The sequence below is a fragment of the Eschscholzia californica genome, unplaced genomic scaffold (assembly GCF_041429995.1).
Source record: "Eschscholzia californica isolate CP2 unplaced genomic scaffold, dmEscCali1.0.p SCAF_1, whole genome shotgun sequence".
In the NCBI taxonomy this organism is placed as follows: Eukaryota; Viridiplantae; Streptophyta; class Magnoliopsida; order Ranunculales; family Papaveraceae; genus Eschscholzia; species Eschscholzia californica.
In genome coordinates this window covers 58,579,432-58,650,001 of record NW_028238198.1, presented here as the reverse complement: position 1 = coordinate 58,650,001, position 70,570 = coordinate 58,579,432, and the positions used below count along the sequence as shown (strand labels likewise).

The 70,570-nt window shown below is 35.9% G+C and overlaps 7 protein-coding genes, 1 long non-coding RNA gene and 1 pseudogene across 13 annotated transcripts in view; 5 read left to right on the top strand and 4 right to left on the bottom strand.

Annotated features, from left to right (window-relative positions):
• Nucleotides 1-456: 456 nt before the first annotated feature.
• On the top strand, nt 457-4,414 carry AGD7 (ARF-GAP domain 7). The gene is made up of 3 exons (XM_086654379.1): nt 457-1,543; nt 3,163-3,240; nt 3,616-4,414. Exons 1-3 carry the CDS (start codon nt 746-748, stop codon nt 4,135-4,137), a joined length of 1,398 nt encoding a protein of 465 aa, XP_086510505.1. The 5' UTR covers nt 457-745; the 3' UTR covers nt 4,138-4,414.
• Nucleotides 4,415-6,048: 1,634 nt separating this feature from the next.
• On the bottom strand, nt 6,049-9,599 carry LOC147567849 (ACT domain-containing protein ACR9-like). Its single transcript, XM_086654378.1, has 6 exons — nt 9,051-9,599; nt 8,275-8,493; nt 8,089-8,194; nt 6,927-7,278; nt 6,524-6,808; nt 6,049-6,438 (listed from the first exon to the last, which is right to left on the bottom strand). Exons 1-6 carry the CDS (start codon nt 9,202-9,204, stop codon nt 6,292-6,294), a joined length of 1,263 nt encoding a protein of 420 aa, XP_086510504.1. The 5' UTR covers nt 9,205-9,599; the 3' UTR covers nt 6,049-6,291.
• Nucleotides 9,600-16,613: 7,014 nt separating this feature from the next.
• Nucleotides 16,614-18,448, top strand: LOC147567848 (uncharacterized). The gene is made up of 3 exons (XR_015237921.1): nt 16,614-16,739; nt 16,923-17,082; nt 17,756-18,448. It is a non-coding gene; the product is annotated as an uncharacterized LOC147567848 (long non-coding RNA).
• An 11,172-nt stretch (nt 18,449-29,620) lies between these two features.
• On the top strand, nt 29,621-33,761 carry LOC147567847 (uncharacterized). The gene is made up of 5 exons (XM_086658597.1): nt 29,621-30,463; nt 30,917-31,849; nt 32,505-32,687; nt 33,260-33,325; nt 33,630-33,761. The coding sequence occupies exons 1-5, from the start codon at nt 29,621-29,623 to the stop codon at nt 33,759-33,761; spliced, it is 2,157 nt and encodes a 718-aa protein (XP_086514723.1).
• Nucleotides 33,762-43,388: 9,627 nt separating this feature from the next.
• LOC147567846 (syntaxin-61-like) lies at nt 43,389-47,111 on the top strand. 6 transcript variants are annotated; one of them, XM_086654371.1, is made up of 9 exons: nt 43,389-43,541; nt 44,286-44,348; nt 44,490-44,561; nt 45,241-45,354; nt 45,601-45,714; nt 45,832-46,025; nt 46,195-46,285; nt 46,502-46,567; nt 46,834-47,111. In XM_086654371.1, exons 3-9 carry the CDS (start codon nt 44,508-44,510, stop codon nt 46,942-46,944), a joined length of 744 nt encoding a protein of 247 aa, XP_086510497.1. In that variant the 5' UTR covers nt 43,389-43,541; nt 44,286-44,348; nt 44,490-44,507; the 3' UTR covers nt 46,945-47,111. The 6 variants fall into 6 exon arrangements, with proteins under 6 accessions (XP_086510497.1, XP_086510501.1, XP_086510500.1 ...); XM_086654374.1 differs by having other exon boundaries at nt 43,425-43,541; nt 44,495-44,561; XM_086654373.1 differs by having other exon boundaries at nt 43,435-43,541; nt 44,313-44,348.
• Nucleotides 47,112-47,749: 638 nt separating this feature from the next.
• On the bottom strand, nt 47,750-49,308 carry LOC147567845 (CASP-like protein 4C1). The gene is made up of 3 exons (XM_086654377.1): nt 48,581-49,308; nt 48,344-48,479; nt 47,750-48,256 (listed from the first exon to the last, which is right to left on the bottom strand). The coding sequence occupies exons 1-3, from the start codon at nt 48,805-48,807 to the stop codon at nt 48,035-48,037; spliced, it is 585 nt and encodes a 194-aa protein (XP_086510503.1). The 5' UTR covers nt 48,808-49,308; the 3' UTR covers nt 47,750-48,034.
• Nucleotides 49,309-51,134: 1,826 nt separating this feature from the next.
• Nucleotides 51,135-54,333, bottom strand: LOC147567844 (ubiquitin-conjugating enzyme E2 7-like). Its single transcript, XM_086654370.1, has 6 exons — nt 54,012-54,333; nt 53,813-53,915; nt 52,821-52,918; nt 52,578-52,678; nt 51,764-51,841; nt 51,135-51,479 (listed from the first exon to the last, which is right to left on the bottom strand). The coding sequence occupies exons 1-6, from the start codon at nt 54,058-54,060 to the stop codon at nt 51,402-51,404; spliced, it is 507 nt and encodes a 168-aa protein (XP_086510496.1). The 5' UTR covers nt 54,061-54,333; the 3' UTR covers nt 51,135-51,401.
• An 11,153-nt stretch (nt 54,334-65,486) lies between these two features.
• LOC147567843 (patellin-3-like) lies at nt 65,487-66,589 on the bottom strand (annotated as a pseudogene).
• A 3,501-nt stretch (nt 66,590-70,090) lies between these two features.
• LOC147567842 (heat shock cognate 70 kDa protein 2-like) overlaps nt 70,091-70,570 on the top strand; it is a 2,995-nt gene continuing 2,515 nt past the window's right edge. Inside the window, exon 1 of the mRNA XM_086654368.1 lies at nt 70,091-70,570. This exon is cut by the window's right edge and continues 96 nt beyond it. Within this exon, the coding sequence (XP_086510494.1) occupies nt 70,453-70,570 (118 nt within the window). The 5' untranslated portion in view covers nt 70,091-70,452.

Here is a 70,570-nt window from a genome sequence, read left to right as displayed (position 1 = left end):
CTTTTTAAAATAAAACAAATTAAAAGTGTTTAAAAAAAAATTCAAATAACTAAATTGGGCCGTTGCTAGCGTGTCGTTGTTGCCGTTTCCGTTCCGTGTCGTTCCGTACCCACGGGTCGTGCCGTGTACGATCCGTTCCGTGTCGTTCCCGCGGGTCTAATGGGTCGTGTTTAACGGGTCTGGGGCTCTAAAATCCCAGCCCCGACACGGCACGCCAGACCCGTGACGGGTCGGCACGGCACGGACCGTTCCGTGTCCTCAAATAAACGGGCCGTGCCGGTCCGTTTCCGTGTCGGCACGGCGCGTTGGCCACCACTAAACCAGTTGAAATTCTTTTAATGAACAAAGCATAAGAAAATATGGAAAATATTTATAGAGAAAGTGTTCCTTTGTGAAAAGAATTCTCAGAGAAAATTTTACTCTATCTTTACCTTTCCCCAACTTGCTATCAAACACAACCCAAGTGGTGGTGGGAGTAAACTACTTTTCGGATGAATCAAACTCAAGATATAGATCGTTGAATTTTAGGCCCATGTGGACATTTGGCCCATTTAGGTAGCGAAGCCTCTCTTTAGTCTTTCCGCGAGAAAAAAGAAAAAAAGTCTTCTTCGATAAGATTTTATTTGATTTGATATCACTTCCCAATAAATACTAAATTTTAGGTTTCTCTTCATTTTGATCTATCTTTTTGGATTCCTATAGCTTTTCAACAAACCAGATCCGGCTTCATTCAGGATCGGAATCAATGGCGGCTTCTCGACGTCTCCGAGACTTACAATCACAACCAGGAAACAAAACATGCGTCGATTGTTCACAGAAAAACCCTCAATGGGCTTCAGTCTCTTACGGTATCTTCATGTGTCTTGAGTGTTCTGGTAAGCATCGCGGTCTTGGTGTTCATATAAGTTTCGTTAGATCAGTCACCATGGATTCATGGTCCGAGATCCAACTCAAAAAGATGGAAGCTGGTGGTAATGAAAAGCTAAATTCGTTTTTATCTAAGTATGGAATCCCTAAAGAGATCGATATTGTTGCTAAGTATAATACAAATGCCGCTGGAATTTATAGAGATAGAATTCAAGCTCTTGCCGAAGGACGATCATGGCAAGATCCACCTGTTGTTAAAGAGACGGTTGGGAGTAGTAATAAGAAACCGCCGCTAGGGCATACTTCTGGTGGTGGTGGTGGAAGGGACCGTAATGGAGGTTGGGATAATTGGGATAACGATGATGGATTTAGATCTTCCGATATTAGGCGTAACCAATCGGCTGGGAGTTTCAGTGGTGGTGGTGGTGATAGGGGAATACCGGCAAGATCAAAATCGACACAGGATATTTACACTAGGGCAGAACTGGAATCGTCTGCTTCAAAAAAGGAGGATTTTTTTGCTAGGAAAATGATGGAGAATGAGTCCAAGCCAGAAGGATTGCCTCCTTCTAAAGGAGGGAAATATGTAGGGTTTGGATCAACTCCTCCTCCATCATCTCAGCAGAATTACTCTCAAGGGAATTCTCTTAGAGACACTGTTTCTGTTTTTTCTCAGGTGAGAGTTATTGATATTCTCAATTTGTTATCATCTTTATAGATCCATCATATATCATATTCAGCTTTCACACACAGTTTTATCTCTTGAATACTCAAAAACACTAAGACAGATAATCAGTTTATACTTTAAAATGCATCGGTTAAGTGTTTTTTGTAACATAAACATCTTTAACGAACAATTACAGAAACCCTCTATAGTTAGTGATGAGTGGCCAAACGACAAATAGCATTAGCCTGGTTATGTGCCGCCTCTGCTCCATTGCTAAAATACTATAAAATTTGGTTTGACGGTGGAGATGAAGCTTTTGACATATGTTACAGGATTGGGGTAGCTCCTTACTAGCTCGTGATATTACTCATCTTAATGCCAGAGAAGTTGAGGACCTGTTCACGTGAAAGCGCTTTAGTATTAATAAGTAATCTCATTGGCGTATCTTGTGATGGTAGTTGGTACCATTCATGATCACCTATGTTATACTTGGGTCATATATGTATGGCCAATAGGTACCAAAGCAACTGTTATATCACCACTTGAAGGTTGCACAGTGCCACAGTTTGATGTCCAGTCAACACTTTACCTTCTAAAAAGAAGTTCAAAGTTTTCAACCCTCCACAACTTGCTTGTTGCCGAGTCGCTTAAAATTATTGTGGATTTTATTTACATCTTAGGGTTCCATACCAATTTTACATGGATTTAAGTATAGTACAGGGAGACTAGAAGAATTCTTATCCCAGTTCTGAGTTTTCGTTTCGTTTGTTGTATAATATACCTCGTTTCTCTTTTCTGTGAGAATAGTCCCGATAAACTGTTTTTAGGTAAGACAAACTTGATATTACATACCATTGGTTGGTTGTATGGGTAAGTTGTACTCCTTTAAAATTTTATTGTTCGAATAAGAATGAGATATTTTTACTTGTTGCTTGTTATGTGAAAGTAAGAAAAACTGTGTTCATTTAGAGCAGCTTGGTGTTACATACCATAGGCTGGTCGTATGGGTAAGTGGCACCCCTTTAATTGTTATAAAGAAGAGAGGCTTTGTTAGTGGATATAGAAAAGTCTTACAAAGGGGCTCCAATCCACCTGTTAAAATTCGTAGCAAGACTCATTTCTTTGTTAAGATTATCCTTATGCTAACTCTGTTGTGAGGGCATTAAACTTGGAGAGTGGTTGTTACGAGAGGGTTCTCATGCTTAATTACTACGTCAGTTTCTTTTGCATCTGCAAAAGGACAAGGTACTTAGAAATAGGTGATAGTGTCCATATTAATAAAAAAAAGCAAAAGATGGCTATTACATATAAAGATCATCATCTCTCTATGATGGCAAACAGTGAACAAAATGAGTTGTGGTTTTGTAGCGCACTTGTGTTTTTCTGTTAGCATTTTGTTTATATAGTTGTTGTTTTCTTTAGACTTGTAGGCTGGGTTCACTTAGCCACTGTCACCAAAGCTTCAACCTCAATCTTTTTGTCCTGTCCGTCTTGCCCCTATCAATTATGAAGCACATAATATTCAAATGTAATGCGTACAACGATTTAAGAATAAGTGATGTGAATTATATTTGATTGTTTCCTTTAGAGCTTTTCCTCTTTGTAATGTAGTTCGTTTTTTCTTTCAGGGATTTGGTAAGCTATCTCTAGTTGCATCATCTGCCGCTAGTGTAGTCCAAGCTGGTACAAAAGAACTTACTTCCAAGGTATTTGTCTTTTCTCTCCATTTAATTCTCAAGTTACTAATGAAATGCCCATTGTCATTGACTATTTCCTTATAACTTTTAATGTTCCTTCTATCTTGTTGTATCTCATTATGGTGGCAAGATTGACAACTTAATGGTAGAAGGTAGCTAAGCTAGTAAACTGTTTTGATTTACTTAGTTTCTTCATTTATAGTTTATTTTCAGTTTCCATTTACAAGGATATCTAATGTGAAAGTTCTACTGGATCTCTAACTCCCGTTGTACATTATTTGTGAATTCGTTCACCTGTAAACAATGTTAACATTGAACTTGATATCTTCAAATGAGAACTAGACAGATCTCTTACCCCCATGGCCCCATTTTACCTTTTTATAGGTGAAAGAGGGCGGCTACGATTATAAGGTGAATGAGACGGTTAACGTTGTCACTGCTAAAACGACTGAGATTGGTCAGAGGACATGGGGAATCATGAAAGGAGTCATGGCAATGGCTTCACAAAAAGTTGATGAGTTCACAAAAGAAGGAAGCACTACCTCATGGAAGGGAGATAACTGGCAAAGCAACGAGAGTGATAGAAGTGGGAACCATCAAGAGTTCGGTAAAGAGAGCAAAGGATGGAACAACTCATCTGGATTTGTTGGTGGAAACACTTCATCAGGTAAGCAGCCCAACTCTGTTAGCTCTTCAAACTCTTGGGACGATTGGGACAATAAAGAAGACAGTAGCAGTCGCCACAAGGAGGAATCTCCCCGCAATGGAGACGATGACAATTGGGCAGGATGGGATGATCCGAAAGATGATGGTTTTGGAAGTTTCCAGAGCTCTTCCAATAAAAATTCGAAAGAGGGCCAGAAAGGAAAATCAGATGATTTATGGACTGATGGCGGATTTCGGTGAAGAGGAACTCTGCATCTAATCTTATAACTGCCCATGGTAGGTAAGAAAGAGCAGGTCTTTCCCTAAGTAAGTTGAAAATGGTTTGTTTGTAGGGATCGGGGCTTAACTTCCCTTTATTTAGAATTGAACAACAGACTAATATTTGGTTACCCTGAAATATAGATTTGATGTTTGCCAGGAAGGAAATTGAATTTTCTGGATTTGTAAGAACAGTTTATAGTTTATTTATGTGGGAAATCTCATACTGCAATTCAAGTTTACATTTAAGAGAAGAAAATATGTTGAAACATGATGGCAGGCACAACTTGTCTGTCCCAAGTTATCCTGCCCTTGTTATTGTTTGCCGCAGAGCAAGTTAGCTGTCCGCCTTCGAACTTTACTTGTGCACTGTGCGGGTGTGCACCTTGTGTAATTAGAGCATCTCCAGTAGTCCTCCAAACTCCAAATTTGTCGTATCAATCAAAAACTTTTTGAAGTGGAATGGATTCTATTGATTGGTATTTTTGGGTACCCACTCCAACACTCTATGAAGGTAAATATTTGGTGTTTGAACTTGACAGTCTTCTCTCAAGGGAACTATATTGGTGGGGTCAATGCAAAACTAGAAAAGAATTCCAAAAATCATATACTGACTGTTTCAAAAATGAATATGTAAATTTTCTTTTTCTTATTTAGCAAAATTGAGATCACCTATTGAAAGACTTCTCCAATGCAAACATTCCAATACTTAAAAAAATAACTTTTGTTATAATAATTTTACGGGAAGTGAAGTGTCCAAGGGATTTTTGACAAAATCCTTGACTCGATGAGTCACACGTAAAAGAACGGTACAGGTCAAAGTAACTTTGAAAAAAACAAGTGAAAATGAGTCATTAAGTCAAGGATTTTGTTATAGGAGTACTCTCGTAATTTTATTTCAATTAAAGTTACAAAAATCAGAAATTAGCACCTCGCCTTCCCGTTGAGAGTTCAAAGGTTTTAGTCCCGTCGAAATACTGCTCTATTTTGGGGAGAAAGAAAAGTTTTATTTCTGCACTTTCTAAAGATGGTTTCATAGGGTATGGTCGGATTTCTTATTTGATTAGTTTGAGAATGAAGAAACCAAAAAGAAAATGGAGAAAAGATAGCTAAAATCTTCTTGGCCAAGATAGTCTTTTATTTCAGATTTCTTGCTAGAGAAAATACAAACAATCACTCGTTACAATTTGTACTGTAGCTGATATGAAAAGCCACAACTCACGTTGTCCTTTCAGTTGGAAGGTGGTTTTTCTGATTGAATGTTAGTTTATTCAAAGTATGATCCCAAGGCATGTCTGTTTTTTTCCCTTCAAGTGAAACAATGCTAGTTTGAAAGATACATTTGTGGTTGGTCATATTATCCACAATTGGAATCCCTTGATCAAGGTGGAACCAGATTGGTGGTGAGGATGTTCCGAATTTTGAAGGAATTAATGGAATACATTTTAGGTTTGGTGGTTAAGAAAATTATATGTTGAACAGGGGATAGTGATTTTAAGTGAAGGAGAAAATATATGGTCATTTAAGTGTTAATTAGTGGCTTACTTCATGCACATTTTGATTTTAAAAAGGCCTCCCTTACGGAAATAATCATGCATCATATTCATTCGCATACCTGTGACAGCTCTGATAGATCATATATCAATTCTCTCTCTCTCTCTGGAAACATATAATAAAGGAGTCTACGCACCGATATCCGTCATAAAAAGGACAAGCCATAACAAATGAGAAGCTATACAACTCAGTTCCAGCATAATGACTCGGATATATCGGGCTCTTTTAGGGACTTGAATATTTCCCAACTGTTCTGGTCCATTTATTGTTATTGCCCTTCCGAGATGTTTTATATATATATATATATACACATCTACTCTCTGAATCAAACACCGAGTAGGACTCTGAAGGAAAGTAATATTTCTCCAAAACCTTTGCACATTTAGGCCCGAAAAAGCTATGCTTCTACGAATAGCTCCGGGCTTGCCTTCACTGCACTGTTACACTGTCTCAAGTAAAATTTATCGAAAGCAGACAGCAATTTAGACAATGGAGGACTAAATATGAGTTTTAGATCAACACAGGATGGATTCTAAAGAGAAGAAAACATTCATTTGGGAACTTAGGGTTTCATGCTGCAGTTCACCATCCCATCAGTGTTCTTCTCACCCTATCTACAACCTGAGTTCTAGCTCCACTGTTTGCAAATGGAAATTTACAATTTTCATCCAACAGGAATCTGTATACTTCCCATTGCCTATTTGGTGTTGTATGCCTCCAGATCTCAGCCTGCAGAAAGTGTTTAAGATTTTATTAGTCGAGAGAAATAGTAAAACCAGGGACAAAGGATCAGGAAACTCTTATATGTTCTTACCGAAAAGATACAAATGCCGAGTAATTTCAGAGCAATGGTAACATCATAGAAAACACGAGGTCTTCCCTTTCCAGAGTATTCCACCGGGTTGGCGACCAAGAGTTCTGTATCAGGTCCACGATTGGTAATGATCACTCGCAATGGATGAAGCATCTCCACCTTCAAACGGGAGCATAAAGCTTCCTGTTTCTCGGGATCCTTGATCTTTTCCCCATTCTTTTGCAGGATAAATAGGTCGATATCACGATATCCCTTGACACTTGAGGGAAATCGACCATAAGCAAGCTATATGAAAAACAATAATGAAGTTCATACAGCAGCTCAGGAGGGATCAGATGGCAACAGAATTTTATATGTAACTGAAAAAGATAACTAGCAACCGACTTAGAGGAAGACTAGTTACCTGAATGTCGAAGTCTTTCAACGTTCTCATAATGTCATAGAAAAGTCCTTTTTGATCAACACACCGTATTTGAAATAGTGTATGTGCTGGGCTCAAGGAATTGTCAATTTTAACGCTGACCGTCTTTAGTTTCGTCAAGTCTGGACTAAGAGCCTGAACATGGGTTTCTTTGTCTGGCTCGGAAGAAAACAATTCCTCAGCCTCTGCCTCAGAAAGAGCAGAAGCCCCATTCTGAAGGGCTTCATACTCTGGGCCTGCCAATTGAAGCTCACAACTAATACAAGATTCTCCTAAAACTGCATCCAACCGTTCACATGTTTCATCCTGTCTCTTCTTTGTGTGTAAGAGATCCCTGAAATGAAACAATAAGAAAACATGAGATGTGTTAGTGTGGAATTCCGAGAGCAATTAAGGGATAACCGACTACATTTTCAATAGAAACCAAAAGTACGTTTATTACACGGAGAGAAGAAAACGTTAAACTAAATACAACAAGAGAGCTAGACCAAATAAAAATCATGCTCTGTTGTATGATGCTAGTCCGACCTCGGTCCTTATGCAACAAGCACAGCTCTAAGAGAACTGTAGAAACAGTGCTCAGCGGTAAAAGGAACATTTCGTAATCTTCTCAAAACTAAACCAATTGGGGAATGCATGGCTCGGGACAGGTCAGGGGCATATACTCATCTCCGTCTACAGGAGTGGAGTAACTTGGCCGACTCTTGTATACCTACATAGACGACAAACTCTACTCTACAGTAATAGTTCAAACTTCGAAGTCTCAAATGTAACTTGATATCAACTAGGGTCACCCCTAAACCCGACCGAACCCCCTAGTCATCTGGTTGGATCGTCATATCCAGCTACTAAGCTAAAAATAATAACCATAATCATTGACAATTGTGTCACAGAAAATTAAGAAAACAGATAATAAATGGTGACTTAGTACAGAATAACGTATATTTTAATACATAAATCAAGGGGACCACCTCTCAAATGAAGCAAGTAACAGTTGAACAAGGCCACAAACTTTTTTCACGGTCGAAAAGTGTTATCTTGTGTTGGGGGGGACCATATACTTGATGAAGCCAGTTATATACAAAAAGAGTTATACTATAGAAGAGACATTCAAAAAAGAACAAAAGCTGTGATAATGGCTTACATGCTATCTGTGATAAAGAACAGGTCCATAACTCTGTCATCGGGAGTAGTCATCACTTTCACTCTCTGAATCGTAAGCTCAAGTTCGAAGAGAACTTGTGTAACATCTACAGGAAACGTAAAGCTATATCAGCACCAATGAACAAATAAAAAGCAATGAAAAAATAACAGATTGACTATTGATTACCATGTAGCAATCCCTTTCGATCGAGACAACAAAATTTCAAAAGATAAACGGATGGTGGTTTTGAAGAATTTGCTTGCTGGATATAGTAGAATGATGCCAAATATGATGGACATACTGAAAGAAGCCGTTCCTCCAAACTTGCCCATTTCACATTAGTCATAGTGGAATCAGGGATTACCCACAAGACGATATAGCACCATCTCCCATCAGTTGAAACATCTGTAACAAAACAAAATTCACAAAAGAAAAACCCAAAATTAACAATCATTAATGACATCTATGAAATCAGTAACTTCAATTGTTTAATTGCCAACAAAAAAGAACAAAAACCAGCTGATTTTTTCTGTCAAATCAGGAAAACAGACTCATCCCAAGAGAGGAAAAATTAACAAGTTTTCATTGACATGCAAGCTTATAAATTAAATGAAACAGAAAAATTCAACAACTTCAATATAAACAAAAGATCAGCAAAAAATTATTACTCCAGAGAATAAACCCTTAACAAATTCAAAGAAATGAAGAAATACGAGTCAGATCCATTATGTGAAACCCTAGACATTAAAGCAAGAAACTAAACCAATCAAGAATCTAAATGATGCAAATAAACCAGTAAATCAATTAATACCACATGAATCTAAAATCTTATAGAATCACCAAAATCCCAAATCAATAAGTAAAAAGGCATTAGGAAATAAACAAAGGAAAAAAATTCAGCAATTCCTCTGGATATACAAACGTGAAACACAAATATGAGACAAACATTGAAGAAAACTGACCTCCTTTGGTAATATAAAGACCGAATTCAAGTATAATAGTGCAGATATCACATCCTAATCCAGTTTTGTCCGGACAATTAATCGTAATCACACAAGTTTCACCTGGTTTCTTCCCTTTCTCTATTAAAACCACATCATCATTAGGTAATCCCATACTGAAAATAAAACCTAGAAGGAAAATCACCCTTCGGAAATGTGAGATTTCGATTAGCCGTCGATCTCGTCGTCGAAGTCACGCATCTCCGGCAGGAAAGAAAAACAAAAGAACAGAGAAGAGAATGAGAAATTCGCGCTATAATTTAGGTGGGTAGACTGCTCTCCTCCACTACTAAATAATCTCGACGTTTTTAGAGTTAGAGAGAGAGAGAGAGAATGAAAGAGAGAGTAGAGAGAGAAAGAGAGAGTAGAGAGAGAAAGCTCGCATATAAAGTGAGGGTAAGACTATGTCGGCTGCTGCTGCTGTATATTCTGGGACCTACGATGATGGTGAATGGAGGGAGCTACTAAGAACACTCGAGAAAATGCCCGTTAACACCAGGCGAAGACCCCGTACATCTATTGGCAGCCGGATATAAATTGACCCGTTCGAAAACTAAAGGAAAAATTCAGACTTGGATCAGTACTAGATTGTTTCGAGCTGGCCTAGCTTGAGCCTTTGCTTTGACTTTCGAACTGGTCATGCTAAGTCTTAAAGTCTCGAACTAGTCAGTTTGAAATCTTTCGATTGGTCAGTCCGAAATTAGTCAAAGAGTATTGTTAAAGGAGAACTGTGAGTTCCTATCTTGTCCTAATTTTGATTCGAAACATACTTTAACTTAATTTATATGTTCAATATTAGATTTAAATACGATCGGTGTTTTATGATTTGATGAATTAGAATTATCTATTTTGGACTTTTTGTTTCAAATCTTCGTCAATGTTCCATGGTGATTCTTTGAAGTGATTATGATGATACAAAGAAGACACCGAGAAAAAGGAAACAAAGAAGTATTAAAACAATAGTCAAAGGAGAGCCTGAGTGCCTTTAGCCGCTAAGGGAGAAGTAGGTATAAAATGTGTCAAGTTTCATCAAGATTTTGATGATGAGGAATACTGAGTAACTCCACGTCCGTTAATATTTTTGTTGGTGACTTTTGGATCTCATGAGAGTTTCATGTATTCCTCCTAATACATACATCCAATTTGACCATCACGAGAAAATCCCTAACTACTGACAAGATTTGGTATGGTATACAAGGACACGTAAATCATGAGTTTTAATTTAACAAGTTCTTTACTTCTAAATTGAAATTACTTGATTAATTGATAAGAATTAATCAAGTACGATACATCGTTGTTAGACTTTTCATACAAATTGATTCCACCAAGAAAACTACTTTGAAATTTTTGTTCTACGATAAGTTTCCGCCAACATCGGGATCGACTAAGAAGTTCTTTATGAGACGACTAACAAAAGATCGAAAACACAAAAAAGAGAGAAAAAGATCAAAAACATAAAATCGATATTTCAGTTCTTGAGTCTTGTGGTACTCTATAACATTGATTATTCTTTATCAAAAGTCATTGATTTTCTTTGAAAATTTTAGATTGGAATATGATTAATACCAAAATTATATATTATAAGAATGTGACTATAAATGTGCAAATTGCGGTGTTATGCCAATCGGGGTTTAATGTGATCAATAAGAGTAATCAAGCAGAAGCAATAGGAATAGTAAAGAACAATCAAGAACAGAACACAGAGATTTACGTAGTTCGGTTGGTGAGACCTACTCCACGACGGCAACGGCGCGATGATTTCCACTATGATAAGCAAACAAGTTTACACAAGAGATTCGTGAGATTGTGCTACTGATATCTCCTTAGGGTTTAGTTTATATAGCCACTAAATCCTAATCCCACCGCCTAACCGACTCTCTACAACCGACTCTCTCTACAACCGACATTATACACGGATAACACTAATCACCGACATAAGCCTAGCTCCCGCATCCCAGCTCTGTCTCGGAGTCCAGCTCTGCCTCACAGCCCTGCTTCGCGTACCGGCTCTCTCTCAATAATCAGCTCCGCCAATGGGTCCAAAATTCGGCGCCGAGACCTTGTAAACGGGTTGGCGGGTTGTAAATCGGGTTCGATATCAATCCATATTCGAGTCACTTCTAACAATAGGAAATATCACCTATTTTGCCTAGCCCAAGCCTTCCAAAAGCCATCGGTGTTTTTGAAATTTTAGAGACAAATACATCTATAAAAGAAATACACTAGGAAGATAATAATTTGTCCATCTGTCATGTTCCGGATCCTATTAACATTGTTACAACAAAACAACAGATGAATTTGATGACAAACAAATAGACCAAGACAAGAGTGCTTAGAAACTGAACAAAATCTTAGTTGATTTTACGAATTATGTTGGTTCGAATTATACACTTTTTTTTTGTTGAAGCGATTCAAATTATACACTTAGAATAAATATTAGGGTCACGGGTTGGAAAAAGTTTGGAAAAATCCGGTCTAAGGTCCACCCGTAAAAATCTATAGGTCTTTAGTCCTTTGTCCAAAATGCCCAAAATACACTTAGTCGAAAGATTTTATACATCTCGTAGTTTGTATAATACATTTTCAAATGTGTAATCTCTAATTCAGTGTTTGTCTATTGTATATGGTGTCTTGTACAATACATTTTTAAGTGTGTAATTCATACTATTCAATGACTTTAAGCAGTACCGGCCCTGACTTTTAGGGGGTCCTAGGCGAATGTATTGACGGGGACCCCTACACTTTAAGTCGAAAAAACTAAAATATAATGCAAGTCATGAGAGTCGAACCCCTAACCCTAGGTTTACTAATAAATTAGTCTGCCAACTGCACTACCCAAACAGATATGATGTACATGTGCATAAAATAGCACATATAATAATTTTATCTATATATATATATATATACGATGTTACTTAAAGTGGGGGCCCTCTAATTTTGGGGGGCCTAGGCGGCCGCCTGGGTCACCTAGGCCCAGGGCCGGCCCTGACTTTAAGTTCTACGCAACTGCAAAATTAGGTTAAAAACTATTAGAAATGCTGCGTACATAAATGAATTTGTATTAATTTTACATGTAATGCATTTCTAATTCAATGTTAGTATATTGAATCTGGTAGTTTGTATAATTCATAGTTTAGTGTGTAATCCGTACTAGTTACTCACTTTATGTTTTAAGCATTTGAACAATTAGGTTATGAACTATGATGTTAAACACATAAGTGACTTTGTATATAGAGAGGGGTAAAATTGGAAGAAGGGAAAAATTTGTTTGCGTAGAGATGATATTTGGTGTACTGGGATCTTCATTTGAACTAGATGTGGGTTTATAATTTATTTTTGGACTTTTGATACATCTCAGAGGATGTGTGGACTATTAGGGGCCTTGTTTTTGGACCTCTAGTCAATTTTTTCAAATATTATTACACATTAGCCAAAAAAACACCTCAGGAGTGCGATCCATGTCCCACATATATCACAATTATGTCGCTCGAAGGTGAGTCCCTCGGGCGTAGACCGACCATGTCATTCCCTTGTGCTTCCTTGGTCGCCTTGTATCCTTGACTGACGCTGTGCACAAGTGGTGAACAAAGGCCCCATCGAGTCCAACCTGATTCCCATCGGGTGCTACGTCCAGGCCCATTCCCATCCGGGGCTCTGGACCCACCAAGGTTGGGCTCGGCATCGCCTCAACAACTTCATATGAAATGGATGGGGGCTACCTAGTACTACCAAAGGGCAAAGAGCAAGAACTTCGGAATAAGATGGGATAGCCGATAACGACATGGACGGCCGTTGGATGAAACATAATGGTTGGTGCAAAATAGGAGATCCACATGTTAGATTCGCTATCCGACAAAACAACATGTTGTTGAGATTAAACACCATAAAGTTCCAAAAAAGACAAGAGGGCTGAGGTAGACACTTTGTCTTTACGTAGTCATTACTGACTAGACCACCAACATTTGCCCTAGAAAGAACAATTCTCCTGCACCACCCTCGACCATAAATTTTCCCAAAGAGATCCTATTAATTCAGCATATTGCTAATAAAGGACATTAATTTTGAGTAAATCTATTCTCTTCATATTCATATTTGGACTCCTCACGTAAACTATTTTACCATCTTATGCAAAAACGTCTTAAATCTTCTACTAACAATGGAAATGGACCATTAATCCAAATTAGAGATAGAGATTAACAACTTTACACCATTATCTTCCATGAAGACTTGAAGAGTCCTAGGTTCTTTTCTAATTACATTTCTAATGAAAATCAAATTATGGTGCGTTTGGATGGCGGAATCATGAATCCGCGGATTCATGAGTCCTTGGGATTCATGATTCCACGGATTCATGAATCCAAGTAATATTTTTTGGCTTGTTTGCCAACTAAGAATCCTATGATTTATTATTATTTGATTATTTTTAAACGTCTTTAGAAAAAATATGATTTTTGAAAAAAATAATGATTTTGAAAAAAAATAATTTTTTTGTAGAAGGAAATATTTTTTTGTTGATTTTAAGTTTCAAATTTAAGTTCATTAATCCTAACAAATCCTAGGGAGTAGGGTGGGATTTTGGTCCAATACAAATTTTGGAATTAGGAATCCTTAGGATTCAAGAGTCTTAGGATTCTTGGTAGCCAAACAGACCAAGGATTCATGATTCCTACCAAATTCCACTTTTGATAGAAATCCTACTAGGAATCCTGCAACCAAACACACCATTAGATTAATATGCCTAGTAATTTAGGTTTAGTTAAGTGTTTATTCAGTTACTCAAATTTCGGCATTAATTTTGTGAAATGTAGTGTGGACACCTGTGATTAACCATAAATTTATATGTGCTAAATAGAAACAAACCAAAGGAGATTAAAAAAACTACTATATAATAAAGGGTAAAATACATGTCACAATTTACAAAAGGAAAAATCTCAAGATATTAAGCAAGTAGTAACACCAAAATGCTTTGTACTTTTATGTAATAAACCAAGACGTCTAGTACTCTAGTACTCTAGTATCTTATGGGAAATTAAATAATAGTCTGTCTATCAAATTGGGCAAGTTGATTTAAATTTTCCTTATAATGACAATCCATTGAATTTCTATGGTTTGGTTTATTGTTATGGAATTATTGAGACCTAATAGAGACATTTAAACCTACATTTGTACTTTTAAAATGTCAAGTTGCAATAGTTATATATATATGAAGCTTTCATTTTTACTATGGGCGGACCACTATAGGCCAATGGTTTTGGTAAAAATAGTTTATTTGATATATCACTGGGACGATCCTCACATTTGGGAGGCCGCAAGAAGAATTTAAAATTAAGACTTTATGAAAAAAATTCTATTAGTGTTGCGGAGAAATCTCAAACTCTTGACCTCGTGCATATTATCTAAACTTTTAACCACCAAGCTACAACTTGTATCATTTTACGAATCTATTTAAGATATATTTATTGTTTCGAGAATTGATATAGGAATTCCAAACACATAAGACCCTTGATTAAATTGGGTCTCAAGCGGTTACTTTGGCTCCTTTGGTCTGAGACCACCCCTACATATCACTTCACTACATATATCAACCTAAATAGAAATTGTTTTTTTTTAAAGAAAATAGAAATTGTTCAAGGGTTGGACTTTTCATATTGTTATCATTTTGATAATTTTTAGTATAAGCTAATCTAAAAGCTCCTAAATTAGTTACACACTGATCTATTTGACGAAATACTTTGAATTATTTCTACTTTCAACTCCACAAACAAGCATTAACATTGGTCATCTTGTTCCTTTTGTTTTGTTAGGTTAGTGCTTTCCTCACTTAATAACAAGTTCAAAGCTTGTATCATGTTTTATTCTATAAGAATAGAAGTACAAATGTACAATAAAACTAAGGTATCTTTTTGCCCAAATGATTAATCCTAGACCTAAGTTTCCCATTTGCCAAGTTAGGAGTCTAGTTTGATAGATTCAATGGTTTATAAAGGATCACTTTGAAAAGTATAGCTTGAAGTGGAATGCTTTATCTGCTCTTACCAAACTTACAACCTTGCACTTGAAGTGGGTCTCCCACATCATAGTGCATAACTACTAGGCTACTAGCTTCTTTTTTTGTTGAAAAGGCTACTAGCTACTCAGCAACAAACTCATCTTATCCGTTTATGGCTAATACTCTATTATCTTCTGTTTTGATGGGGTAATATTAATAATAATTGGGTTCTCTCATTCACTATAAGTGACAAAAATGGGCATTATTAGCTAATAATAATGATATTTTTTCATTTTGTTCCCTATGTATTTGTATAAGATATATATGATACTTTTTCATTTTGTTCCCTATGTATTTGTATAAGATATATATGCTAATTCAAACTGACATGCCAAAGAAAAAATGACTTGTTGGGTTCAATAAAATATCATAATAATAAAAAAAGCCTCCATTTTTTCCTATTAAGTAGAAATTACTAAAATTTTATGTGTAATCATAGGTAAGGTTTGAAATAATATTGATAATTATCAATCAGGTCATTTTTTTAATTTTTCATTCCCAAAATAACCTTGCTCACTAAAACTCATTCTCTCTCTAAACAAAATACTGAAAATTTTAGGGTTTTCTTCTTCATTTTCTTCTCCGATTCTTCTTCTCTGGTTCTTCGATGCTTCTTCTCTGGTTCTTCGTTGCTTCTTCTCTGGTTCTTCGATGCTTCTTCTTCTTCTTGGTTCGACAACAAAACTTAAGTCTGAGTTTGTGTTCTTCATCTGATGTTGATGATACAAACCCTAGAAAAACGAAATACTAAATTTGGTGATGATGGATCTGATGTTGTTAGCTTCGATTTTAGATAGATAAGTTGACCAATTATATGGTTCTACGTTTTAAGATCAACTCAGATTGCTCTCTCTCTAGGGAAATTTACTGATAAGATCGATTAATCTTAGGATTCCAAAATAGAGATTTTGTTAATTTTTTGGTTTAAGATTTAGAGAGTTTTTAGTCAGAAATGTGTTATATAATATGCCACATTCGTCTTATAACACATTGAAGAATCCTCAAAATACAAAATTTTATAGTTCCTTTGTTTTTAGATTAGGAATCAATAATTAGAGTAAAAGTATCTTGAGTTTTTATGATTTTGAAATATTTAGATCTTTTGCTTAGAATACTACTTTTTCTAAATTTCAATCATTCCTAGTTTAACTAGAGAAGATTAGGTAGCCACTGACATCCATAGTTTAATTTGATTTGAAAGACTTAAGTTTTATGTTTTATTATGAGTAAGTAATTTATTGATCCAATTTAAGTTCATTCCATATGCTATAGTAATTCATTGATTAGATGATGTGATTCTAATTCCCGATTTATAGTTGTCAAAGCACCTACTGGTTTTCTTGTTGCAACTTCAACATCTTTACCAGCTAAAGGATGGATTGGACTATAGCAAGCTTCTAAAGGGTCATGGCATACTTCTTGGATATCATTCTATATGGTAATGAAAAACTAACTTTGCATTTTCTTCAATGTAGGCAGGAGCTAAGGCAAACATTAGTGTAGGAGGGATAGCTCCTCTACACATCGCCGGTAAATTTGGAAGCCTCGATATGGTCAATGGCTTGCTAAAAGCTGGAGCTGATCCAAACATAACGGATGAGGTGAGGCAATTAACGGTTTATATACATTAGAAGAGACAGTATTCAGTTGACCCAGTTCTTCCATTTGACAAGATTTCTGGTTCCTTTGATGACCAAATCCTCAGTATAGTACTTCATGTTTTCTCCCTACTATAATAGATTTGTAAACCTATGAAAAATCTGGTTCTTCTGTTTTTTTTTCAGCCTAAACTTGGGATTTCATAGCCTTCTTACAAAGACGATTCATGTTAGCCCTAGACGAAAATCACTCAGACATGGAGTTCTTGATGCTATTCTTGAGGATGAAGAAACTGAGAAACTCCCACAAGCCATGAATGGTGTCGTTCGAAACAGGAACTTGCAGGTAATTTGAAGCAAATTCCTTTCTTATGATTTGATTGTTTGTGAATTGATTAACTATTGCATATTTGATTCATAGGCAATTGTATTTAGGATGATTTTAGATGAAAATTGTTCACTTTTTTCCGTAATGTGGGAAACCAATTCCTTTTAGAACCTATTTGTCTTGTTTCGTTATATCGATTACCAAGGACACCATAAGCCATTACCATATCTGCAGAATTTTAATAAGATCGATATGTGGATGTTTTGAAGATCCAAGGATATGGATGTGTGTCTTTGTATAGAAAATGAATCTTAATATGAAATTCTGTATAATTGCTTCCATTTTAAAACCTCAATTCAAATTAAACTAGTATATAGAAATATACATGGTGTGATATTAGCGGTACTTTGCTTTCACGACTTCTTTTGGAATGTATATAAGAGATTAGGAGCAAAGGATGATTGGGGATTTTTATCGAAGTTTTGTATTGAACAGTACTTAGTGTTGTATAGTGTCGCCTGTTTCACCGAATTATTTCAAAGAGGTTTATATCGATTTTCTTTTTACGACTAGTAATTTTCTGTATTTAGTTTCTTTACACTATTGATATATTAACCAGCTTACGATACTTTACATGTTCTTTCTATTTTTCTTCTTGAAACTAATTCTAATCCCATTTGAGCTTCAACAGGAAATAGACACAGAATTTGATGATTATGAATTATAGGGGAAACTTTCAAATGATTTCTATAACTCACAAGATAGTTACTACGATGAAGATGGACAACTCTCGTTGTTCAATTTTGGTGTTAGAGTTGGCGTTGGAATTGGTTTGGGTATATGTGTTGGGACCGGAATTGGCGTTGGTCTTCTAATGCGTTCTTACTAAGCAACAACTAGAGTATTTCGAAGAAGATTCATTTGAAAACTGATCTTCTTGCCCGACTCCCCTGAGTTGTTTCAAGCGAAAGATTGTTCCGTTAATCTAGGACTACGGAATCGTTCGTATAAACATTGTGAAGTGAGCAGAGGTAGTATATCATTTAGATGGTTAAATTTAGTTTTTTTTTTTTTTTCAGTTTTCTCCTTTTACTTCTTCTTGATGAGGGTTTTCTACGTAAGGGGAAATCCTTACTAGATGACTCCTCCACTGCGGAGATGTTATTTTCTTTCATTTTTGTGGGGGAATTAGAGTAAGCTTATGAGTGCATACAAATATGTTCATTCATGTTTTTTCCTTTAATTTACTTTTTTTTTTTTGCTATTGTTTTTAGAGTTGAGCATTCTTTCATGTGAAAAAGATCTTGTAACAAAATCACTTTGTCCCCATTCTCTCTCTCTCTCTCTCTCTCTTTCTCTCTCTGCCTCTCTCTCCTGTATAAATGTATGTAGCTTAAAACATTCATCAAGAAGGGATGAGCTCAGATGGTAGAGCACTCGCTTAACATGGGAGAGGTACGGGGATTCATACAGATGGACGTTGAAAATTGCGGTAGAAATGCAATGCATACAGATGAATGCAGACACACGTTTGCAGTTTACATTATGCAAACACCATTTGCAGTTTACATTATGCAAACACATGTTTGCATAACAGATTGTTGCAAACACGTTTGCATAACAGATTGTTGCAAACACGTTTGCATAACAGATTGTTGCAAACACGTTTGCATAACAGATTGTTGCAAACACATTTGCACGTTTGCATAACAGATTGCTGCAAACACGTTTGCATAACAGATTGCTGCAAACACGTTTGCATAACATATTGTTGCAAACAAGTTTGCAGAAAAACGTAAAGGCCAAAAAAATGCCGTTTTTTTCTGGGTTTTTTTTTTTAGAAAAAAAGTATTGAAAGTGGATCTTGTTAGAAAGCTAATGAAAAATCATTTCTAAATATATAATTTTTATACAAATCCGACATCTCAAACAAAAGTTATATCGATTTAAAGTTTAAAGAAAAATAAAAGAATTTAGTTACACAAAATGATAAAAAAGGGTATTTTAGTATTTGCACACTTTTTGACCTGAATAATAATTTTCAAATGTTTTGTGCTTTTCTACTCATTTTCAATATTATTTTGACCTTTCTAGAAATTACCTCTAATAAAAATATAAAGCAGAGACGAGTACAACACCACGTAGTAGATTAAACCAATCCAAAACGATTCTGATTCTTCAACGAGAGTAGAGGGAGCTGTTGAATTTTCCATGAACATAGATAGTTATATCCATTTTGGCAATTGAAATGAGTTCCTATTTGTTATGAAGAAACTTTTAAGATATTCTCACTAAGATACCTGGTGGCCTCATGGGCCATGTTGCCACCACTATCTATATAATAAAATAGGTTGAAAAGTGCTGACTGGGACAAACATTGGAGATAAATCTAACCGTCTGTCCCAGATCAACACTAATATCAACCTTTAGATCCATCTACTAGCCTCTTGATCAAACTTGGAGTTACTAAGCAATAATCAACCTTTAAATGGTGATTATTGCGCATGAAAATGTTATTGATGTGAATAAGTGGTGGTTTATTGGTAATGAATTACTAATTATGTAATTCATTACCAATAAACCACCGTCCCAGATCAACATTGGAGATAAATCTAACCATCAGTCCCAGATCAACACTAATATCAACCTTTAAATCCATCTACTAGCCTCTTGATCAAACTTGGAGTTACTAAGCAATAATCAACCTTTAAATGTTGATTATTGCGCATGAAAATGTTATTGATGTGAAGAAGTGGTGGTTTATTGGTAATGAATTACTAATTATGTTGGACTAGATTATAACCGCATCGCATCTCTCTGCATCTCCCCCTAAATCCATACCTACATTTCACCTTTCTCTATTTTTAGTGCTAATCACAATGGTGATTCATTACCAATAAATGGTGGGTTATAACTCCCCAAAATTATGTTGTTAGATTATAAGTTTATAACTCCTTCATTTCTCTCCATCTCCCAAAATCCACCTTTCCCTTTCTCTATCTTCAGTTTTTGAGTTACCCTCATTAATCCTCTCATTAGTCTCTCTTTTTATCTTCAGCAAACACGTCTCTATCCATTTGAATTTTTGTGCTAGCGTATGATTTAATCCATTTGAATTTTTTTTATTTTTTTTGTAACACAGGTTTCTTCACAACAAGAAAAAGATGAGCCATTGACTCCACCCATCTTTTCAGGTATGACTTTTTTCCATTTAAATTAGGTTTTCATCAACTTTTCAATTTGGAATCCCCGTCGTAAGTAGGGAATAGGTCTTTCAGGATTTGTAGTAGATGCTCTTCAGGTCAGAAGACTCCTCTTAGTTGTTATATTAGATTACCTGACAAAATGAACGAATCGTTTTTCTGTTTTGGATATAGAGATTTGGTAGACATTTATTAGATAATCAATTTCTTCAAAGGATGAACATGAAGCTCCTATATAATTTTTCATTCATATGGTAATTCTTGCTACGTTTTCAATTATTAAAACACAAAGCTTATCTTTTCAGATATTGTGTATGATTTAGTTCACTGTGCTCGATGCACGGTTCACAAAGATGCATATACTGGGGGGATCTCTCCATCTCTACTTCTACTTCACATGAGGTTCCATTGTCGCTTTATGTTAACCAAATAGTGAAGTTCTTGATCTATAATGGTTTTGCGGTTCAAAATTGAAGGCGAAAATTCTCAAGAGGGCGTGGTGTGGTGGAACGCATAAAATGCTCAAAGAGAGTGTCCGTTTTGCAAAAAATGTAGGGGTATTTTATTGTCAAGGTGGTAATGCTAATGCTAATTAACCAGAAAGAGTTTTGAAAAAAGGTTTTCGGTGGGTGGAACTTAAGTTGCGATGAAATCAACCGTTACATCTCTTCTCCGTTCTCCAACATTTCGCCTTCAAAAATTTTCATCCATTAGTAATGAAATTGTTCTTATTCTATACGCTTGGTTTCAAAGAATTGTTATTTATCGTCATGAAATGTCTGTTTTCGTTTCATTTTGAATTTCTCTTTTTTGTAGGTATGTGGCAATGAAATTGTTCATATTCTGTTATGTGATTTTAATTTTGGTTTTGAGATCGTATAAGTTTTATTAAAGAAAAATAAATGTTTTGATCTTCTCGGAAGTGTATGAAAACAGGAATGCAATGTTCTGGTTTCGATTATGCTTTTCATTTTCATGGTCTTTTATTCATCAAGTGTGGATTGAAATTATTGTGGTTGATGTTCGATTAGAAATATCAAAAATTTATAATTTATATCTCTAGAAATCAACCTAATCGATTATAAAATTGTTCTTTTATTTGCCTAATAGCCTCTTAATGTTGTTGTGCCAGGAGAAACAATTGCTCATATAAATAGTCAAGTATGATGCTTTCGAACTCCAAGTTTTAACAACTGGGCCGAAGTAAACAATTGTTCAATCTGGATGGTTGGATGGTTTTGTGAACTTCAGGGGACAAGCCTCTACCTCGATTCAATGTAATGGGTCTGAAATTGTAAGTTTATTTTAATAATTTTGAGATTAATAATATGGTTAGTTTCAGTGATCTTTTGATAAAGTGATTCATTTTATCATTGTCATATTTGTTTCTCTGTGAATTTGTAATGAATTTTGTTTAGTATGGTCTAGGTTCGTTGCAGTTATAGAATTGTAGTTTACAAATATTTTTCCTAGATTTGCATTCAAAAATATTTAGTTTGTGTTAAAGAAAAGATCTAACATGTATGATAACGACAGAACTATTGAGCTTAGTAATTAATCTGTTTCTCCAAAGTTATTTCAGTACTTTGTAATTTTTTTTTAGAGATTTATTTTCTCAAACATTTGGTTTGATTCATATCTATTGAAAGGGGATTAAATAGTTGTGATAAGAAAAGATATATTTTTGTAGAAAAAAGGTCATGCATTTTGATATTAGGTGGTCAACAACCTTATAACATATATACTGTTTAGAGGAAGCGTCCGTGCCGGAGGCACGGGTTATACCTAGTACACTAATAAATGTTATTCTGGACCATGCTTTTCTTATGTCATAGTCTAGTAGCTTTCTCTACTTTGATGGTGGTATTCACCCTATTTCCTATTGCGTGACAAGTTGACGCCATCCCCCCTTGTTTTCAGTCATCAAAATTTGTGTCACTGTCTGTATATTTTTTTTTTTACAGAGGTAAGTGGAGGTCTCCTAATTGAATGGCCAATGCAAAGACTCAGAATTGAAAAGTTCGAAGGGTCACACTTAAGATTGTTTGAGTTTTTTTTAAATCCTCTCAAATTCAAAATGCAATCAACCGTGCTAAATGACCCGACCTTCGAGGCTGACCACGACCACAAAAATGATGTAGCTAGCCTCGATTGGTCCGGTTGTTTCTCACTCCTCATGCACGGACCAGTTGGGGTCGGCCATGTCACCTTTTGGGTTGTGGTCGACCTCGAAAGTCAGGCCATGTAGCATTCTTCAAACTTAATTTGACTTTTAAGATGATGTGACAACATTTCATTCTAAGATATCTTAAGAGAAAACTCAATATTTTGTAGATTTCATTTGAAGATCTCAATTTTCCACTTAAGATTAATAGCAAAGGGGTGTCACTAAAAGCACCCGACCAAAATACTATTAGCAGCCAAATCTATTAGCAGGCAGCCCAACAGCTAGAAATTCTATAGCGGTCGAGGATTTTGTAAGCACCCAACGCTTTAAGGCTTTAACGGCCATGACCCTAATATTGGTAAATTACTTAAAACATGGGGGTCACCAGGTTTTCGTAAGGAGTTTTTCCAGCTCCAAATTATTCGAAATTTTTCTGATTGTAACGGAACTGTAATTGTAACTGCCTTAGATTGGAGTCCTGATTCTAGTTATGTACTTGCTGGATCAAAGGATTTAGCTGCTAGAGTTTTCTGTTTACAAAAATTGAAATGCCCTTTATGTTTTTAGGGCATGGAGATAATAGTCTAGCTGTCTAGAAGTGTTTTTCAATAGGGTCCGTGGGTATATAGCCCAAAATAATGTTCAAAAAGGATTTAGGGTCCAATCTTCCCAAAAAATGGATTTTTAGTCCTTTTGCTCTTGGGACTAAAAACCCTTAATATATATTACATAATTCCTTCCATGTCCCAGTCATTTTTCGCGGGATTTTAATATGTGGGGCCGGACAAAAATTTCAAACGGTTTAATTTACCTTGATTTTAGGATAAATTTAGGAAAAGACGGATAGATTCTCACGAAATTTTCTCTCTCTTCTATAATCTGTTTAGAAACAAAATCCAAACTTTTGCAAATCAATTTTCTCTCTCTTCTTTACAGATTTAATATGGAGATTTATTAGCCAAAAATATGGAGATTTATTATAAACAAATGGATAGAAACAAATCATAATTTCTCTCTCCTCTAAACAGATTTGGAAATCAAATTTTCTCTTTCCTATTATCAGAATCAATCAGAAACCAAAATCCTAACCAAAACCAAAACGTCATCACCACGGATATTTCCAAATCAACTTTCTCTCTCTTCTTTACAGATTTGAAAACCAAATCAATTTTCTTTATCTTACTATGTAAATTTTTTTTCGATTCAAAACAATTTTCTCTCACTTAACTTTCAGATTTGGAAATAGTATATAATCTAGGATCAATTTAGCGTGATTTGGGGGTTAATATACAAAACATATATGTCACTTTCTCTCACTTAACTTTTAGTTTTGGAAATAGTATATTTTTCTGGGAACATTAAAGCAGCATTTGTTTTCGTTTTTACTCATACATAAATACTCTTCGAATACAAATTATGAAATAAATACGTAAATTATGTATTATTTATGACGAATAAACCATCATTTGTCAAGTATACAACGTAATTTAACAAATGTATTTGGGTCTTGTTCAGTAAATTACACATAATTTATTTTACATTACACATAATTTCTTTTACATAACACATCGTTTACATTCTGTTACAAAAAAAACGTACAAAATCTTCTCTGGTTCAATAATGGTGCCCATCCATGTTGCCCTATTGCTTGGAATGCTAATGGAGGGGGCCGAATATGAGGCTTTTCCAAGGAATCATGATCAAGATTCATTCAAGTGTGCATTTCTTATGAAATATTTCGAGGAGCCAATCAAAAAGTCAAGTAACAAGAACAAGGGTATTTCAAGTTTGATTTGCTTATTTTGATTTGATGATTCTGCCTGGAACTCCATCTGTGATAACAAATGGAGAGAGATTAATACATATAAATTATATAAAAAAGTATATTATTTACAATAAATTACATGAACATTTACGTAAATTATATGTAATTTATTTTAAAGTACACGGGATTTACATATATAAGCGAAGTTGTTCTAATAATGAAACGAGTACAGTTTTTTAGATTAAAGCATAATTAATGTTCCATATAATATTCATGATATTCGTGATAAAGTATATATAATTTGTCAGAAAATACATATATCATGTTCTCATTTTGAAAAACATCGTACGGGAGATGTTTGCATAATTTACTATAAATTATGGTAATTTATGATAAAGTACATGTACTGTTAATTCTGTTATTAGGTACCGTACGAAAAAATCACGTTTCATAAATCCGTACGGATTGAAAACCAGATCTGAAGAAAAAGTACGAATATCATTAGGTTTAAACTACATATCTAAAGATATCTGATATGATGATTGATTGCAACAATAAGTATACTCGATTTATAGGAATTAGTAATGAAGGATTATCTCATCAATATCGAAATCATTAAAGAAACTTTTAGAGAGAGAAATACAATAATAACATACTCGATTTGAAACAGAATCATTAAAGAAGAATTTTGTTTACCTGATTAACAATTAAGAAACTGATTTTGAAAAACTCTAATGAATATGAAACAATTTCTTTGTTTTAATGGAAGATTTTCAGTAGATTAAGATGTAGAGAGAGAGAATCAACTACTATAAACAGAAATAGAATCACAAAAACTTATAAATTGATTTATGTTTTACCTGATTAACTTGATATGAAGTGACATAAATAGAAATGGAGTTCTGAGCTTGTGTATTGGATTAGAAGACGAATGTTTGAAAAGCAATCTAATGAAGATGAAACAAGATTTCTGAGTTTAATGGAGGTTTTGTTATGTGAATCGGATTTAGAGAGAGAGAATAAAGAGGTTTCGGTTACTGAAAATAATGAATCACGTTTCTTTGTTTAGAAACGTGATTGGAGAGGGAATGTGGGAGATAAAAATGGAAGAAGATCTTTATGAATTTTGAAGATAAATCAGTTATAATATATATTTCTTTGTTTAAAAATGTGATTGGAGAGAGAATGTGGGAGATAAAAATGGAAGAAGATCTTTATGAATTTTGAAGATAAATCAGTTATAATATATGAGGAAGGTTAGATTAGGAATTATGATTTATTTGGTATTATAAGGATTTGTGTTTTTTCTCTAGATGACACCAAATGGACTAGATATCCATTTATATTATTTTTTTGGTTTTGAAACCCTTTATAGGATTAGAGAGGACTAATTGTCTTATTAGGGCCCGTTTTTTGGGCTATAAACCCAAAAATTCTTTTCAATACTGATAACAGAACGAGAGATTTCTAGGGCGTATACAATCTCTAATGATTGTTTGATTGTAGATTGGTATATAGTGGTAATGAAGGTGCATCTGGCATTCTGGCTATCTAGAAAAAGGGCAAATCTCCCATCCTCATTCGCCTGGTACATGGGATCGAGCAGATGACTTTGGGTGATGCGAATGAAAATTGAGATAGCGTTCTTAACCAAAGTAATAAGAAAAGGAAGAAAACTTGAAGGTTATGAAGAAATCTAGTTCAATCTTCACAAAGAATTCACTTATCGTGTGTTTGGATGACGTGACGGAATCATGAATCCGCGGATTCATGAGTCCTTGGAAATCATGATTTTACAAATTCATGAATCCAAGTAATATTTTTTGGTTTGTTTTGCAACTAATAAGAATCCTATAATTTATTATTATTTGAGTATTTTTAAACGCTTCTTTAGAAAAATATTAAATAAACCTTGTTCTCGAAACTCGTTTTTTCAAATATCGTTTCATTCGAGGAAATATAAGATTTTGGGAAAAACGGGTTTTGGAGAAAAACAATTTTTTGAAGGAAAAATGATTTTCGAAAAAACTGATTTTTGGGAAAAAAAATTGATTTTTGGAAAAAATAATATTTTGAAGAAAAATGGTTTTCGGGGAAAAAATGATATTTGGGAAAAAAATGATTTTCGGAAAAAAAAAGGGTTATTTCCCAAATAGCCCCAACTTTGTGATGGGTTTCCTGCCTAACCCCCTACTTTATCAAAAATACCCAGATGACCTCCTTTTTAAGATTCCGTTATAACACCGTTAACTAGTCATCATTTCTCTCTCTTCCATCTCATAACCTCTCTCTGCCACCTTATATTCTAGCCACCTCAACGTCTTCACCGGCGAAGGTCGTCGGCCGACCAATTTTCCGGTCGACGACCTTCAAACATCAAAAAAATCTCTCTCTCTCTAAATATTTTTTTTTCTTTCCTCTCTCTAGAACAGATCTAGAGAGAGGTCTGTTCATCACAAAATAAGGACGGGGTTTGGTATTTTAAAATTATAAATATACATCAAGAACCGCAGATCTAAAATTATCTTTTTCTCGTCGAACGAACCATCTCCCTCTCTCTCTCTAAAAGACTACCAAGGGTTTCTAATCGCTCTTTACTTTCTCTCTCTCATCGAAGATGATTAACCAAGTTGAATCATCTGATCCGTAAGATCCCCCTCTCTCTATATCTCTATGTTATTCTCTGATGTTTTTGCTGATAGTGAGTAGTTTCATGGTGATTTCTTTTGGGAATTTAGGGATTTTGATTGTTGTTTTGTATTAAAGGAAGGAACGAAGAGGAATTTCAAAACTGCTATACTGGAACGTAAGAAAGCTGCGAATCGATTAGTTGTTGATGAAGCGATCAATGATGATAACTCTATTTAATTGAGGTTGAAATTAGGGTTTGAAATTGTTAGGGTTTGAAATTGTGAGGGTTTCTTACATGGGTGCCGGCTTCTGTTTAATTGAGGTTGAAATTAGGTTTTTTTTATTTCTAAACTGTTTGAAGTTCTTATACTGTCTAGCCTTTTAATTGATTGAGTTCAGGAGGTAGATTTTTTGGGGATGGTGAAAGTATTCCTAGTAATTGAGTTCAGTGAGTAAGGTTTTGTCGGAATTGTATCTCTTGTTGCTTGACTTGTGGCTATTGTGTATTATAAACTAGGTTATCTAAACTTGAGGTTTGATGATTTTTTAGAGTCTCATTGTCTAATATGAACTGTGTTTGCTTGAACTTGAGATATGATGATGTATAAAGTAAGGACCTAGCAAGGATTTTATTATTCTAAACATTGTTTGAGTTCATCGTGATGAACTGACCTTTCTCTCTCTCCATCTGTTCTAGAGAGAGAGAGGAAAGAAAAAAAAATTAAGAGAGAGAGAGACGAGAGAGAATTTTTATTTTATTTTTTTTATGTTTGAAGGTCGCCGACCGGTAACCTTCGCCGGTGAAGACGATGAGGTGGCAGAGAGAGGTTATGAGATGGAGGAGAGAGAAATGATGACTAGTTAACGGTACAACGAAATCTAAAAAAGGGGGCCATCTAGGTATTTTTGATAAAGTAGGGGGCTAGGCAGGAAACCGGTCCCAAAGTTGGGGGAAAAATGATTTTAGGAGAAAAAAAAACTATTTTTGGGGAAAATAATGATTTTTGAAACAATAATATTTTTAAAATATTTATTTTGTTGAAGGAAATATTTTTTTGTTGATTTTAAGTTTGAAATTTGGATAAATTAATCCAAAATCCTAGCAAATCCCAAGGGTTGGATTTTGGTCCAATGCAAATTTTGGAATTAGGAATCCTTAGAAATTAACTTTACTTTAAAGGGCAAAAACTGGGCAAGAGAGAGAGAAAGAGAGAGAGAGAGATTCAATGGCTAACGGGGAAGGAAGCTCTCACCCTCCCCCACAACCGCAAAGCATAGGGACTAGTTTAACAGCAGATGAAGGGGGTTCAGGATCGACTGAGATTACTAGAATCATAGAACAGGCTCGAGTGAAGACTACCCCTAACTGGGCAAACCTGTTTAAGTCGAAGGAATCGTCGGATAGCGAAAGTTACGAATACACGGCACCTACTGTTATTGACGGACGCAAAGTAATGGTAGCATATTTACAAAATTTCGAAGAAGAAAAGAAGAGGTGTGAAACTCTGCTTGTTGGTTCATTCATTGGGGACAAGGTTCCGTACACAGTGGTTAAGGATACACTAACTCGTTTTTGGCAACCGAAAGGCGAATTCAAGATCACTATAAAGCTGCGTACATTATCGAACTCTCATTAGAAGAAGATAGGAAGAAAATACTAAAGAACCCTCCAGTTTACATATAAAACAAACTCTTTATTGTCAGACCATGGAAATTATTTATCGAAGAAGACATTTTGGCATTGGAAACAATACCAATTTGGGTGAATTTTTATGATATACCTATGATTTTTTGGAATAAGAAGGGAATTGCATTGATAGCTAGTTACTTTGGATGCTTGTTGTCGATGGATAGATATACGGCTACTCAAACACGGTTGAACTTTGCTCGAGTTTGCGTGGAGGTCAGTAGACATCAAGAATTAGTCGATTGCATTCCCATTCGTGTAAATGATACAAAAGAGATATCAATCAAGGTTGAGTACCTCTGGAAACCCTCAAAATGCTCTAAATGTGGAGCTTTTGGTCATCTGAGCAAAGACTGCCCAACACCTGTTTGTGAATTTGCCCAAGAGACAATGCGTAGTGAGAGCACAATGCAGCACCTGTCAGCAGGAACTGGTAACTCTGCTGAACTCAATGATGCAGCAAATGATACACACATGGAGGAGGTACAAGAGGGAACTGTGGTGGTCCACGATCATGTTAGAAAGATGCACAAGTTTGGTGAGGTGGAAATTCTGAAAAACAAAACACTAACACCACATTGACTGCTAATAGTAAGCAAGGCGAGGTCCGAGCTTCATTACTAATGTCCCAACGACAACAAGCCATTGCTAGGAGTGAGGGGGCGTCTCTTATCAGGCCTGCCCAAGATGAAGAATGGTCTGTGGTTACTCGTAGGAGGGGAAAGAGTCCAGTAAAGGGACTAGTTATTAGCAGTATACCCGAGAGCAAGAACCAAGGTCAGGATAGGGGTCAAGCACCAAAGAGGCAATGTTTGCATAACTCATTGAGTGAAGAGCAGCAACATAATGCAAATGTTCAAATGATAGAGTTCCCAAAGAAACCAAGTTTACGTAATGATGCAACATGTAAAATGGGGGGATCAACTAGTGAAAGTGAATCCGGTGAGGAATACCAGCAAAGAAACAAGACAATGGGTGCAGTTGGGGTGAACCCATAGGTTACCGATTCGACTAAGAGAGGGAGTTTAGAGACTCTAAAGTATACGGTTCTTGGGCCACCGAAGAGATGAAGACAAAAGGCCGGAAATCACCTAAAGTTTTAAATGGTTAGTGTTGGTTGTTGGAACATCCGAGGTTTGAATGACGATAGGATAATCATGGAAGTCCGAGACCTCATACGCATACAAAAACTGAGTTTATGTGGCATAGTAGAGACAAAGGTTAAAAACAGAAATAAGGTACGAGTTCAGCACCGCATTAATCCTTTCTGGTCTTTCTTGGACAATAGTGATGGAGGGGATGATGGGCGAATATGGCTAATGTGGGACCCCTTAGTGCTCTCGGTTTCTCAAGTCTATGTATCAACCCAAATGCTAGTGGTACGGGTTGAGTGGAACGATAAAGTGTTTATGATTGCCGTTGTATATGGTCATACTTTCTTGGCAGGTCGGACCATACTATGGGCTGAAATTGAAGATTTAACTACACGATTTGACATACCATGGCTGGTCATGGGGGACTTCAACTCCATACTTTTTGCTGATGATAAAGTAGGTGGGGATGAGGTACGACCGAGACACTACACAGATTTCTATACGTGCACTCAGAATGCACATCTCTTTGATTGCCCGTATACAGGATATAGGTATACATGGACTAATTCACGAGCGGGTACTCAAAATATAATTTCAAAGTTGGACAGGTGTCTTATGAATATTGACTTACTTGGTCTGTTTCCTGGTGTAAAAGCTGAATTTTGTCCTCCTGGATGGTCCGATCACACACCTATGGTGGTGAATCTCGAGGAGATTAAGCAAACTGGAAAACGCCCCTTTAAATTTTTTAATTGTTGGCTAGAGGAGCCAGGTTTTATTGACATGGTTAATGAAGCTTGGTCGTTGCAGGTGGAAGGCAACCCTATGCACCAATTAGTGAAAAAGCTTAAGGTAGTAAAAAAATAGAATCATCCAATGGAGAGGTTCGAGATTCGTAAATATGCCTAATCAAGTTGAATCGGCAAAGACACATATGTATGAATGTCAAAATAGGTTGTTTGCAGATCTGATGAATACAGAGTTACGACGAATTGAGAGAGAGGCAGTCCAAATATATTCTTCCAAAATGTCAACGGAGATCTCTATGGAAAAACAGCAAGCACGTATTAAATGGCTAAACTTGGATGACCAAAACTCTCGCTTCTTTCACAATACAGTAAAGGAACGACGAGCCAGGAATAACATCACCAAATCAAAGATGATGATGGTATAGAGATCACGGATGCAACAACCATTCCTGAAGTGTTTGTGGACTACTATAAAGGTCTACTAGGCACGGTTGAACCGAATGTGGAGGAGGATGAAACTTTAGCAAATTTCGAATTTTCTAATACTCTTGAACAGAATTCAGCAAATATTCTTGAAGGACATGTCACAAGTGATGAGATTACAGCAGCTCTTTCAGCTATAGGCTCGGAAAAAGCGCCTGGACCAGATGGCTTTTCATCTTTATTCTTCAAAACATGCTGGCCGGTGGTGGGTACTGACTTCATAAGGGCAGCACAATGTTTCTTTCGTTCGGGACGACTACTTAGAGAGGTGAATTCCACACTTATATCTCTTATTCCAAAAATCTCTAACCCTTCCTCTCTCAGTGATTTCAGGCCCATTTCATGTTGTAATGTCATCTACAAATGCAGCACAAAGATTCTTGCGAACAGGCTTAAAATGTTTGCATCCGAACTGGTTAGTGAGAACCAATCGGCTTTTATGTCGGGACGACTGATTCAAGACAACATCATGTTGGCACATGAATTAGTACGCGATTATGGTAGAGCTCGAGGCCTTGATAGATGTACCGTGAAGATAGATCTTCGGAAGGCATATGATACCGTCCGTTGGGCTGCTCTTTTTAAAGTATTGCAGAAATTTGGTTTGCCGAATCGCTTTATAGGTTGGATCAAGGAATGCGTGTCCACTCCCCGGTTCTCGATAATGATTAACGGCGGCGCTCATGGGTATTTCGAGGGAAGGAAAGGTTTACGACAGGGCTGCCCACTTTCACCCTATTTATTTGTCATGGTAATGGAGGTATTCTCTACTATTATTATGCAGGAACACCTACAGGGTCGTTTAAAACTTCACCCCAAGTGCAAAGACCCAGTAGTTACTCATCTCTGCTTCGCCGATGACCTCATGTTGTTTATGCGCGATGATGTAGGCTCAGCCCATGCACTAAATGTGGCAATCAGCAAGTTATACAAAGGTACTGGACTAGCAGTGAATGTAGGAAAAAGTTCAATTTTCTGTGCTGGAATGATTAATGAGCAGAAAGAGGTTATTAGACAAGTTCTCGGCTTCCAGATTGGTGAATTACCTATACAATATCTTGGGTTACCATTGCTTGCCTCCAGATTATCATATAGAGACTGCATTCCGTTAATTAACCAGATTCAGAGGAGAGTGCAATCTTGGAAGATACGTTTTCTCTCTTACGCAGGTCGACTCGTCCTTATTCAGACAGTTTTGGGCAGCATGATAGTGTTCTATTTTTGTACTCCCAAAACAAGTCTTCAAAGAGATCAACTAAATTTTTAACAGATTCTTGTGGAGAGGGCTCGAAGAAGGAAGTAATAGGCCAGCCGTTAAATGGCTTGACGTTTGTTTACCTAAAGAAGAGGGAGGGTTGGGGATTCGTGATATTGAAACTATGAACCAAGCTATGAACCTCTGACATGTGTGGGATCTCATTAGTGATAAGAAGACACTTTGGGTTCGTTGGGTACAGAGGAACTTGATCCGTAGCAAAAAATTTTGGACCATGAATGTCCCATCTAGTTGCTCTTGGTGTTGGAGGCGTATATTGGGCAGTAGGAATCAGGCTAGGGAGATGGTTAAATACTTAATTCATGATGGCAGCAACACTTATTTCTGGAGAGATGTATGGCACCCCTTGGGTTCACTAATTGAGTATTTTGCTGAACACCATCAGGTTGCTACTAACCTGAGAGAAGATGCTCTAGTATCCGACTTTCTTATCCAAGGAGAATGGGTATACCCAGCCAATGTGGGCCAGTCCCTAAGTGAGATTTTCGGGGCTCTACCGAATGTGGAAGTGGGGGGTGTGGGAAATGACAGTGTGGTTTGGAAAATTACTACCTCAGGGGAGTTTACGGTAAATGATACATACAATTGCCTTCGTCGTAAAGTGAATAAGGTGCCATGGGCGAAATTAGTATGGTGCAAAGAAGGCATCCCGAAGTTCTCATTCATAGCCTGGATTGCTCTAAAACGTGGGCTCAAAACAAAGGTGAAACTGCGGTCTTGGGGTCTTCCAATTGATGAATTGTGTCCATTTTGTCAGGATTCGTCGGAGACGAACGAGCATATCTTTTTTCAATGCAGGTTCTCCCTTAGCATCTGGACTGAATTGTTACAAATGCTAGGCATTAACCATAATCATACTGGAAATTGGACAGAGGAAATAAATTGGTGCGTTGACTCATTTCTAGGGAGCTCGATGCTTGGACGATTGGGTTGTCTAGTCTTCACAGCATACATTTATAATATTTGGATTGAGAGGAACAATCGGGTCTTCCGAAGAGAGCCACGACCAAGTCAGGTAGTTCTTCAAGAGATCATTAGTGGAGTTCGAATTAAGGTCATGTCATGGAAGGGTATGATAGCTGAGTCAGGAGAAGCAAGACAACTGTTAGTTCGATGGAATCTTGATCTACCACTAATCAGGAAGCAGCCGAAGACATGCAAATGGCAACCCCTGATTGCCGGATGGATCGTTCGACGGGGAGTCAGGTGGGTATGGTGCCATAGTGCGAGACTCGAATGGGGACATCATAGAAGCAGCAGCTGCTAGAACAACAAGAGAGTCCGTTTTGTTACATGAACTACAAGGTATTAAACTAGGACTTCAATTGGCACGAAAATTAGGCAGGAACCGAGTATGTATAGCTACTGATTCTGCATTAAGTGTTTCAATTCTAACAAATATAGCGACGCAACCACCGTGGCAGGTGAATAGACTATACCGTGAGATTAAAGCACTATAGACAATTTTGAAGATTGTTCGATCAAACATGTCTACCGAGAAACAAATCAGGCAGCTGATTTCCTCTCGAAATTGCGACCGTTGACGGGGATTATTGAGATGCCACCAATAGCACTCCAAGAAGAACTAAAAAAGATACTGGATGAGGATAAACGAGGTGTTATTAGAATTAGACATTCTTAATTGATTAATAAGTTCAAGCATTGTATTTAGCTCAACAAGCTTTGTTAGTTTATTTTTAGTTTTCCTCATTTCTTGTAAAGGTCGGGCCCATTAACCCGTTGACAATTTCAAATAAAAAAAAATCCTTAGAATTCAAGATTTCTAGGATTCTTGGTAGCCAAATAGACCAAGGATTCATGATTCTTACCAAATTCCGTTTTTGACAGGAATCCTACTTAGGAATCCTGCAACCAAACACACCATTAACACCATTAATAGATTGTAGGTAGTAGTGCACTCTTAGCTTAGCTAGGGTTTTTTTTTGATGAAAAATAAATTTTGAAAAAGAATTTTATTTGAAAGATGAAGATGGAGGTGAACTTAACTTAGGTTAGTTGACCAGGTGCTTATAGAGAGGTTAGATCAATGATCATTGACCCAAGTAAAGAAAATGATCGCCGCTTATAATAGTTTACTCGGTGCTTATAGCTGCGCCCAAAGCAAAACTACCCATCTAAGAAATGACATCTAAGTAATTCTTAATATTGCACACTGACAATTAAAAAAAAAATAGTATTAAGATCCTTAATTAAAAAAAATTAGTATTAAAATCCTTAATTCAAAAAAAAAAATAGTATTAAAGCTGGTTATTAAGAGAGTGTAGTTTTAGTATTTTATAGAGATTTTTAGTTATAACTTAAAAACTATATTGTATTTAAAAGTAAAGGCTTAAATTTAGAGTGAAGTCCCTGCATAAACTCACGTAATAAATTTCTTTACCTAAAACTAATAGCTAAGCACCATTAAAATCAAAATCAAGGGTTTTTGTTTAAAATTTCAGTTAAGGAAAATCTTTAGGTTCCTAAAGTTCTTTTTATTGGATTGAATACAACCATGAGTTTTGATTTTCTCTTTATAGAAATCATGGGTTATTCAACACAAATAGATTTAGGATTTCCATATAAGTAGGATTTTGTGGGTTTTAGCCTAGGTTTTATAGGTTTTTTTATTATATGAAGTTTAAACTCGAGCAACGATGAGAAATTGGTTGAGGAATACGGTGTTTTTTAGTAGATCCGTAGTGTAGAATATATGATTTTTCGGCATCCATGACTGAGAATCAATCGTTTTTCGCTGTCGTACATTTTTCATTTTTTGTTGTTGTTTGTGGTTGATTTTTATTTATTCGTTTTTAGCAAATTTCGTACAAGTTCTTGTGTTTTTAGACATGTAATCAGTACAAGCATTTGTACGTTAGTTACATATGAGTTTTAAGTGCGTCATATTCTTTTTCAAAATTTCAAATTTAATTATATAAAAATGCAGAAGGAAAAAACAGTGGCATTCACCGCAACTATCTTGTAAAACAATGACATTATTGACCAATAAAATTTAGATAAAAATGTGGCCCAAAACCTTCATTGATAAAAGCATCAAGTGGACGAAATTCTGGGTCATTGACAAAAATGAAGAAATTGATTTTACCTTATAAATTTGAGTTTCCTATGGAAGAATCATCATAATTTTTTTTTATCTTACTTCTAAAAACAACATCACAACTTTTTAAGATATAAAAACACTTTTCTTATAGCATACCAAACGAGTCAAACAGATTATTAAAAAACACTTTTTATTTAGAGTTAATAGAAAAACTAATAAAATAAGTTGTATCTGTATCCTAAATGAGTAATTCGAGTCTAAGTCAAAAGAAAATGCAGGATGATTTGGTGTTTTTGCTCTATGAGATGTTAATTTCTTACCCCGAACTTGTTTTTATTGTAACTTAATACCGAAAAAACGTGTTATTGCTCTATGTCAAAGTTTGTCCTTCTTAGTATTAGTTAGAAAAGTGACACCTCGATGTTGAATCCCGCTTTTGTGGTGAGACTACTTCGATGAATTTGCTTATGTTCCCCTCGATTTAGGAAAATAACCTGCAAGGAGCTCGGAAACCTCTCCGACACTCAAGACAGTTAGATTGTCCTTGTAGTTAAAATATTGAGTATTGAGAGAACCGTAGAGTTCGTATGAGCGCACCTTCTTCAAGGTGAATTGATTACCTTTTATAGACTGTTTTAATCGACTATAGAGAGGCAGCGGTGATGACGCAGTTGAGATCCACCATGTTGTAATGAAACTACTACTTAGCAGTCAGAAGATATTAGGATTTCCCTTTAGGGTTATCCTTTATCCTTATTTAGAAGTTACATTTTTCAAGGATTCTAGATATGTTTCCGAGTTGAAAGATTCTGTAGGAGATGTTTCCTCCTCGAAGGACTCTTGAAGTCCAAGTTTAATAAACTACTTAAGATCCTCACCAACTGAGATCTTTTATAGAATTCGAGATTAAGTCGGTAAGCATTAGGCACGTTTCTACCTCCATGTTTCGGGATTGAGGTATCGGTCCAGTACATGAAGCCCAATTATTCCTCGCGTAATTGGATATTTGTGTAATACTGTTGGTCAAGATTGTAGCATAGAGATGTTTTCTAGAGCTGCTTTTTGGAACTGTTTTCCAAAGCTTCTTTTGTCGAGCTTCCTCCAATGAATTTGTCGATGTGGCCATTCGCGTGCAATGGTTAGTAATGCCTTTGCTTTTGAAGAACGGATTTCATTCTTTTATCTTTTGATCTCTTGTCTTCATGCGTCCTATCTTCTGATCACGCGTTTTCTAAACTAGTACAAATCAGACTTGGATAGCAAATTAGACTTTTCGAGCATGAATCTTTCTGCAAATTTTTTTTTTTATCGAAGCATTTATATAGTTTTCAATATGTTAAAATAATTTTTATATGAGAGATTTTATAGGCAATGCCTAAAATTGTTAAAGGCAAGCTCGCTAACGACAATCCCTAAAATGGTTAAAGACAATCTATGTATAGGAAGCAATGTCTCAGTCAATGTTTGACCACAATTGACGTCGTAGGTCGTCGTTGGCCGGTAATCTTTGGCCGGTAATCTTTGGCCGACGACCTTAATAGAAAAATTTATCTTTTTTTTCTTTCTTTCTTTCTTCTTTTTCCTTCTTCAAAAGTCACTTCCTCCTCTCCATTTTTGTTCCCGAACAAAATACTTACAAAACCCACCAAGTTGAGAGATGCAGCTCAAGGAACTCAAATCATGGCGCCACCTAAATTTAATTCTTTAACCCTACTAGCTATGCTCGATCGTGACGATTTTCAGAATCACACCCATTCCATTTCTCTCGCCCAAAATCATCTCTTCATTTCTTCCTCTGCTAACAACATATCTTCTGCCTCCTAATCTCCCGGACCAAACAATCTTCTTTTCAGATCTTTGATGGGTCATGAAAATGTCCCATCTAAGTTGCTTAATTTAGGCAAGTTAGTTTATTTCGAGTTGTTATTATAATAAGATTATTGGTTTTCTTGATTAGGTGTCTTTTGCAAAGTTAGGTGTGAAAAATGACTAAATACGAGAGAAAGATATTCGAAGGGTATTTTAGTCATTTATAACCAAGGTTATTCTGGTAATGTTGGTCGTTATCAGTATAGAGGTGAAAAGTAGAGTCAGAGCCGAACCCGTACGCAAAAACGGAGGTCGAATCAGAGTCCGAATGAGTGAAGTACGCGAAATTAAAGTTGAGGTCAACCTTCGGGACATATTCGATACTCAGTTGCGCATGCGGTGCATCTTTAGACGACGTGGCAAGATCCGAGGCCCGAAGCAATTTAATATCTTGTCTCATGATACAAACTAGTAGTCTTTTAAACCTTTAATACGGTGTAACGCGCTGCAACGTAGTTTTCAAAGTCCCGTGCTTCTCCTGTCCGTCCAACTCCGTGGCGTCTTTATCTAACGGTTCCTAATGCCTCTTGCAACTCAATAAATTAGATTCGTCACACCGTAGCCGCGTCATACTACCCCAGCCGCCAGAGATTACGTCAGTGCATTATTTTAGGGTTTCTACTTTTAAGCCCCTGCAATTACGATATTAGCCCCTCCTTTTTGTCCATCCTAATTTCTAGCCTATAATTAATTGACAAATGACCTTCTTTTCACCACAACTTTCCATTTTACCTTCTCAACCTTATCTCTTAAAATCCTAACCATCAACTCATATAAATAAATTTCTTCCTCTCATTTTTGGGTAGACTTGGATAACCCTCTCATTTCTCTAACCCTTTCATTCTCTTATCCCTCTTAGCCTCTCTATCTCCCACTTCTTTTATAACCCTAAAACCATCTTCTTCTACTTTCCACATTCATCTCTTCTTCTCAATTTCTTTCTTCTTCTCAATTTCTTTCTGCTTCTAATTTCTAGATTGAATTTCTACTTCTAACCTATTTTCTTCTCTCATTTCTTTTATAAATAAATTTTATCTACATCTTCTCAATAACAAAGATCTAACACTTGGAATTTGGAGCATAACTTGGGGATTATTTGGAGCATATTAAGCAAAGATTGATTTCTTGGGTGACTTCTTTTCTTTGTCTCATTTATTTCCATGTATTTTGTTTTATTAATGAATATGTCTTCAAATTCAATGAGTGTTAATTTCATATCTAAGATTGTAGAGGAAACATTATTTGATCGTTCTTGAGATGTGTTACTGATTGATTGAACACTTTAATTGAGCTTTAACATCTAGTAATTGCCTTTCCTTTTAGATTTTATCTTCTTTTCTTTGTTCATGTTTCATAATTAGATATCTCGTACTTTCGTTAAGTTGTTAGATGGAATATGCTTGTTAGATAATGAATAATAGTTAAAAAGTATAGTCTATATATGATTGTCAATTAAAAATACATGATTATGAAATGTGTTAATCAAGAATATCTTCCGAATAAATAGTTTATTATGTTAGATAATGAGTTATAAAGAAAGAGGCTTAGTTGATTAATTACATGTGTCAGGAAGTGAACTAATATGGTGGATTCTAAATCTTAGATCTTTCTTCATCTTGCTACCTTCTCCTTTAATTTCTAATTATTGTTTTAATCCTTTTCAAAACAAATCAATTTTATGGATGTGGTGTTAATCTAAGATTTAAACCGAAATTACTTATCTCCGAAGATCGATTTCGGACATCCGGATATACTATAATTTAATCCCGTATACTTGCGGGAATAGACCCATTTTGGGCCTATCAATCTTCAAAGAAAACTAAGTGATCCATCAAACCAGGGAAAGAGAATATCAGAACCTCTCATGTGTTAGATGAGAAATTGACCTCCTCTAGGTCAATAGACACAAGGCATGTGATGCTAGGGTTGAGGTTCAATTTAGGGTGTTGGTTGAGTCAACCCGGGATAGTTTATCTAGGAATGCACTGGTTGTTCTAATGAAAAGTTGTTTTTATGCTGGAACTGATGAGGATGAGAAAATAAAGAGATATGAATCAGGAAAAATTACATTTTGGCATCAATTTAGTGTTTTCCTTCTATTCAGGCAAAAAGGTGATTATTATAGTTCCAATGCTAAGAGTGGGAAGAAAAAGACATTTGAATTAGAGTGAAGTACATAGAAAGAAGAAGAAGAAGGAGAAGAAGAAGAAAGAGAAGAAGAAGAAGAAAGAAAGAAAGAATAAGAAATAAGAAAAATAATAATTAAAGTCATAACTTTTAACGGGAGGGAGAAAAGAGAAAGAAGAGAGAAAAAGGGAAAAGAATAGAGAGGGAGAAGAAGGATGAAGAAATAAAGAAAATAAGATTTTTTTTTTTTTTTTTTATGTTTGAAGGTCGTCGACCGGAAAAATTTCCGACCGGCTACTTTCGTCGGTCGGATAAGATGATGCGGTGGCGAGAGAAATGAAGTGGATGAGAGATGTGATGTAATGGAAGAAAGAGGGAGAGATGAAGTGGAGTTTATGTTTTTAACTTTTTTGGATTAATTACATTTTTGTCCCCAAGGTAGTTCTGGAAAAAAAGTTCAAAATTTTTTGGTGCTTGAGGGAAACTCGAACTGCCAGACACTTATGGCGGCCAAAATGACGAGTTAGTCACAAATTGAGGGCAAAAATGGAATTAACCCAATTTATTTCACATAATTTCAAATTTATGTTAGTCTATTTTGACGTGAAATCTTAGTTTTACATGTTTCGACTATGATCTCTAGCAACACTATGATTTCTCATATTCATTACATTTTCTTTGATCGTCTAAGAGTCTATTAACTTAAATGTTATACTACCTGCATACCACAATAACTTTACTTAGAAAATAGTTGAAGCGACCAATTAGAAACTTCTTATGAGTTTGGTTTCGTCAACAATTTAATATCTTTATATCATTCAATAGTTTTAACTTTTGTTTATGGATACGCGAAGTTTTTTTTTTACATTATGTTAATATGTACAAGTGGGCCTCCCCTAAAGTTTGGCACGGAGCCCTCGTATTGTCAGCCAGGACCCTGATAAAATCTATTAGTTTGAAGGACTATTACCGGTTTAGGCAGTTAAGTCAGAGGTAAATCAATAAAATGGATTTAACAATGTTAACACCGTAAAATAATGAATCAAAAGATATTTGTTAGAAATCAAGAAAAAATGAAGATGAAAGGATGTAAAAAGTGAGATTTCTTTCAAAATTTTAGTTTTTCTGAATCGTTTGCTAAATTTTGATCATGTCGGTCGAAATTTTCATCACGGCGTTGGAAATTTCGAAAACTTTAGCAGTTTCAGTCGAAATCCTCATATCCATGGAAAATATGCACGAAATAGTTGTACGTGTGATTTCGTGCGAATATAGATTTCAAAAATGTTTCGCAAATTTTGACTACAATTTGTCAAAATTGTATTCCTAATTCTATTTTACATTTTAAAATTGATAGATAACAAGAAAATCCAGACATACTCTAAACATATGGGATGATTATGATTCACTAGACAACGAATCACGACAAGCCACATAGGATGTATGTCTGAATTTTTTTTGTTCTCTATCATTTCTCTTTACATTTACAATCACTAGAACTTTTCCCCCTCAAAATTACATAAAACACCCTTCAATTTTTTATTGCCACGTCTCCGAACCAAGATTGGTATACCATATACAAAAGGGACCTTGTGCCTCACCCATCTTTTAGCTGAATTCATGCCACGTGATGTGTCTTCGTGAGATTTAAAAAGAGAAACATAAACAGGTTTCATTCTCTAAATCTTGTCCGATCAAGTCATCCCATCGAAATTCTGTCGGGAGACGGGCTGGGCAGACGAATTGGGTTGTACCGTATAATATAATCGTCTCATGATGTAATTTAATAATCCGTGAAGGGTAATATTGTCTTCCCGTTCTATTCGGGGTACTTCATTTCAATTTTGTTTAGGGAGAATTACTTAAACCCCCATGTTTCTAAATGCTCTTTACATAAATCCCCATGTTTTATTTATAATTACATAAACCTCCATGTTAGGTTAGATTTAACTTTAATATTTTGAATATTACTTTCTTGCCCCCTTACCTTTACTAACAAATTTACATTTTACACTACCTTTACTAACAGATTTACGTTTTACACCACCTTTACTAACAGATTTACGTTTTACACCAGGTTTTTCAAATGAAGGGACAAGATCAGAATGAAGGGACAGATGAAACCAAATTATGGTCGTTTTTCCATGAAACCACCCTAAAAACTTCACCCCGTACCATTCTAAACTAACATCCATTCCACAAAACTAACATCCATTCAACAAAAAACTCACATCAATTCCACAAAAAACTAACATCAATTCAACAAAAATACTAACATCCATCCGACCAAAAACTAAAAGTTAATTGTTATATTGTTGCTAATCGCATCTCGTCCTTTTATGGTCTGATTAACAGACACTTGATGTGCTACTTGATGCTCGTGATGTTGCTGCTGCTGCCCGTAATGATGCGATTGCATTAAGAGATTGCTTTTTTACAATAGTGGAAATATGACGATGGTCGCTAGATTGAAAAGAAAACATGTTCCTAATCAAATCAAAATGGTTCAGAAAAGTAAGAGATAGAGCACATGGTATTCAATTTGTAGCTCTTTATTGGGTCACATATTGGTGTTTGATTAGTATCTTTTGCCAAGGAAAAGGTAGACTCCAAAGTTAAAATTTACCATTTGTTTGAGACATTGTAGGGTAAAAAGCATCAACTGGAATGAGAAAAAATCTATCCCTAACCCCTTAGTTTCACATGAAAGAAGGTTCACTGTTAGTAGTAATTGAAGTCCAACCATCATTCCAAATTGAAGAGAATAATATCAACATAAGTAAATAATAACAGGAAAAAAAAAAAGAATGTAAAAATAAGTTTTAACCACAAAATACTCTTTTCTTTATGTTAAAATCAAAAGCCTTAAGTTCCCTCTGCTATTTTTTTTTTTTTTTTTTGTTGAAAAGTAATATATTAATTAGCTAGAAATAAGAGTTCTATTACAATACAAATTACATAGAAAATAAGGTACATGTTTCCAAACCTTCGATCTGTTTTTCTTTCTTGCCCATTTAGCCAACTTGTCTGCTGCTTTATTGAAGTTCCTGCTCGTATGTGAGAATTTTACTATTTCCAACCTCCTTTTTATTTCTAGTATTCTGTTAATATGTATTTGGAATTGACATTGAATGTTATTCTTTCCTTTCTGGAGATATTTTATGATATTAATGTTGTCACTTTCGATAATGATTCTTTTATATTCATGAGATACTGCCCATTGCATTCCTTTGAGAATCGCAAGGGCTTCACCTTCCTCCGGGTTTCTGCTTCTTGAAGTGTATGAGACAGCTTCGACTAATTTAGAGTCGTTGTCATGTATGATTAAACTTATACCTGTAATACTTTGTGTGTCTATAAAAGATGCATCCACATTGATTTTCAAGAAGGACGTTTCAGGGGGATTCCATTTTCCTTGTTCTTTTTTATTTTAGTGTGATTCGTAGTTTGATTTTGTGGAAAAGTCGTAATGATAGAGATAATTTTGTCTAGCGTATTGATTTCATGTTGAAAGCAATGGTCACATCTCGTCTTCCATATGTTCCACATAATCGTAGCGTAATTAATGTTATTGGCCGTGTAAGCCGTTTAAGTTCCCTCTGCTTTCTCCAACCTTTTTCTCTCTCTCATCAAACTCTCACGAGTAGCTCTATTAATCACCTGAACAACTGGGTTACTATTTGATTCTCTATCTAATTTTTTAAGCTTTTGTTTTTCTCAAGCTTTATTGCTGCCTCAATAGATGGATTACCCATGAATTTTTTGAACTCATCATCAGTTTTCCAGTCCAATTCTTACTGTTTATTTCGTTCTTCCGGTTGATTTTCTTCAGCCAATTCAGTCATTTCGTTGCCAATTGTACTGGGTCTCTCAGAAATTATTGTAACGGAGAAGATTCGGTGGACTGAAATGGAGAAGATTTGTTGAGTTGCATTCACCATCGGTTTAAGGAGTTCACTTTCGATTTGGGGAAAAATGGATTTAGAGCTCTTGGGTTCCTATCGATTTGGAGCGGCAGGTCGATAATGGGGAGGAAAGAAAAGGTCAGGGTTATAAGCGCCTATGCGTCCAATCGAAGCCGCCCCATGTTTTTGGTTTCAAAAAATCTGGTTATTTAGCAAATGGGCAAGTAAGTAATTTCATATGCACTAACCTTAATTTTCCGGTAAATCTAACGAAATATGGATGTTTATGTAATTATAAATAAAACATGGGGATTTATGTAACATTTAAAAACACGGAGTTTCAGTAATTCTCCCTTTGGTTTACCTTCTTCGCTAAAGATCAACGATTTCTTCCAACACAAGATACTTTTTTATCACATGAGTAACGGATCCCAAGAGTCCAAACTCCATATATCATCAGGTTTCCTTTTATTTTGCTCAATTTTTTTGCAGAAAAATTTAGATCCTGATCTCTATTTATGATTCATTTTTGTTGGATTGAATTATTCTGATCTGAAATTCTGTATCTCGAATATTTGTATTAGAAACACCATCCGTTTCGATATGAAAGAGGGAATTACTATGTTTTAAATTGTAATGTATTGATAATGAGTGAATCGTGAATTTTGATGTATTGAGTGAATTTATTCTGTATTTCAAGTTGTATTTGTTAGGTTTGTATTTGAATTGTAGAAACTGAATAGGAAAGATCTGAAGTATCAGCATCAATTTTTTGGGTTTGTTGATGTTCGAATTATTTTAGTTATAGTTCTGGTTAGGGAAACACCCAAACCGTGCATTCTAGATTTTTTGAGCTTTCTTCCTGCACATGTACATGCAATTCTCTCCCGAATGAGTCGCTTACTTGAATTTAAAGGGTTTAATGTATAAATATGGAAATATGAAGACTTCGAATGTAATTGACTTATAAACACAAAATATTAATAGACGAAGTATTTCATTTTGTGTCCCAAAACCGAAATTGAATGTTTTTTCTTTGGAATACTTGAATTGTGTGACCATGTTGTATTTGGTTCTGGCATTTTCATGAGAAGACACCGATGTTCTTTTCACACTCGAATCAATTTCTGTTTTTTGCTTTAGTTTCTTAAGGTATAATTTTACTTTGAAAGATTATGTGTAATCATTTTCTTTTATTTGTCAGTTTAAATATCATTTTTTTGGGAAGCAGGGAACGTGCATCTATTCTATATATTTGCAAGTGAAGGTATTATAATATCTTCATGACTTGATGGTGTTTACATTTTATGTCGACACATTAGCATATATCTATCTTAGATTATAATATCGTAACTGCATAATTTTGCTCTCTCTGAAGTCTCACTCGTATTGCTTAATTTTCTTTTAGTCCAGGATAATGTGAACGATGTCTTCAGCTCAAGATCCATTTTACATTGTTAAGGAGGAGATTCAGGATTCCGTAAGTCTAAATTACTCCTTCTGTTTGTTTTTTTTTTCTTTTCTTTTATAGGAATTTATAGCTTCGCAAAATGCAACAGCTTTCTTTTACCTGGTTTTCAGTTATCAAACTTATTTCTTCTTATCACCTTCTCGTATAACGTCAGCTGGGGTTCCTTATAATTTATCTCTAGACAAAATGATTAATTCTTAATAATTTGTTATACTAGAAGGAAATGAAACTTGTTCATGTGAGTCCTTCGTTTTGTTATCCTTCATAAGAGAAATAGAACACATGATTACCCATTCATCACATGATTTTGAGGAATGCTTCAGAATTTTAAAATCTGTGTAAGAAGCTATACTTATGAATAGTTGTTGCGTAGTTTTAAAAGTTTTACACAGAGAGCTTCTGGAGCCTCCTTCGCAGGAAACACCTGTAGCTGTCTCTGTTTCATTTTTCAGTGCAGTACCATGGTGCAACCGTGTGTCCGTGCAAGAGTAAATGAGTAACTTATATTTTTATTAATAGGTGCCTACATGGAAAGAGCGCAACTAGTCAGATGAGATCGATTTGCCTTTTTTGCTTAAAATATTCGGCTCTTCATGTTATTCCTATTTTAGTTTAGATGATTTGAAGGTTTTAGTCTCTCTCTTTTTTGAGAGACATGTAACTAAATGTTTCTTTATTTGCTTGTCAGGTTGATAAACTACAAGATACCTTTCATCAATGGGAGGGTATCCCTTCAAACACTGGAGAGCGAGTCCATCTGACGAAGGAGCTACTCGCTGGATGTGAAAGCATCGACTGGCAGGTATTACAGCTCATGCCACAGACAGTCATTGGTTTATAAAATTGACAACCAAGAGATTTTGGAGCAAGCACATCTGCACATGTACTTTTTGTTTCATGAACAACTAAGTCAAAACTTTCATTACTTTTAGCACAGGATAGAAAAGAACTAACATTTTCGATCTCGAGATATTCCAAGTTCGCATTTAGGTATTGGTAATTTTCACACATTTGATATCTACTGAACACTTAATTTCTTGATAGGAAGGTGGATGAGCTGGAAAAGGCAATCAGTGTAGCAGCTAGGGATCCTTCCTGGTATGGCATTGATGAAGCAGAGCTTGAAAAACGAAGAAGATGGACCAGCACGACTCGTTCTAAGGTACTGCCGATAGTATTGATTTCATTCTTTCAATTTTATTTGGAAGAAAAACACAAACAAGTTCTGGGAGAAATATTTAATACTGAAAATGATAATGGGAATTCATCGTCCTGTTAGGTGGATATTGTGAAGAAAGCAGTAGAAGCTGGAAAGGAGCATGGCAACAAAATCTCAAGTGTAAATGGAATGCGGCAAGAGTTGATGAGGCTCCCTGCTGATACTTATCAGGCTGGCAGATCCACCACATATGCAGCACAAGACAATGATGAATTCATTTCTTCGGAGTCGGAAAGACAGATGTTCTTGATAAAGTAACTCTTTCCCCATCATATTATTACCTGTTGATTTTTACCTCCATATCATGTTCGATCCCTCGTAGATTCCAACCCTGATGTATATACCCCCATAATTGTTAGAGTATTAAAAATCTCGAGAATATTATTTGATTCTTATTGCTAATAACGGTTAATCATTAATTAGGCAACAAGATGAGGAACTGGATGAATTAAGTGCAAGTGTGCAAAGAATTGGGGGTGTGGGGCTCACCATACATGAAGAACTTACCGGACAGGTCTCATAATGATGCTATAGTGTTTTTCCTTCCTAGGTTGTATTAATTTTCCCACGAACTAAATTCAGTTCTTATTGGCTAAAAAAATTTGACAATAGCAAGTCCATAGCCACTCAAACGTCATACTCAAATATATGACTCGCCAGTTAATAAAACAGAAGAACTTCGATACAGGAAATATTGATGTGCTTAACTTTCTAATTTGTGGTGCAACAGGAGAAAATATTACATGAACTCGGCCTTGATATGGAGAGTACTTCAAATCGACTTGATTTCGTCCAGGTAATTTCTTCAATCCTCCAAGTGCAATTGGTCAGAGTTCTTATTTTATTCTATTGAAAATTTTAAGCTTGAAGGTAAAATATATCTCGGGCTTGCTTTTACAGCTACCTATGTTAACTGAAACCTGAGTTGCTTCAAGCTGTAGGCTGTTGCATGTATATCTTACCACCTAGTGTCGGTTTGCACATCTTGTATTCTGATGTGCTTTTCCATTTGCGGAACCCTGAATTTTAATGCAGCGAAACTTAACTCTCTTTATGTTGCAGAAAAAGGTTGATATGGTTATGAAGAAGGCAGGAGCGAAGGGGCAGATAATGATGATTGTGTTTCTGGTGATTCTGTTTATCGTTCTTTTCGTTTTGGTGTTTCTTACCTAATACAATAGACTTTAGAGTTCAAACGAGAGATACGAGTCTCAGCTTACATATAATATTGGTAGAATTCGTTAACATATGGGGGTATATTAAGGTATTTTGAAAGGAGAATATAGGTGTGTTTATTTTGGTGAATTAGATTCTTGAATAAATTGTCACTTTGTACTGCCTTTAGTTGTTTAGAGCCTGATGAGCTCTTCGGAATCGATCAAGCTTGTTTGGTGAAAATGAATAACCATTTACATGTATGTATCACCTATTAGGGCAACCAAAGTTTCAGATAAAATAGTTCATAAATCATAAAGAAGGATTCTGAAGAACAAACAGAGAATCAAGTTCCAACATCCGATGATGTTCTTTGCAACTGATTGAAGGAATCATGTGTTTCTTTCCTTTACTTTTCTCTTTGCCCGTACAGTTGATTCCAACTTCATAACCTAAAAACAGATAAGATCACTCATGGTGGATTAGATTCCCTATAACTGCAAGACCTATATCAATGTTTTACCTTAGACTTGGTCCATAACTGGGTCTGGTATTGGGTTGAGTACCCGAACATGAGATCAGATTGTCAACCAAGCAAATGTTTTCGAAATCACTCGATCTTAGAAACTTCACCCACTCTTTTCCTCTACCTCATAAAAGCAATGTTCTTTGCTTCGCATGTTCTTATCTACAGCATGAGAAATATCAATCCGGCTCACTCTTTTCCTATAATTTAATCAATGATATTGAGTAATTATATTCGGCTCGATCACCATATAAGTGTATGTTGAATCAAAATTCATAATTTATGCTGGAAAGAACAGAAAGAAACCAAAATGTTATTACGTACAATAATAGCAATAAAAATCTTAAGCTGCTCTTAATATATAGTTTTATGTTTAGAAAAAAGAATACAATCAAACATCACTTAATCTCTTATCACGACTAAAAAAACACACACCCAACTATCATTTATTTATGTATAATATAAAAATTTCAAACTTTAATTTGAACCCCTTAATCCTAATAGCTCTCTTCTCCTCTCTGTAATTTCTATTTTAAAACTCTCTCTCTCTCTCTCTCTCTCTCTCTCTCTTTCTCTCTCTCTCTAAAGGTGAAAACGAGAGCCGTTGATGATAAAACAAACGACTCGGAACCCAGAAAGCAGAGAAGAAAACCCTAAAAACAAGAACCCCGCGTACCCTAACCCGATCGAAATGGATGATTGAACGCAGAACGAATTTGAATTCGTACAAGTTTCTCCGTTTCTCAATGTCCGAACAAGTGTAGTTCCTGCCGCGTCCGCCGATATTAATAAATAAGCGAATACCTACATGAAGATCAATAACCAGTTCGATGATTACCCATCACTGAGCTAGAGAGAGAAAGCGGGGGGAGAAATTGAAGAAATGGGTACCTGGTCATGACTAAAATCGAACCAGACTTGGACAGTCTCAGGCAAAGGAGTGGTTCCTTTCAAAATCTCCCAAACTGAAGCACCCATCTCAGCAAATGAGTATAAAGCAACGATTGCATTTGCAGCTAGAACAACTCTGTATGTATAATAATATTGATCAGGGTTCAATTTCTCTAATAGATAATAGAAATCAACAAAACCCTAAATAAAGATTGAAACTTTTTGTAGTTTACATACCTAAAAGTGGGAAAATCATGCCAATTGAGGGAAGAGTCTGTTGATCCTTTAGAGAAATTGGTAACCATGAAGATAGTAGAAGCAAGACAAAAGCAAAAGGATACGAATCGGAAGATCAAAATCAAAGTGTTGAATCGACGAAGCTTCTGAATGGAAACAGTGGAATGAAAATGATGAGATGGTGGTAATGGGATTTCACCATTACGAAGTGATTGTGGGGATCGCATCTTCTTTTTCTACTTTCTTGTTCTTGTTGTTGTGGTAGGGAAGAGTGTAAACAGAGACATGAAAGGATAAGAAGTCATGAGAGATAGAGAGAGATAAAATAATGAACAACCCTCACTCACACACACACACTCTCTCTCTCTCTATACCCTCTTCCTTTCTCTTTCTATCTCTAAAATTGAAGTTCTGGTTCTGGAGGAATCGAAAGCAGAAGTTTTATGTTAATGATGTGAGAGTTCGGTTAGAGTCACGGGAAAAAAGGGCAAGAGATCCATGAGAGTTGAGAGAGAGAGAAGAGAGGTGAAGAGAGAAAAGGAGAGGGAAAAAAAGTGTGAAACCAAAGAAAAAGGAGAGAGGGAGATAGCAGGAAAAGATGAGATGGGAAAAGAAAGGGGAAATGAAGACTAATTGCTTTTCTTTTTACTTCTATTTCCTTTTTTGTATTGGTTGGTACTTTGTTTCTTCTCTTGATTCATTTCTCCACTTTCCTCTTCTTCCTCCTTGTTTTTTCTTTCCTCCTTTTCCCATGAGATATTTATTAGCTAGAAAATTTAAATGCACTCACCATTTTGGTTATATACACTCACACCTGAGGTAATAAGTGCAAGAGAAGAAATAAGTTCAGTAGAAGGAATAAGTTCTCTTATTAGCACCTAGTCCGGGATCAGGTTTCAAGCCTGGTCATACTAAAACCACGAACCACTACAAACCTGAACAGACGTTCTTTTTTGGGAAAAGTACGTCGGACTCAAATCCCATATTTGACACGAGATCAAATGTCGTTTAGAAAATAATCAACTATTTGACTAGCATTCTGTGGACGGTAGAAAATCACACAATTAACAAGAGTTTGATTGGTGGACCACCAACAACTTGGGCTTTAGACCTCAAGATGGGCGAAATTCTGGTTGGATCTGTAGATAAACAAAAACAAGTTGAACCGTGAAGTCTTGGGGACACCGAGATGGTGTCAGCCAAGGGGACTCCAACGGTCAAATCAGCAAACTATAAATAACGTAAACAAATGGAATGTTGGGGGTATCACCGTGTTTTATCGCCGGAGGGTGGCTTGGCTCGTAAAGTGGTCGGAGCTTCGACTCTGCAGGATTGTTTGTCAGGTTCGTTTCCTATAGCAAGTCGAGAGGTCGCCTCGATCAGAGGTTCTAACAGAGCTTCAAGGGTGTTTGAGCTTGAAGGTAGAATATCGTCGTTGGAATGATTTACTAGAATGTAATAAGTGCAAGAGAATAAATAAGTTCAGTAGAAGGATAAAGAAGATATTCAAGTCGTCTAGTTCTAGTCGATGCCCTTTTGAGTCTGAGTCTCTTTCTATTTATAGGCGACTGATGAACTCGTAGAGTCTGATAGATCCGAAATACTTGGGTCGAGGGTGATTCCAAACCCTAAGGGAGACTCGTTCCAGTCGTTGATTTGTCACCTAGAGTAACTTGACCGTACGATTATGCCACCTTGACTTTAGACTCTTCGTAGTCTGAGATCGCCTAAAGGTATTTGAGGCGACATGGGATCTTCGAGCGACCTAGTGAAAGGAAACATAGCAAGATCTTTAGAGTTGAGGTTGACTCAGTAACTCGCAAGCTGTTGAGGGCGACTAAGGGGTGCTTAGAATATTATTACTTTTGATGGGTTATCGTTCGTTTAAATGGATGTTCCCAAAGGCTTAGAGTCATTTAGACTTCTAATGGGTCAAATTCCACGTTCGAGAGTGTCCAACCAGTAGGTTGATCCTAAATGATATTTATCCAAAGTAGGCAGAGCCCATGGGACATTTCTCGAAGTAGGCCTAATACGAATTCTGGCCACTACAAATTCTAAACCAACTATTTGGCGGGTTGCCATACCACCGCCTTGTGGTAACGAGATACAGAGTTCGAACACAATAAAGTTGTTTTGTTTGTACTTCAGGCCCATACCACAATTGTATCACCCAGTATGAAGTTCAAAGCAATATATTTTGATCTTCTAGTGGGTGCAGGTTTTTCATTTTTTTTGTAGAATTGGTGTCGTACCCCATGGGCAAGTACATGATCACTGGGGTAAAGGATAGAAGATCATTCTTTACCCCCACAACAATCACTTGGGCATTTTGGAGTGGAAGACATTGAACATGGCGTAAGCTCACAAAACAATAGAGTTTTGCCCGAGAAGACTTGCTAGGGTCGAGTTATAGTTTTGCCCAAAACTTTTAAGGACCATGAAGGATTTTTATCAATTCACCTTCCGCTTTGTCTACTTGTATCCCTTTGTCATAGACCACAAGTCTTAACACACTACTTATGATGAAACCAAGGGCGGAATACTGAACATATGATGAAACCAAGTCTAAATACAAATTACTAGAACAGAAAAGTATTTCAAACTGTTGATAAAATAATTGCTCAAAACATAAAAAGGCAACTAAAAGAAGATAGGGAAGTATAAGAGAACTCAATAGAAGTAGTAAAATTACTGGGTAGTCGGTATTTGACTGTAAATTTTCTTCCACTCCAGTTTCTTGCTTCAATCAGACAAATTCACAGACCCACCAAGATGGAAGAAAAGTTTGTTGCCGAAGCATAGGGAGGATGGAGCTGAGTTACCACGCTTCTTGTGATCGTCTCACAATCAGGCCTACTTTCTTCCTGAATTCACTCCTTCTGTCTCTCCATTGTTTCTGCAAAATCATTTAAACCCAAACATCAGCAAGCCTGTCGACATGTTGGTATTTCAGAACAAGTTGGCACACTACTGGTTGTGTTACCAATAGAAACACAAGAATTGGATAAAGATGGTCGTAAGAGTTTATCAATCCATCGACAACGCAAACCACTTGAGTAATAATTCAATGTTCAACAAAGAAAATCAGCACTAGTCAATCAGAACAAGGAAGATGAAGCAAACAAAAATACAAGTCTAAGAATCCAATAAAGAACAGTGACAGTTAAAAACAAGACTTACTGCAGCTTCAACATTTGCTGGAGATTCATCATTCGGACTTGAAAGCATGGAAATTATACTCAAAACAATGCTTTCAACCTGCACATTGAGTCAATTAAGTTCACAGAAAGCCTCCAGCAGAAGGTGAATAGAATAAGCTTGATATAATAGATGCGAATAACTGGAGTTGCACAAATTTATCCACATGCTAAACCGTAAAATGATGAAATTTCAGTTTTAACACGATTCCGTTACTTCCGTATAGCAGAAATGAAGGAAAATACAAGTCTCAAAGAACAAAAGTATTACAAATTGGGCACTTATCAAAACCACAATCCGACAACAGATAATGGAGCAAGCCATAAACTAGTCTGGATGACTTCACAAACTTTCATCTATCTAGTATAAACCTACTGCCCAAATAAGGGAGATTGGTCTTTTTTAGTACGTTCTTGCTTTTCTTTATGTTGTTTAGACTAAAGTCAACTGCTTTCCTATTTTGGTAATTTGAACTTATTAACTGTTAAAAGGAAGCACTGTAATAATACCCCAGAATGCGTAATTACAATCCCAATGGACTTCTTAAATCTTAAGTAAGACTAGCTAGATATTATGACAACCCAATTCCGTACACATAAGATCAGTTTTTAGATACTCAAAAATCACAACTAGAACAAGTCAAGTGACTTGGGATTCAATTCTAACATGAGACTTTGAAAATACTCTTCACAGTGGGTGGAAATACGACCATTCCTTCCACATTTAGATGAACAAGTTAATGCATGTAGAAAATCCAGAAAGAGATAAACGATAAAAATTTGAGTCGAGATCATACTGTATGAATTGGTGTCCATCGCTCGCTTGCAAGCTCGTAACCATTAGGATCGTCCCCAGGGGCATGGAGAATAGATATGCAAACTCGCCCATCCATATAAACTACACATAAAAACGGTTAAACCAATCAAATCGCCTATAAAAATAGGAGCTTGTCCTAAAGGAACTCATTTTAACAAAGGAAAGAATTGTATACTAATAAAGAGATGTAAAAAATATTTTCAGAGATGTGGTAACAACTTACCATTAGGATGCCACATTTCCGAGGTGAACCTTACCGATGGAGGATTGTTTGGGTAATCAGACGGGAAACTCATAATCGCATTGAAACATCCCCCCTCACTGCAATTTCATTACATTCCAATCAGTAACAAAGTCAAGAATTAAACCATATCCAAGGAAGTCATTTAAACAAATAGCTAGCGATGGCGAAAAGCAGTTGTTTTTTATAAAGTATAAACAAAATAAAATCAAATAGTAACTCACGATGGAAAGTATTAATGGTGTAGAAGTATGACACAAATTTGTTTTTTCTTTTGGAGAATGTATAAAACAATCAAGTGAGTAGGCAAATAGTACAAGAGGTTGGCAGATATAATATATTCTACCTAAAACTTAAAATCACAAAATTTTGACAAAGAAAATCTGAAGAAACCCTAATTCAACTTTCACGTGTGAAATTGATTTTCATAGAAGGGTAGGAAAACATTCTATTCAAAACCAAGGAGATTTCGCTTGATGCAAAAGCATCTTCATTTTATGAGATTCACAAGTAATTACGAGGCTCTTATTTCTAACATTCAGTACTTTATTTGAGGGCCATATATTTCCTTCTTTCTTCACAAAAGAGAAACCCTAATTCATATATGATATCAAACAATCATAACAAGGGATAACCTCTCTAGTAGAAGAAAAAAAGAATCAGAAAGCTACCACCAAAACAAATAAGAGCAAACTCTCCTATTTGGAACATGAACAGAAACCCTAGATATAGAATAACTCAATAATAAACCCTCTTTCAATCAATTACACCAAGAACAACAATGTAAACAATTTACGCTTTCAATAAAATCAAGCCCAATTTTTCCAAAAAAAAAAAGAAAACCCATCGATCAATTCCAAAACCCTTAATCCCAATCAAAACAAAAGAAAGAAACTAACATCTAAAAATCTACTACTAATAAGAGTTCATAAAGATTCGAGTTTTAAACCAATAAACGGAAAAATAAGACTTACTAAAGTGTCTCCGGAGGTCCAATAATTGTAACACTCCATTCAAAGATGTTCCCATCATCGACCAAACCGGCAGAGAACCCTTCAACAGGATGTCTCCGAAGATCTGCCAAAGAAACAAATATCAATCAACTTTGTTTTCAAACAATTAACCCTAGAATTACTGAAAGAAAAAAAAAAGAGGGAATTTGATCTGACAAACCTCTGAGTTGTTTCTGGAGAAGAAGACTTGCTTGAGATGATGAACCCATAACGATAGATTATCGAAGCTTTGGGTATGAAACCTAAACACTGAGCTTTCAGAATTCGTAAAGAGAGGGACGGATGTGCTTATGAGCCGACACTCTTATTTATAAGAAGAGTTTTTAGAGAGAGAAAGAAAGTTAAATACTTCTGTTTAAAGCAAGTTTCTTTCTTATATAGTTTCAACAAAAAAAAAAAAGTTTCTTTCTTATATTCTTGGGAAACTTTGGGAAAAAACCATAATCTCGATAAACTATGGACGGTGTTGATATAAGGGTTATTTCTCATATGGCCCCCAACTTTGTGACCAGTTTCCTGCCTAGCCCCCTAGATTAGCAGAAATACTCATATGACCCCCTTTTTCCGTTATCTTTAACTTTCCGTTACTCTCCTCCTCCATCTCATTTCCTCTCTCTGCTACATCATTTGACCACGCCACATCATCATCTTCTCCGGCCGGCGACCTTCAAACATTAAAAAAAAAATTTATTTTCTCTCTCTCTAGATCTAGTTCTTGAAGAACCAGATCTAGAGATAGAAAGAAAGGAGAGAGAGGAAAAAAAAATTGGAGAGAGAAAATAATTTTTTTTTTTTAATGTTTGAAGGTCGTCGGCCGGAGAAGATGATGATGTGGCGTGATAGGTGACTTGGCAGAGAGAGGAAATGAGATGGAGGAGAGAGAGTAACGAAAAGTTAAAGGTAACGGAATAAGGGGGCCATATGGATATTTTTGCTAATCTAGGGGGCTAGGCAGGAAACTGGTCACAAAGTTGGGAGTCATATGGGAAATAACCCTTGATATAATTCACCTTTCTTATTCTATTCAGCTTTCAAATGGCAATGGCTTCGGGGTATTCAAAGTAATGTGGGCCCATAAGGATTTGGGTTATTTCTTAAATAACCCCCAACTTTGTGACCAGCTTTCTGTCTAACCCCCTACTTTATCAAAAATATCCAGATGGTCTCCTTTTTCAGTTACTGTTATAACACCGTTAATTAGTCATCACCTCTCTCTCCTCCATCTCACCACCTCTCTCTGCCACCTCATCTTCTCGCCACCTCATCATCTTCACCGGCGAAGGTCGCCGACCGACCAATTTTCGGTCGGCGACCTTCAAACATAAAAAATAAAAATCCTTCATCTCTCTCTCTCTCTAAATTTTTTTTTCTCTCCTTACTCTCTCTCTCTCCCCTTCGCCAGAGGGTCTAGAGAAAGAGGAGAGAGAAAAAATTGTTATTTTTTTTAGAGAGAGAGAGGATAGAGGTTTTTATTTTATTTTTTTAAGTTTGAAGGTCGCCGGCCGGAAAATTGGTCGGTCGACGACCTTCACCGTTGAAGATGATGAAGTGGCGAGAAGATGAGGTGGCAGAGAGAGGTGATGAGATGGAAGAGAGAGAGATGATGACTAATTAACTGTAATTGAAAAAGGGGGTCATCTAAATATTTTTGATAAAGTAGGAGGCTAGGCAGGAAGCTGGTCACAAAGTTGGGGGCTATTTGGAAATAACTTTAAAGATTTTGGTCAATTACATAGAACGGGGGCAATTTTATTTTGAGTTTAAAAATAGATTTGTTTGTTTTTTTAACCCCTACTCTTCATCTTCAATCTTATTTCCGACCACCACCACTACTTCCGACTGCTGCCACCACTTTCGATCACTACCACTACAACCACCACCCCCATCGTTCCTCTCTCCTTCTTTTTTTTTGTTTGTCTCTCTCACTTCTTTTATTTATCCCTCCATCCATCTATCGATCTAACTCTGTTCTTGCGAAGGAGCCTTCACCTGTACCTTCGATCTGGTTTGAGGACCTCACACGAACCAGATTCGTTGTTTCGATAGGGAGAGATAAAGTGGGAGGCAGAGTGGGAGGGAGAGAGATAGAGAGAGTTTGTGTGTGTATGTGTGAGCGAGCGTGTGTGTGTGTGTGTAAGGGAGAGAGAAAGTGTTAGAGAGAGAGGGAAAAATGGAGTTTGAATAATTATTTGGATCTTCAATTTAGGTATACGAAAATTAAATACAAAAATTTCGTGTAACACTTCCAGAGCTGGATTTTGTGGAGTGCTTGCGCACTTTATTGTTGCTTCCGTTGTTTGAAGACGGATAGTGTAGGGTTTTATACGTCTCTAAGATTACATATCATCTAACTAATGTTGTAAGCGGAATCTCAATCATCATATGATTTCCATTAGTTATCCAAGATTGCATGCAAGAACTAATAATGAACTAAAAACATAAAGAGAATACCTGGATTCGCTATCCTCGAATTAGATTCCAACTCCTTTATCTCGGAGATGAGGCTTCATATGTAGCTCCTCTACTTGAGACGCCCGAGTGAATAACTTTATCTCCCTTCTTTGTATGTCAGCTGAGACTCCACTGAAGGTTGAGAAGAAGAATCATTCTTCTTTTTGACTCCATAGGTAGATTGAGAGTTTTTTCTCTAAAACCCTCTCTCTCCACTTAGCTGTATATTGTGAGAAAGAAGTTGTTTTCTCTTGAGAAAAATCCAACCATTTTTCTGAACTCTAATGACCCTTATATAGAGAAACCCTAATAGGAGTCTCACTCAAATTAGGTTTCAATAAAAGTCCCAGAAAATTTCGAATAATTTTGTGCAATTTTTTAAATTGGGGGGAATCGAAACATACCTTCATTTTTCTGGTTTATATCTTCATGTTTCTTCACGGATTCTTCTTGGATCTTCAAATTAATCTCTCTATTTATTCTTAACAACTAAAATATTCTTATTACAGATGAAGATTCATCAATTTTTAGTGTTGATTTTGATAGAAAACCTAGAGAGGTATAGAGGACGAAGGAAGAACCTCAGCTGAAAGAAGGAGTCGATTTTTAAGGTTTTTTAAGAGAGTCACAACTTTTTGCTACCGAACAGTGTATGGCCAAAATTTGTCATCTACCGTGCCCTTAAAAATCTACGATTAATGGGCCTATGAAATGACCGAGCCCATGAACTACATGGTAAATGGGCCCGACCTATCTGAAGGATATTGTCCTTCGGTCTGAAGGAGATGTCCTTCCGAAGGAGTGTCCTTCGACCAAGATGGCTACAATTTGTCAGTCAGGATAACGATGACTTTATCCAGATGATCATCTAGTCCGGTCTAATAAGGGATCATAATGCTTAGCCAGAAGCCGCTTACGATCGTCGGATCACTTTGGTAATCCGCGACTAACATAGACCGGATCCTATAACGGGTTACACCAAAGAGTGGTAGCTTGATCGGGGAGAGTTGAATCGTGGGAGCTTGCCTATAGATGGATATAATCCAGTCTGATAGTGCCAAAAAGATAAAAAGAATCAGACTCGAAAGAGAAGCCCAAAAGTGGTAAAACCCACTTATAGGGTGTCCTGATCAACCCCAATGGGGCATTGACCAGGATTGGTCATATAAGGTGGGTGGGCCGGCCAGAGTAAGCCCATAATGGGCTTAAGTGGCCAGGCACACCATATTAGGGTGAAAACCTTAATTCGGGCCAGAAGGAGTTCTGATAGTTTACCTGATAAATAGGTCGGTCGTCTCCTCCTAAGTAGACCTCCCTCCGTATACCCGTTGAAGAGACGTTATCACGTTATGTCATTAAAGATGACAGTATCACGAATATATTCATTAGGGGGTTACGACTAGGGGTGGGAATTGAGCTCGAAAGCCCGAGGCCCGACCCAGAGCGCCCGGATTCGACGGGCTAATGAGACTGCCCGAAGCCCGTCACGGGCTCTACCCGCCCGACCCGTTTAAATTGAATGGACGAGCTTGGGCTCCATCCTAAAAACCCTTACCCATCCATCTAACCCGAGCGTTATGCCCGACTGCCAAGCCCGACAATTTAGGACCTTTAGATTTGTAGAAAATCGTTAGATTAAATGATGGGGTTACTTTGGTTTTATACCCAAATCCTAGGACTACCTTTTTAGTATGGCTTTCATATTTTTTCATTTTCCGTCGCCATGGTGAGAGAGAGTGAGTGTGAACCATCTTTGCTAGTCTGGTTAAAGAGAGAGAGAAACCAAGAAATAAAAGAGATCAAAGTAGAAGATGCGAGAGATATAGGAAAGATCAAGGCTAGGGATGGAAATCCTCTAGGTCTTCTTCATGCTTTTCCATATGAAAGTTTATCTTGTTAAGAACCGGCAAAGGTTGTTAGACGGTGTTTAATGCAAAAACACAGTGATATCCATCGATATATATCTATGGGTTTTTCTCTTTTCTTACATTTTCATGCATATGATAATGATGCGTCTGTAAAATTTTCGTTTTTATCTTTATTCAGATGATCCCTTTAGATTTGATGCATCTGTAACATTATATTGGTGTTTTGTAGTCATGATCCATTCACATTGATGTCTTTGATTTGAGTGATCTATGTAACTAGATCTATAAATATAAAATCTATTACACCTCTGTCTCATTTAGATCTTGGTACATATAGGAATTGTTTTAATTTGTGGAGAAGTTGATGATGCTTCGAAAAAAACATTGATTTTTCAGTCTACCATACTCGCTACCCGCCCAGCCCGACACCCGTTGAGCGTGTCATGGGCCACTGCCCATGGCGGGCTCTGAGCATGATATTTCTAATTTTGCCCGACCCGAGCCCGTCCATTAAGTCTAATGGTCTTTAAAATATAGTACCCATAATGCCCGAGCCCGAACTTGAGGTACCCATGGGTACCCGAGCCCGGCTCGATTCCCACCCCTAGTTACGACTATTCGTATTTATGGTGACAGCTCCATGGGTTACCACATTGAAGACAATAGCTCACCGCCATGCAGTCGACCACACACACTATAAAATGAGTAAGGAAAGGATGATAGAGGGCATCGGGTGATCGACTAATACATCGAATTATATTAATTCTCGGGTAATCAACCGAAAACTTACTCTCTCATCGATAACCCAATAATCGAAAACAACATCTGAACATCCATACATCAAATTCTTCCGCTATCAACTTATAATTTACTTTATCTCTCGACATCCAACCGGATAAGAACAACCCATTACTTTCTCTCTTATATAGTCTTGATCTATCTCTCATCCAAGGACGACTACGGTCTTGCACCCAGGTATAGGATTTTATCAAGTACTATTCTTAGAGAATACATGACTTACCTAGAGGAGGCAATCATATATTTTCTCTCTCCTAACAACTACTTTATCAAGGAGGTTGCCTACTTTATCTCTCCTAAGAGACTGACTACTTTAGTTAGAAGGTCAGACTCCTTCATGACCCACGTGATTTCATTTTTACAAGATACAAGGTCGACCCCTCATTAAGGCAGACAACCCAACTTTATTTACGATACATACCCCTGAACGAGGCAGACCTCACAAGGGTTGTCTTATTCAACGACATACCTCACAAGGCTGCTTTACTCAACGACATACCTCTTAAGTTGTTTCTCTCCAAGCAAGTCAGTCCAACTCGTAGAGATCGAGCTTCGGCCACTCTACGAGTCATGCCATACTCTGACCATAATCCTCAATGGTAACATTAAGAGGATAACATTCACGTGTTTATTACTTTTCTCACAAGCTACTGACTTGACCGTCAGGGTCCATTTGGTCGACACCATTCCGTTGTCCCCAAAGATCTTACAGTCACGTGTGCTTCGTTTCTAGTCACATGTTAAGCCCAAAGACGTCGTCGGTGCCCATAAAAATATTAACAAGTGAAGGTCTGACGACGGTCCGGTCCCGCTGACTTCTTGACTCGCAATTTCAACCCTCACATGCAGTACATTGTATGTTTTAGAGAGAGAACGAGACGAAGATGAATAGTAAAGAAAAAAGACAGAGAGATAGGATAGAGAAAAATGGTTATGTTGGTGTCGTTGGTGCTCGGTGGTCGGTCGTCAGAACTGATGGTGATGGTCAGTTGTTGTAGTGGTGGAGCTGAGGTGGGTATGAAGATTATGGTGTAATATGCAATTTTATTTTTGGACTAAAAATTAGGATGTCCCCTAAGGTGCCGTTGGAAACAAAACGTAAAGTTATTATACTTTTAGTATAAGATATTATACTTTAAATAAAGTAAGAAAATGATCAAAAGTATATTTCTCAAAATAGATATTTACGAGTAAAAAAGTTATTTAGTAGTTTGATAATGTTTTCTAATTCCAACTTTTTCTTTTTGTTATTTTTTTGTGGTATCAATTGTTTTTAAAAAATATTTATTTATAACTGTTCGAAAAGACATAAAAAACAATTGTCTCCAAAATAAATAATACATCAATAAATAACTTAAAGAAAAATGTAAGGAAATAAAAATAGAGTTATTTCCTTTTTGACCCCTACTTTGTGACCAACTTCCTTTATGGCCCCCTGTTTTTGTGAATTCAAATGTGACCCCCTTTTGTTAACACCGTTAGTTAACTTTTATGGTTGATTTTTTTGTTTCCATATTTACCCTTCCTATAAAAATGATTTTGTAAATTCAAAATTGACCCCCTTTTAAATTTGGGTCAATTCCCAAAAAATTATAGCTACTTTAGAACAAACAAGGGGGTCAAAATGGAATACGTATAATTTTTTTTTAAAAACACCTCATCTCTTCTTATCTCATCGCCCCTCTCCTCCATATAATCTCTGGCCACATCATCATCTTCTCCGGTGAAGGTCGCCGACCGACCAAATTTTCCAATGACATTCAAACATAATTTTTTTCCCAAAATTTCTTCTTCTCCCTTTTTTTGCTTCATCTTTCTCTCTCTCTAACCTCTAACTCCGGCGAAGGGGCACCTCCCCTTCGCGCGGAGTTGTATAGATTAGAGAAAGGTTAGAGCGAGAGAGATAGAGGTTAGAGAGAGAGAGATTAGAGAGAGAGAGAGATTAGAGAGAGAGAGAGAGGTTAGAGCGAGAGAGAGGTTAGAGAGAGAGATGAAACAAATAAAAGATTTGAAAAAAAAAATTATGCTTGAAGGTCGCCGAAAAATTTGGCCGGCCGGCGTCTTGGGTTGTGGAGTCTCCTACTAGTGTTGTATGCGGATAACTTGACATCTAATGTCAAACACTAGTGCGTTCCAAGATCATCATGCATAAGCTAATGATCAATTAAGAGTTAGAGATTACCTTAATCGTTAGTTTTCTCTTTACGGAACATGAAAAGATAAACGTGATATTCCATTATTTTACTTTTATCCTTTCTTCCGTATTTGGTGCTTTCTCCTTATAGTTTTAACTTTTCGGATCAGTATTCTCTAAAAAAAAAAGTGTAATGCTTCAGAGGTATAAGGTTTATTTTTAAAGTTTTTGGAATTACAAAATCATTTTTGATTTTTACGTTCTCAAATTGATTTTAAACACCTATTCTGAAAAAAAAAATTCTAGTTCTTGATAGGGAGAGACTTGATACAAGTCGGAAGGTCAAACAACTGATAGAAACTGGAAATTGACAGAAAATCAATGGCATAACCTTAAGAATTGGGATTAGTCCAAATCTGGAATACTTACGAGTTACAACTATTATTCAATGGCTTAACATCATTTTAAGTAGGAGCTCGTTGCAATCTTTCAAGTAGTAAACTCTCTGAAGGATTAAAATTTAATAAATAGAATACTTAGGGGGGTGCATGTGTTTCTGTCAGAACAAAAGTTTAAATGAATCAATGGTATAGTTCTAAAGTTGATACTCCAAGTGGATTTTCGACTGACATAAAACTGAAGTGGTGCACAAAGTTTGACGTTTGTGGGAAAGTATATTGCCATCAATCACACTTTTAAAGTGGAAAACGTAGTCTACTTTTCTCGTTTTTCCTTGTATTTGTATTTGGGTGCCCCGTAGATGTATTTATATAAGTAAATTTCAGGAATATGGTCTTTAAAAGTACTTGATTAAAATAGTTTCTTATGTAAATTTTTTATATGCAAAATGAGATAAAAAAACAAAAATAGTCAGGAAACACAAAATAAAACGAATAACTAAACCTACGAAAATGAAAATTGAAGCCATTACTTTATAACCTCAACCCTTTTCATTCCCCTTCAATGATAATGTAACATAATCGTAAAAGTTAATAAGCATAAGTATTTTTATTATTGTTTCAAACTTTTTGGTTAGAATTTCTCCATTGCCGATAGAGTGCTTATTTGGTCGAAAACACCATTCTGATCCTTGTTTTAAAAGAGTGAAGCACAGGTGGTTTTAAAACTTTAAATAAGTCGGTATTAGTTTTTTTTTGGGGAATTCGACTACGATATACGTTAGTCGTTACAAGGCATTGATGCATCATGAAGATGTAATAAGCACGATAACTGCCTAATTTGAACCAAGAATGAAAGAGGCCTAAAGCCCGAAAATTATTACATTATTTCATTATTTATAGCCTAAATTACATAGGATAAATCTTGATGGCAAACTGCTTCCACCGAGACTCGATCTCACGAGCTCATCGGCTTAAGAGGGGTGTCCAACCGCTACATCAAAAAGTGTTGGACAAGACGGTATTAGTTATTAAGCTCTTCAAAACACAGAAGGCACTAGTCATAAAACTTTCAAGGATTTTTTAGTTTAAGGTCCAAAAATAGGGGGGGGGGGTAATTAGTCATATATCCACTCCTAAATCAATAAATAAAATAAAACCAAAATAAATCGAAAATGTAAAATAAGTCCAAAATTTCACTATTTGGTGGGCCCCATGCATCAATCCTTTAATTTTTTTCTCATTTTTGCCCTTTAATAAATATTTTTTAACCATTGGTAAACCAAAGGTTTATAATGGTTGAGTTAATACAATTGTTCTTTCCATAAATTTTATGAAAGAATATTTATGGTGGATATTTAATGTTAATCTTTATTTCCAAAAGTTATATTTTTCTAAAGTAACCTACCAAATCAATGGATATTTACCTAAAAATAGTTTCCCTCTCCCAAAAACGAGTTTCTCTTTCTGTAACTATACGTTCTTTGAATTCAAGTAAATATATTATTTCCAAAACTGATATTTGTCTAAATTAACCTACCAATTCAATGGATATTTACTTACAACGAGATGCTCTCTCCCAAAAACGATTTTCTCTCTGTGTAACTCTATGTTCTTTGAACTTTAAGAAAGTATGAATTAGTGATTTGCTTTTTATTTCTACCTCGATCCAATTAGACATCTACAAATTCGTTTGTGAGGTTAAAAAGCAAACTATTTTGCTAGCATCTTACTGATTCTACTAGCATATTTTACATTCTACTAGCATCTGATGAATAAATTTGATAAAGTAGTTTAAAAAGCAAATACTATTTCGCTAACATCTTATTGATTCTAATAGCAATTTTTACATTCTATTAGCATCTATTGAATGAATTTGAATACAATAGTTTAAAAAGCAAGAATATTTAGCTAGCATCTTATGAATTTTTTACAGTAGGTTAACAAATACTTTTTAGTAATTAAAATATATTATGTGAAATTATTTTTGTTACATTTTCAATATTTTACTAGCATTTTCTTGATTCTCTTACCATCTCTCTCCCACTCGATGCTTTCACCTTTTTCACTCGGTTTAATTTGGCATCGATGATGAATGAAATCAAAACCTAGTTCGTATATTAGAAAGTGACGATGCTCTCTCTCTCTCTTCGGTTTGCTTTTGCCCAATTCTAATAGAAATATAAAACAAAGTATTCTGGTAAACGGAAAAGCCAACTATTTTTCCGGAAGGAAAGTTTTTCTTTTAGGAAAACATTTAATGAATCTCTAAATATTATGGTATAATTTATTTTAGGTTATTTTTTTAAACTTAGGATAAGTTAGGTAGTAAAAGAGAATGAGAGGATAGACATGTAATTTACTTTGAGTGGATTTATTTTCTATTTCAGATTATCTTTGGTCTCTAGACTCATTGATCATGCGACTTTGGACTTAAAACACATCCCCCGAACTTTTACTAACAGATGTGAGCAATGTAGAAACTTAGGTTTTGCATCAAGAGTTTATAGAGAGACAATGAGAATTGGAACATTTATTAAGTTCATATTTTATTCTTAATTACTCACCATATTCATTCAAGTAATCCATCAACAATCACGTGAAAATATTAGTAAGAACTCCAGCTTCATGGGTATAGCTTGTATATGGACAGTTGAATTCTATCTTAACATAAGCCTTAGGACTCGAGAATATCATATCGGGCTTATACCACAGTCTTGAATATGATGACTTCCTCAAGAGAACCGGATACTTATCCTGAATAAATAGCCAGTGACTAAAGAAAGGCCAGGTACACTTAAAGTGACAATTTAGAGAAAGGACAACTCATAAAAGTGATGTACTATGACAATTATTTTACCTTCTCTGGCAAGGTCGGCCCTGACTTTTCAGTGCCCCGAAGCGAGGTCTGAAAATGTGGTCCCTTCTATCAAATTGTAAAACGTATAAATGTATTACATGAAAATCGTAAGTACCGCAAAATATTTTCATCATATTTATGTAACAAAATAGTTTTTTGATAATTACAATCACTGAAATTTTGTTCTTCTTAAATTTTTCGATGCAAAGTCACTAATAATCGACGAATAATCAAGATTGTCAGCCATATCCTTCTCAATAAATAATATAGCTAACCCATTTAACCTTTCTTGCGACATAGTTGATCGAATATGAGACTTAATCAACTTCAACTTAGAAAAACTTCTTTCTGCGGAGGCAACAGTAACTGGTATCGTTAACATAGTTCTATAAGAAACCCATGTGTTCGAGTAACAACCTTTCATATCTTTCAAAAAATCTAGCACTTTAATTGGTCTTTTGATCTCATTTGGTAAAAGACGCTTCAACATTTTCAGTTAAAAAAATAAGTCTAGTCCGTCTATGTCATATGACTCATTATGCTTCAAAAAGGTTTCAAGGCGACCACATGAATCTTTCAAATCACCATCATCTTGGGAGTTTAACTTTTTTAACTCAAACAGAAAACAAAATATTTTTTTGTACTTCTGGAATTGAACAACTTACAACAAAAAACAATAGACTTTGTTTCTAGAAATTGAATAAATAGTCCGGCTTGGCACTTTGGCTTGAAGAAAGGAAATGATATTGAGATATTTAAAAAACATTTTTGTTTCATAAGTCAAACAAATTGTTGGGCCCACCATTCATTCAAAGATCATCAAATTTGGTGGCCCTTTTTACTTAGGGTTCATTTTGGCCCCCTAAAGATGACCAACTGACCAAAATGGCCCCCTAAAGATGACCAGCTTCTAATATGGTCCCCTCTTTCGTTTTTCCGTCTTTTGCTCCGTTACACGTTAGTGAGCTGGCAATTTCTTGCCAAATTTACCGCTGACCCTATCTACCCATGTCTTTAATGATGCACATAAAATCTTTATGGTCCCAAAGTTGTCAAATCAATTCAAGTTTACTTTTCAATTTGATACCCAAAGTGGAATTCTTCAAAAAGTTTGGTATTTAATCAATTAGAGGATTTCTTTCTTAGTCTTGGATCTGTTAAGAAGCTTCTTCTTCTTAGAACTAGGGTTATCAATGGTGAGAATTACTTTCCCTGGTTCACCAATCTTGAAATTGTTGCAGATAACTTGTTCATCATTACTTGAGCTTATTTTCCTTGTTTTTTTTTTGGTAATCACATCACAGTATACCCATCTTCAGCATCCATTAAGAAGGCCTCATACTTACACAATCAATACCCTTTCTTAATAGATGTGGCCATGTGGGACTATTAGGATCACTACTAAAAATGGAGGAATAATTAACTCACTTGAAAAGGGTTTCAGCTGGTTTGGATGGACCAGCAAAACTACAAATTTGCTCTTGGTTCTTTGAGTTAAGAATGGACCGATCATCTTGTAGAAGGCAAGTTACCACCATGGAACATTGATGAGTATCTATTGGAGTAAGTTTAAAAACCCATTATCAAATTACTATGAAAATTGAAAAACAAGCAATCTAGTTCAATTCTTATAAATGAGTATCATCACTATTAACCTTTGATGGAATCAGATGAAGATTCCAAAACCCAAGATTAAACATTACTTCAAAAAAAGGAAAAAAATGATGAACCCAAGATCAAACATAGAAAAAGGAATTCAATTCAAGAAAACTCAAGAAGCAAATCTGCAACTTTAATGGATGATTCAAAAAAGGAAGAAGAAGGAAAAGACCTGCTTAGCTACAAACTCTGGATAGTTATCTTGGAGAAGAGAGAGAGAGCTTGATTAGTAGCTTGACGAAGTTCCCATTTCTCTGGTCCAGGAGAGTTCTTAAGATCATTAATTTGAACACTGGTTGAATACCACTTGGGGGTAAAATCAAGTTTATAAATACTCTTCTACAAAAACTGAATCTGCCATTGAAGAAAAACTTCTTTTTTTCTCTTCATCAGAAAACATTTTTGAATAAATTTTTTTTTTCTGAAACTCCCCATAAACATTAAAATTGGGTGACCTTCATTATCAAATCCATGCATAAAAACAACTTTTTCAAGATCATTTGCAAGCTCTTCTTCAAGTAATCCATCAATCCCAAATACCTTCTTCCAATTAATTGTGTTTTTAATCATATTAAAAGTTTGATTTGACTTCCTTGAGACCATAAAGATTTTATGTGCATCATTAAAGATATGGGTAGATAAGGTCAGGGGTAAATCTGGTAAGAAATTGCCACCCCACTAACGTCTAACGGAGCAAAAGACGGAAAAACGAAAAAGGGGGCCATATTGGAAGCTGGTCATCTTTAGGGGGCCATTTTGGTCAGTTGGTCATCTTTAGGGGGCCAAAATAGAATTAACCCTTTTACTTAACATTTGTTAAATGGGGTCCTTATAATTTTCTTAGAGATTTGGGCTTCTTTTATATTTCTTAAAGAAATTAATGTTTCGGTGGCCCATAAAAATCGGTGGCCCGAAGCGACGCTTTGTCCGCTTTGGCTCAAGGCCACCCCAGTGACTCTGCGACATCTTTAAGTGACAAATTAGTGGGAATGAAGACATTAGGTTTGGTAGATGTAAATGTTCATTAGGAGTTGCTTCAATCCATTGCTGTAAATGGTAAAATTTTGAAAGACAAAACTTAAGTACATGTTGTATCAGATAAAAGCTACACTATTTTTTGCTCAGAAAATCAAACTAATCCATAAAACAATCCACAACTAAAGGCCGGAGGTAACTACATTTACTATTGCAACTAATGTGAATGAATTTTGCATTCCAAAACATACCTATATCCCGGAACTACTAGTTCTCCGAAGGGAGTATGCAGTTCCAATACCAAGGCTCAACCATGTCAGTCTGTCCCTTCATATTTTCTTGACTCCCAAAAGATTTTTCTCAACGAAGAATAAATCATATTGTTACATAAAGAAGTTAACCAGACTACCAGAGTCACCAAACAAATTTAGACACAATTCGAAGGTAGAGAGGTTTAGACTGGAGTTATTTGTTTCTCCCTCTTCCTCTTGGTGTATTTTAAACTACGTTTTCTTTATTTCTCTCACTAGAACTTTTTCTGATTTCATTTATTTATCGCCACTTCCTCTTATTCTTTTTCGCCTTCCCTTAGATTTTAGAGGGAACCGAAATACTCTCTGAAATGCTGAAATAGTGAACTTTCTTTTTCTACGCATCTTGGTTCAAAGTTCAAACATATTTCTCATCAAAATCTTTTCATTTTCTAATAATAACAATAATATATAAAGGAAAACTATATTTTTTTACTCACCTGTCATGAAACTTGTTCCTTCGTCGGATACACAAACCCATATGGGATGTATCGCTGCCTATGTTGCCATAATTTCGAATCTAAGTGACATTGAAAGACAATCTACAGTTATCTTACCTTACATTTTCTTGGGTGAGCTCATCGAGTACCGTCTGAATAATGCTCGGACTGAACTCAGAAGGCAATAGGAAGATCTTACTATCCAGTCATCGAGGGATACAACTGAAATTACATTTCAAAACGGTTACATGAAGGAGCACTATAAAGCTGTGAACCTATGATTGAAAGTAAACTTCAATGAAGGTAGTCTGGCGCCAGAAGAAAAACCTCTGTTTGGCCAGAACAAACAGAATACACCCAACTCAAAGAGACAACAACTCGAAATATACTTTTAGAACGTTTTTTGAAGAGCGAACTGATTTATATAAAGTGAAAAATGACCAAAAATACCTTAACACAACTTTTCTTTTGTCAAAAGGATCCATAAATTGTGTTTAGGCTTCAACTCCCTCATTTAGGCTAGTTAGGACAGGTTTTCATAGGGAGCCCAAGCCACGAAACATCTTGATGTTTTTGTAAGTTTTAACAAGAGGACCGGAAATAGGGTCTTTAGCCCGATTTCTAGTTACATATATTTCGGATGTTATGTATCGTAGCACAACAAATCAAGAAAGGGACACATGCGCAAACAACAAAATCCCAAAAACATGCAATTTGTCAGAATGACACATATATAGAGAAATGACATGTTTAAAATACTTGGACACTTACCACCTCGGCTAGCTGTACTGACTCATAGGGTCACATGTAGATGATTTAGGAAATGTTTTTGGGTGAGTAGTAACTTCTCATCAAGTAATCCTCACAACAGATCAACACATTCTACTACTTGGTCCTAACAGATGTTCATTAAAATTTTAAACCAGGTCACACGACTTTTTCTTACATAGTTACTCAAGCCTACAGAGTCTGCAAGGAGATGAAACAAATATATGTATTATTAGGATGTTCTCATACACCAATAGGGAAATTACAGTGTACTGAATAGATAGATCTGATGTTTAAATCGCAGGGAAAAAACATGATAAACTAGGAAATGAAATTCCAACACTATTATCAACCGAAAAAACTAATTGTTGTATTAGTTGTTGCCTCTTAGCATGAGTTACCTCCATGTTTGATGCAAGCCCAACAACATAATTGATAGGATGACTTTTATCCCGATATTGGAACCCCGTCTCACAAATAGCCGAAAGCTTTATAAAATAAACTCGTCAGTTCTGATAACAATAACTAAACAGCTAAGAAATGCAGATATGTAATATTACTACCAATAGATCAAAGAAAATGAGAAATTATGTACTCTTCAACAGCCAACTGGACATCAATGCAACAATCCAACACACCATTCCAAAGTTGAGAACTAAATACGACATCACCAAACAAATAACTTTAAGAACAGGTGGTAACAACTTAGAATTCTTCACCCTTCCAATACACCAAGATTTATTGCTCTAAGAAAGAAGCTATAATGCAACATTAAAAAGCTTTTTCAGGGTCCGAAGCATATATACTTATATGCAAGGTATGAAATTCTGGTTTGATACAGACTTTGGTCTGCTTGGAAATGGAAATATTTGGTAAATATATTTCATTTAGGATAAACAAATACAATGAAGTGAGATTCCGGCTTGTGTTACATTGAATCTTGGGTCCCTGTTTCTTGAGACGTGCCCACGTGTCTAAGAAAGGTGCACAGGAAGTGAGTAGACTCCATCTTGATAAGAAGGAAAATATCATGGGACCCACTCTCAAAACAGCAAACCACCCCTCTTTGGCTTCATCTTGGTTATTTGTTTAAAGTGGCGGGTCCCCCACATTTCTCAAATCCGAGAAATCATTTGGTGTGTCACACATAGGTCCCCATATTTCATGTTCCACCATATTTGATACATATTTTGACATAAGCCCCTGTAATAATGAATATAGTTTCCAAACACCCTTCAAATTAGTTGTTCTGCAAAACAAGTTATTGAATTAGTGTTAACGAAAATTAAAGACTAATTAATGTAAACTGAAGACACATAATTGAGTTCTAACGAACTCATCAAAACATCTAACACTTTTTTTGTAAGGCAAATGATGAGATTGAGCTCTTCCATTTTGGGTATGTGATTCTCTCTTTCGCCCTAACATTTCACATAAAACCGATAAAATAACGTTTGCAATTACTCAAATAGTTCCTCATTCCCAGTTGTTTGTAATAACCCTTTGTAGGACACAGCATCTTGGATAATGGGCCGTCTATTACTAGATTAAGCCCAAAAGTTAATTGGGCTGGGCTTGGCAGTTCTGGTGCTGACTGTAGAACTACTCCAAAAAGCCTGCCCAATGTCAAAGGAGGTCCTTATAGAATTATCCTCTTCCTTACAAATGACTAGCCCAATAAAAAAGGATAGAGGCTTCTGGAGAAATCTAGAGTCGGGAAAATAGAGCGGTTGAGTATTCTGACGGTGACGAAAACACCAGAACTTTCTGGACTAAAGAAGGAAATCAGTAGTATATATCTTCCGTTCTTTCGCTCGTTCTTCAATCCATTCAGAAACCCTAATTTTGCTAAAATCTAGTTCTCGGTCTACCAAATTTATCTTTGTAAAACAATCAATTCATCTATCTGTGATTTTGATTTGAAGAAACAAAAGAAAAAATGGCAGGAAAAGGAGAAGGACCAGCCATTGGTATTGATCTTGGAACAACTTATTCTTGTGTTGGAGTTTGGCAACATGATCGTGTTGAAATCATCGCTAATGATCAAGGAAATCGAA

Coding starts and splice junctions, on each gene's coding strand:
- AGD7 (XM_086654379.1), top strand. CDS start 746: ATGGCGGCTTCTCGACGTCTCCGAGACTTACAATCACAACCAGGAAAC. Junction 1,544..3,162: donor CTGTTTCTGTTTTTTCTCAG/GTGAGAGTTATT, acceptor TTTTTCTTTCAG/GGATTTGGTAAGCTATCTCT. Junction 3,241..3,615: donor CAAAAGAACTTACTTCCAAG/GTATTTGTCTTT, acceptor ACCTTTTTATAG/GTGAAAGAGGGCGGCTACGA.
- LOC147567849 (XM_086654378.1), bottom strand. CDS start 9,204: ATGGGATTACCTAATGATGATGTGGTTTTAATAGAGAAAGGGAAGAAA. Junction 8,494..9,050: donor TCTTTATATTACCAAAGGAG/GTCAGTTTTCTT, acceptor GTTTTGTTACAG/ATGTTTCAACTGATGGGAGA. Junction 7,279..8,088: donor TTCTTTATCACAGATAGCAT/GTAAGCCATTAT, acceptor GTTTCATTTCAG/GGATCTCTTACACACAAAGA.
- LOC147567847 (XM_086658597.1), top strand. CDS start 29,621: ATGGTTAGTGTTGGTTGTTGGAACATCCGAGGTTTGAATGACGATAGG. Junction 32,688..33,259: donor CTACCTCAGGGGAGTTTACG/GTAAATGATACA, acceptor ACCACTAATCAG/GAAGCAGCCGAAGACATGCA. Junction 33,326..33,629: donor ATCGTTCGACGGGGAGTCAG/GTGGGTATGGTG, acceptor GAAACAAATCAG/GCAGCTGATTTCCTCTCGAA.
- LOC147567846 (XM_086654371.1), top strand. CDS start 44,508: ATGTCTTCAGCTCAAGATCCATTTTACATTGTTAAGGAGGAGATTCAG. Junction 45,355..45,600: donor GTGAAAGCATCGACTGGCAG/GTATTACAGCTC, acceptor CTTGATAGGAAG/GTGGATGAGCTGGAAAAGGC. Junction 46,026..46,194: donor AGACAGATGTTCTTGATAAA/GTAACTCTTTCC, acceptor ATCATTAATTAG/GCAACAAGATGAGGAACTGG.
- LOC147567845 (XM_086654377.1), bottom strand. CDS start 48,807: ATGCGATCCCCACAATCACTTCGTAATGGTGAAATCCCATTACCACCA. Junction 48,480..48,580: donor CATGATTTTCCCACTTTTAG/GTATGTAAACTA, acceptor TTATACATACAG/AGTTGTTCTAGCTGCAAATG. Junction 48,257..48,343: donor TCGATTTTAGTCATGACCAG/GTACCCATTTCT, acceptor ATCTTCATGTAG/GTATTCGCTTATTTATTAAT.
- LOC147567844 (XM_086654370.1), bottom strand. CDS start 54,060: ATGGGTTCATCATCTCAAGCAAGTCTTCTTCTCCAGAAACAACTCAGA. Junction 53,916..54,011: donor TCTCCAGAAACAACTCAGAG/GTTTGTCAGATC, acceptor TTTCTTTGGCAG/ATCTTCGGAGACATCCTGTT. Junction 51,842..52,577: donor GATGGACACCAATTCATACA/GTATGATCTCGA, acceptor CTCAATGTGCAG/GTTGAAAGCATTGTTTTGAG.